Source organism: Lissotriton vulgaris, chromosome 6 (genome assembly GCF_964263255.1).
Source record: "Lissotriton vulgaris chromosome 6, aLisVul1.2, whole genome shotgun sequence".
In the NCBI taxonomy this organism is placed as follows: domain Eukaryota; kingdom Metazoa; phylum Chordata; class Amphibia; order Caudata; family Salamandridae; genus Lissotriton; species Lissotriton vulgaris.
The window spans coordinates 759,090,060-759,162,148 of NC_141694.1; positions in this window are offsets into that span (position 1 = coordinate 759,090,060).

Below are 72,089 nucleotides of genomic sequence, written 5' to 3' on the forward strand. Positions count from 1 at the left end.
CGGTCAACACTTCCTGACTTCCTGACGCAGCAAAAAAAAAAAAAAAAAGCTCACGCACAGCCGCTGGAAGACATGTATCAACATATATGAGCCTCCTCAGCCACCCTCAGAAAACATAAGGGGTCAGGATACGTCTCCCGCACCCCCTTATACCTAGTAATTTAATTGAAACGAAACACAAAATGGCGAATTCCCGTTTCGCTACCAGTTTGCGGCCCAGTTCGCGGCCCGGGAAGCGCTTCTACCGTGAAAAATATATATTTTTTTATTTTCCCCACGGGACCCTTTAATAACCCCAACATCATTCCTAGGGGGTCAAGAGAGGTATACCTTGCCCCCTTTCATTAAATTCCCCCTTAGTTTTTCACCTCTTATTCTCTCTCGATCCTACCGAGAGATAAGATGGCGGCCGCTCCGGACTGTTTAGAATGTTGACAGACACCGGAGAGCCAATCAGCTTTCTGCGCGCAAAGTTCCGTTTCGCGAAAAGTAAGCGGACCGGAGCGCAGCCCGGAGCGCTGTTACAGATATATATCTTGTTTTGAACGTTAATTTCTCAAAATCCACTGGAGCACATATATTGAGACCTAGCAAAGGCACATCGGGCTAACAGTCCCTACAATTTTGCCAAGTTTCGTGCAAATCCATTCAGCCGCTCGAGCTAAAAGTGAGGCCAAAGGCCCTATGGAAATTAACATGGGAAAAACGCGTTTTGGGACCCCCCTTTTTTCTCGGCCCCCCCTTGACGAAACCCCCCCAAATTTTCGGGGGCTGCTCAGAAACAAAATGTGCCACTTTCCTGAAAATTTCAGCCGATTCCGTCCACAAACGCCAAAGTTATTAGACATAGAATTTTCAAAAGTTCCATAGACAAATAATCCTAACTATATATACCTACTGGCGATAGCCAGTAGGTAATATATATATATATATATATATATATATATATATATATATATATATATATATATATATATATATATTACCTACTGGCCAGTAGGTAGTTATAGTTAGGTTTTTTTTCAATGTTAAATGTCAAAATTCTATTTGGAATAACTTTGGCCCCGGTTGACGAATCTGCCTGAAAATTTCCTCACAATGGCCTTGTCAAGCTCCGGTCCTTCCCTGAAAGTTTGGGGGGGATGCGTCAAGCGGGGGCCGAGATAAAAGGGGGGTCCCAAAACGCGTTTTCCCCATGTTAATTTCCATAGGGCGGTTGACCTCACTTTTAGCCCGAACGGCTGAATGGATTTACACCAAATTTGGCAAAATTGTAGGGACTGGTAGCCCGATGTGCCTTTGCTATGTCTCAAGATATGTGCTACAGTGAATTTTGAGTAATTTAGGTTCAAAAATATATATATATCTATAAGCGCGCCCCGGTACGCACTCGACTTGCGCGCAGAAAGCTGATTGGTTCTTGGGTGTCTGTAAACATTCAAAACAGTCCGGAGCGGCCGCCATCTTGTGTCTCGGTAGGATCGAGACACAAGAGGTGGCCAAAACAAAGGGGGAATTGACCATAAGGGGGCAGGGTAGACCCCCCCTGACCCCATAGGTTTGATATGGGGGCTATAAAAGGGTCCCGCTGGAAAAAAAAAAAAATTTGATTTGCGCGGGTGGAGCGCTCGGTACGCGCACCGGGGAGCGCACCGGGGAGCGCACCAAGGAAAAAAGAGAATGGCAGAGTTTCAAAATTAAAGTCATTTTATATAAATGGGGAATTGCAAACAGCTCAACTTGAGCAAAAAAATAGAAAAAAATTAAGGTTGCTTGCTGCAGTGATGGTTGTCTGCAGCTCGATTAAGTAAAGTGATGCTCTGCTCACCATAAGATATAGTTTTGTTGCAATATATGCAAACAAATTTAAATTTGGAAAACTTAGTTTGAACATTAGGGACCATCTCCCTAGCCTCTGCACCCGATGGAGTGGGTTGGTTGGAGGTGCCTGAAGTTGAAGGATGGGGAGGGTTCTTGCTCAGTTGCCTGACTTCTGCTCTTGAGTAATTGTTTGGGTGCTTCCTCTGCATGTGCCTTATCATCGTGTGGTTCCCAAACGAATATTTCCTGTTTGGGTTCCCTCTTGACAGTTCTTGGTCACAGATGAGGCAAGTCACCTTTGCTGCATTTACTTTTTTGGCACCCCTTGGCATTTTGAAAAACTCCCAAATAAAATGTTCTTTGGGTTTGTATGGGGGAGTGTCCTCAGGCAGATATTGCCTCTCCTCCTGCTCCTCTTTGTCCTCCTCTTCTTCATAACCACCAATGTGGTCTTGTGGTGGTCTTTGTGGTGGTGGTGGAGGTGGTCCAGACGCACCTGCAGCTGCTACTACTGAAGCCATTTTTCACAGTCTTCTTCACTCAAACAACAAAGTGAAAATGAGGAAAAAAGGTGGGGTCTTTCATCATTTGGAAAACAAAACTGTTGTGAACCAATCAAAAGTGTTATTTTCAGGTCACATGACCCGACGCGCTTACGCTACGCGCCCCGGGGCGCGTCGCGTAAGCGCGTCGAATGCTTCCGGGTGCGTTTACGCTGTGCGTACCACGCGGACGCGGCTACGCGATACATCACGATCATGTTTTCGTTCGCGACATTGGCGCTAACGGGACGCTTCCCGGTTCGCGCACCTGGGCGCTTCAAACGAGTACGCTCTCCGGGGCACTCTCCGGGGCGCTCACCGGGGCGCGCACCGGGAGCGCTCCAAGGCAAAATTTTTTTTTTTTTAATTAAAAAAAAATGGGAAAAATTGTAGGGACTGGTAGCCCGATGTGCCTTTGCTATACTCAAGTGGTTTTTACAAAAATTAACTTTAAAAAAAATATATATTGTGCTACATTGGGCTATATATATGTTAGAGCCCAAATGTAGCCCAAATGTAGCCCAATGTAGCCCAATGTAGCCCAATGTAGCCCAAAGATGGCCACCAGAGACAAAAAAAAACATATGTAGCCCAAATATCAGCCATATGTAGCCCAACTATAGCCCAATGATAGAATGTACCAGAGTGTTCTAAAGAACAACTAGAGCGTTAACAGTCTTACTTATAAAGTGAACCTATGAAATTCAATGAAAAAGCAATAGGTTTCACACCAGTTATAGTTAGGAATTAGCATTTAAAAAACCTATTAAATTCACTGAAAAAACCATAGGTTTCACACCAGTTATAGTTGTCAGGACTGGCCGAGCTGCGCCACCTAATTCCCTGAACTACAACTCCCAGAAATCTATGGTGGGGGCGGGGCGCCATAAAAGTAGGGCGGTATCGCATCACGTTGTTCGTGATTTTGTGTATTCTCCTGAGTGAGGGAGAGTCTGGAGAACTGTGCGTGGCAAGAGACATCGTAGGAGGAATTGGGTTTTGTTTTGCTGCAGGCGCGTGTGCGCGCAGAGACTTGAGAAGCGCTTTAAAAGTGAAGCCTCGGAGCGCGAGGTCGGCGACTTTTTGTTCCTTCTTCCCGGAGCGCGAGGTCAGCGCTTTCTGTTCCTTATTCTTCCCGGAGCGCGAGGTCAGCGCTTTCTGTTCCTTATTTTCCGGAGCGCGAGGTCAGCGCATTAGGAATATTTGACTCCTCGCTGGAGAGAGGGGAATCGGAGATTGGATGAACCCGAGTCACAGCGGCGACAGTACTGTGAGTCATTTGAAATACGCGTGAGATTTAAACGCGTTTGTTGTCTAAGCTGTGGGGTAGTCATTACAGGCGCCTGAACCTTACAGTTGCTTTGAAGGATTTTGTTGGCATTCAGAGTGAACGGAGTACGGCGGATTAAAGGGTCTGCGTACTGCCGTTACGAAGAAAGACACTAGTGCTTAATTAAGCAAGTGCCAAAGCGGAAGGTAGTGGGGGGAGAACCTACACCTTTCCGTTTTTGGAGCAGAATTTATAAAAGGAAAGCTGGGTGCGAAATAGAGAGCGGAAGACAGTAGTTGGTGCTACGTCTTACCGTGTCCTTCAGGAAGCATATGGAGAGTATTGTATATGGGTGAACAGACTTATTTGCGGAAAGAGGATTGCTGTGGAATTCACATGGGATTTTTGGGGTTCTTCACAAGATTATAATTTGAACTCACGTCCACACAAGGCAGGGTATGTCCATTACTAATAGAGAGCATTATCTGTGATTCTGGGAGAGGCGAGACAATAACAGTGTTTGTGTTCTTTAGGGACCATTGTGGTGAACATCAACATTAAGGAATACAGGGAGGAGGAGGAGCATTCTTCTTTAAGTAAAGGTGAACCTTTATGTTTGCTTAGTGAATCAAAGAGTGTAGGGGTTTAAGGTGAATCCGAATAACCTGTATGATTGTTTTCTTGTCTTCCAGCTGTCCCTTCCCTGCAGTCCCCTTCCGTCCCCTCCTTGTTTGTTTTCTGTTTTCCCTCGCCCTATCACTCGAACACGCTGTGTTGCTATTACTAGCGTGTTGGTGAGATCGGGAGGTGGAGTCATATGTGCATCAACCGGATCCGGCAGCGTGGAGTCTGACAGAATCACGAACCCACGAATTGCATTCTGCCGGGTCTGTTCGGAGTACATATGGCCACCTTGGATGATGTGTTGAGGGCCTTGGTTTTGGTTCAACAGGAACTGGCAGCGTCCAAGGCAGAGGCTGTTCTGCTTAAGGATAGGGTAGAACAATTATCCAAGAACCCTTTTTCTACAGGTCCTGCGCAGATTCAGGTGACGGTTCCCCCTCCTATCCCGTTGGCCACCCCTGAGAGGTATGGGGGGGATCCTAGTAAAACGCAGGCCTTCATGACGCAAATAATGCTCCATTTCTCTTGTAAGCCTGCCTCTTTTCCCAATAACCATTCTAGGGTAGCGTTTGCCATATCTTATTTGGTGGGTGATGCGGCCAATTGGGCAGTCCCTCTAATAAAACGAGACGATGCCATGTTGTCCAATTGGACAGCATTCAGAGAGGAATTCGAAAAAGTCTTTGACAGGAGGGCCACAAATTTCAGTGCGGATAAAGAGTTGTTGTCATTGCGGCAGGGTAGGAGTGATTTGATTACTTACCTGACTACGTTTAACCGTCTGATTGCCGAAACTGAGTGGCCAGAGGGCAAAAGAATGACCTTGTTTTATCAGGGGTTGAGGGAGGAATTGAAGGATGCTGTAGCACACATAGATCCTCAACCTACGACGTGTGTGGATATGGTGAATCTGGTCATGAGATTGGATGGTAGACTAACAGAGAGGAGTGGGGATAGAAGAAGATGGGACAGGGGTTACGCCCGTACAGTGAATTTTCCTGCGAGAGCCCTGGGTTCCGCAGAGGCAGGGGCAGAGCCTATGGAGATAGGAGCTATTCGACCCCCTCTGTCTAAAACTGAAAGAGAGAGCAGGAGGGTAAAAGGCCTTTGTATGTATTGTGGGAAGAAGGGCCACTATGTACGCGAGTGCCCCTCTAAACCCAAGACTTCGAACACTTGGAATAAAAACCAAAGGGTAGCGGTGTCCAATACGGCCAGAGAGAGTGAGGAGGGGTTGGTATCGTTGCCGACTAAAGAGGAAAACCCCGATTGGAAGCTTACATCCTTGTCTTCCTCAGGTATAGGGGAAACCGAGTCCCATCTGGTATTGGTTATGACCTTGGAGTGTGAACAGAAATCCCATCAGGTAATGGTCATGCTGGACTCAGGGGCCACTGGTAATTTTATAGACAATGGGTTGGTGGCTCGTTTGAAGATTCCTAGAATACCAAGAGGCAATCCAGAGGAGGTGTTAGCCGTAGATGGTCAGCCGATTAAATCAGGTCTGATAACGGAAAAAACGGCTGAGGTGGAATTATCTATTGAGGTGTCAGAGGGAAGGCATGTGGAAAGGGTGGAGTTGAACATAATAGAGGCTCCACAATATGAAATAATTCTAGGGATGCCGTGGTTTACATTCCATAACCCTACCATTGATTGGAAATCTCGCACGGTGCATTTTTCTTCTGGGTTTTGCAAGGAACACCTGGTACCGTATGTGTCTTCTCCTGTAGCAGTGTTGGCCTTGCAGTTTATGGTGGCTACAGCCGCTGAAAAGGAAGTGAACCTCCCGAAAAGTTATGAGGCATTCCGGGATGTATTCAGTGAAAGCAAAGCTGAGGAGTTGCCACCTCACAGACCCTATGACTGCCGGATTGATTTGATCGACGGGGCAGTGATTCCTACGTGCCGAGTATATGCCTTATCTGTTCCTGAGACAGTGCACTTAAAGGAATACATCGATCATTACGAAAGTATAGGCTTCATCAGACCATCTCGTTCCCCTGCAGCCTCTCCTCTTTTCTTTATAGCGAAGGCCAATGGTGATCTGAGGGCATGTGTGGACTACCGCGTCTTGAATAAAAACACCATTCGTAACCGTTACCCTCTCCCCCTCATCACGGTACTGATTGACCAAGTGAGGGAGGCAGTGATCTATACTCGCTTGGATTTGCGAGGAGCCTATCACTTGGTCCGGGTACGTGAGGGGGATGAGTGGAAGACGGCATTCAAGACGCGGTATGGCCTATATGAATATCTGGTCATGCCCTTTGGGCTGTGTAATGCCCCGGCGGCATTTCAATTTCTGATTAATGACGTCTTGAAGGAGTACATAGACCTATTCGTTGTAGTGTACATCGATGACATCCTGGTGTACTCTATGGATGAAGGTTGTCATGTGGAACAGGTCAGCAAGGTGTTGATGAAACTGAGGGAACATAGCCTTTTTGTTAAACTCAGTAAATGTGAGTTTGGAGTGCACAGTGTGGAGTTCCTGGGGGTGATGATCAGTCCCTCGGGGTTGCAAATGTCTGAGCGCAAGGTGGAGGCAGTGAGAGACTGGCCGGTACCGAAGAATGTGAAGGAAGTTCAGAGTTTTCTGGGCTTCGCTAACTACTACAGGCGCTTCATATTGCATTTTTCCTTGTTGGCAGTGCCCATTACAAAACTATTGAAAAAAGGGGTTCCTTTTGAGTGGACAGAAGCTGCAGGGGAGTCATTCCAAACTCTTAAGTCATCTTTCATCTCTGCCCCGGTGTTGTCACATCCCAATTTAGAACATCCATTTGTGGTTGAGGCGGATGCTTCGGACGAAGCAATCGGGGCAGTGCTATCCCAGAGGGACAGTAGTACAGGGCAATTGCACCCAGTGGCCTTCCTGTCAAAGAAATTGAGTCCGGCTGAACTCAATTACACCATAGCCGAAAAGGAATTGCTCTCCATCAAGAGAGCGTTCCAGGAATGGAGGCACTATCTATGGGGGGCCCTGCATACCATTACGGTGTATACAGACCATAAGAATCTACAGTTTATGTCCTCTGCTAGGCACCTGACAGCAAGACAGATGAGATGGACTCTCTTCTTTGCAGAGTTTAATTTTGTGGTCACGTTCCGCCCGGGGTCTGAAAATAGGAAGGCGGATGCCTTGTCTAGACAAACGATGCCAGTGGAGAGTGTGGACGAGAAACAGGCGATTATTCCATCAGGGAAGGTGCTGTGTGTGGTGAGGGTGGAAACCTTTTTGGATGAGGTGAGGAACCATCAGTATCCGGGTGGATGGGGGTCATGGGCGCATGACAGACTGGATTGTAAAATGAGAGACGGGTTACCGTTCTTTCAGGGAAAGCTGTATTTACCCACAATTCCGTTACGGAAGAAAGCTATTGGCTGGTGTCATGAAGGGGAACTGTTAGGACACCCTGGTATACGTAAAACTCTCGAAACTGTCAAAAGACACTTCTGGTGGGTAACCATGAGCAAGGATGTTACTGAATGGGTGGCCCGTTGTGATGTGTGTGCTAGAGCCAAGGGGATGACCTCCAAGAAAGCAGGGAAATTAATGCCCATGCCTACCCCCAGTCAACCATGGCAGCATATCAGCTTGGACTTTGTGTCGGGTCTTCCAAGGGATAAGGGCTTATCAGCAGTGTTGGTAGTGGTTGATAGCCTCACCAAGATGGGACACTTTATCCCTTGTAAGACCCTCCCGAATGCCAGCCAAACGGCCCAATTGCTAGCAAGCAATGTGGTCAGATTACACGGTATTCCTAGGGTGATCGTGTCCGACAGAGGACCGCAGTTTATTGCCCGTTTCTGGCGCATGTGGTGCAGTGCCCTAAACATTGAGTCCAATTTATCTACCAGTTTCCACCCACAGACTGATGGGCAGACCGAGCGTTTGAACCAGACGTTAAAGAAATACCTGAGATGCTATTCTAAGGAAGCTCATGAGTCTTGGGTGGATCTGTTATGGATGGCAGAGCTGGCCTATAACAACGCATGGCATAGCTCAACTGGAATGTCCCCTTTCAAGGCCAATTATGGTTTCGATGCTAATACTTTGCCTGTTGACATACCCTCTGATCTTAGTGACCAGCCAGCCGTGAAAGAAAGAATTCTGATGCTGAGAAGGGTCCATAAGGGGGTGCAGGTACATCTGAACAGAGCAAAGGAGGCGTACAAAAAGTGGGAAGACCGTCACCGGATTGAGAGTCGCCGGTACGTGGTGGGGGATAAGGTATGGCTGTCTACAAAGAACATCAGGTTTAAATTGCGCAGCGTGTTCCACCCGAGATATATAGGCCCATACACCATAGTAAGACAGGTGAATCCCGTGACCTATAAGTTGAAGCTACCAGGGTCAATGCGCATACACCCAGTATTCCATGTGCAATTGTTGAAACCTGCCCTTACTTCACGTAGAGTAGCCCCTCCGCCTGTAATGTGTGATGGTGGTATGGAGTATGAAGTGAGGAGTATCAGGGACGCCAAGTGGTGCAGGGGAGTACTGAAATACCTGGTGTCATGGAAGGGGTATTCGGCTGAAGATGACTCATGGGAGCGGAGTGAGGATGTGCATGCTCCTGCGGCAGTTCGTTCTTTTCACAGGAGATTTCCCAACAAGCCGGGCCCTAGAAGGCGCTAGGGAGGGGGGACATTCTGTCAGGACTGGCCGAGCTGCGCCACCTAATTCCCTGAACTACAACTCCCAGAAATCTATGGTGGGGGCGGGGCGCCATAAAAGTAGGGCGGTATCGCATCACGTTGTTCGTGATTTTGTGTATTCTCCTGAGTGAGGGAGAGTCTGGAGAACTGTGCGTGGCAAGAGACATCGTAGGAGGAATTGGGTTTTGTTTTGCTGCAGGCGCGTGTGCGCGCAGAGACTTGAGAAGCGCTTTAAAAGTGAAGCCTCGGAGCGCGAGGTCGGCGACTTTTTGTTCCTTCTTCCCGGAGCGCGAGGTCAGCGCTTTCTGTTCCTTATTTTCCGGAGCGCGAGGTCAGCGCATTAGGAATATTTGACTCCTCGCTGGAGAGAGGGGAATCGGAGATTGGATGAACCCGAGTCACAGCGGCGACAGTACTGTGAGTCATTTGAAATACGCGTGAGATTTAAACGCGTTTGTTGTCTAAGCTGTGGGGTAGTCATTACAGGCGCCTGAACCTTACAGTTGCTTTGAAGGATTTTGTTGGCATTCAGAGTGAACGGAGTACGGCGGATTAAAGGGTCTGCGTACTGCCGTTACGAAGAAAGACACTAGTGCTTAATTAAGCAAGTGCCAAAGCGGAAGGTAGTGGGGGGAGAACCTACACCTTTCCGTTTTTGGAGCAGAATTTATAAAAGGAAAGCTGGGTGCGAAATAGAGAGCGGAAGACAGTAGTTGGTGCTACGTCTTACCGTGTCCTTCAGGAAGCATATGGAGAGTATTGTATATGGGTGAACAGACTTATTTGCGGAAAGAGGATTGCTGTGGAATTCACATGGGATTTTTGGGGTTCTTCACAAGATTATAATTTGAACTCACGTCCACACAAGGCAGGGTATGTCCATTACTAATAGAGAGCATTATCTGTGATTCTGGGAGAGGCGAGACAATAACAGTGTTTGTGTTCTTTAGGGACCATTGTGGTGAACATCAACATTAAGGAATACAGGGAGGAGGAGGAGCATTCTTCTTTAAGTAAAGGTGAACCTTTATGTTTGCTTAGTGAATCAAAGAGTGTAGGGGTTTAAGGTGAATCCGAATAACCTGTATGATTGTTTTCTTGTCTTCCAGCTGTCCCTTCCCTGCAGTCCCCTTCCGTCCCCTCCTTGTTTGTTTTCTGTTTTCCCTCGCCCTATCACTCGAACACGCTGTGTTGCTATTACTAGCGTGTTGGTGAGATCGGGAGGTGGAGTCATATGTGCATCAACCGGATCCGGCAGCGTGGAGTCTGACAATAGTTACCTGTACATTTTAGTGACATAAAACCATTGAAATTCCACGTTATAGTTAGTTGGACTCACTATAACTTGCGCGCCTGCAATGCACTGCTGATGACGTCACATATTACATCACTCATGACATGGCCAGTAACATCACTCATGACATCCTTGTGACAGAGTGACAGACCTCCTTTCAGTGTAATGTAACCCTTGAAACACATATTCAAAAATAGAAACTAACATTTACAAAAAAGTGGAGATACCTATACAAGTTACAACAACCAATTTAGTAATTCCACCATTTATATACACATCCACTCATTCACCAACATTTCTATATAGTCATTCATACATACACTCACTTATGATATGTAGTGAGACACCTTTACATCCGTTAACACACCGACAGTCTTCCAAAAGTTACTCACACACATACTCACACATGCAAATAAACTATTGAACATCTATTTTTTTGCATATACAGCTAAATACACACTAGCACCTTACTTCTAAGGAAACTTACACATACTTACTCTCTTAAACAATCACTTATAGAAAAACATACTTATTTAAACAGGAACTCTTTCAATCTCTCACTCTCACATATACTCACTTATATACATCAATACTCACATATACTAGATTAAAACATATGTCGTTACTAATGAAGACACTAGTGAGACAGTCATTCACTCACTAACACACAAATATACACACTCTTCCACCCATACAGTCCTGCACATATGCTGTCTTCAAAACACATACAAACAGTGAGTCAGTCATTGATGCATCTATGTGCTAAGTAGCACCCCCACCAAACCATACAGACGCTCATACTGATACTAAAAAAAACATGTAATAACACATATACACACACATGTAGCTACTCACCAACCCATGCAGCCACTAATACACAAAGTGAAACACTGATACAAACATTTAAATATTTAAACAATACTCGCTAATATATGTATTCACTAAGATACACTTAATAAGCCAGTTAACCAATCCATTTTTTTTTTAAAACATCCATTAAGACACTTATTTAAACATTTATTCTTCCATCGACCTTTACATATACATATATAAAACATTTATTTTTCAGAAAGACACACATTCACCGGATGGTGTCATCAGTGATGTCATGAATGATGTCACTGACCATGTCATGAGTGATGTAATATGTGACGTCATCAGCAGTGCATTGCAGGCGCGCAAGTTATAGTGAGTCCAACTAACTATAACGTGGAATTTCAATGGTTTTATGTCACTAAAATTTACAGGTAACTATAACTGGTGTGAAACCTATGTTTTTTCCAGTGAATATATATATATACAACACAAGTTGCCTGTTAAAGAAGGAGCATAAGATTTGCCGATAATTTAATGAAAGAACAGCAATGTCCATTCAGTTCTGAGAGGCCTCGCTAAAATAAACAATCAGCCGACGCGTTTCGTGCGAGTTAGCACTTCTTCATGGGCTGCAATAGTCACTTTTCAACAGGAGTCATCACTTTCACCTCAGCATACTGGAGGTACCTGGTGGGCTAGTTGACCCCCAGGGACCCTCAAGATTGAAGAGGAATTAATTTCTCAACTTAAAACACACCACAGGGCACGTTTGCACAATGGTAAAGGAAGGGGGCATGGCCTGGGGTAATCTGTGTGCTTACATGCCCTGTGGAGCGTTTTAAGTTGGGGAGTTAATTCCTCTTCAATTCTGAGGTCCCCTGGGGGCCATCTAGCCCACCAGGAACCTCCAGTATGCGCCAGGGAGCTGCATTGCAGAGAGGTGTTCAGAGGCCACACCCCTTTTTACACCTCCCACCCTGTCATTGGAAATGGCAGTGTCCCGGGGTGGGCACCCTGGGACACTGCAGGAGCCGGCCCTTGGGGGTGGCGGTCCCCAGGGCCTCGACAAGGCTCCAGGAGGGGGGCCTTGCGGCTCACCTCCCACATTCTACAAAGCCCTGGGGGTGGTGGTCCCTGGGGCTGGGGGGGCTTGAGCCTCCCCACACATGGTATTTAAAAAAAAATAAATAAAGCCCCGCGGGTGGCGGTCCCCAGGGCCGTGGGAGGCTGCGATCCTCCCCGCCATTCATTTTTTAAAGCCCCGGGGGGTGGCGGTCCCTGGGGCTGGGGGGGCCTGAGAGCCCCCCAACAAATTTTAAGAAGCTCCAGGGGTGGTGGTCCCCGGCGCTGGGGGGGCCTGAGAGCCCCCCACACCAAATTTTAGGAAACCACAGGGGTGGCGGTCCCCGGAGCTGGGGGGGGCCTGAGAACCCCTCCACTAACCCTGGGCGGGCAACTTCGCTACGCCCACGAAGTGGGCGTAGTGTTGCCTACTTCGCCCTTTGCAAAGTAGGTGAAGCAGGCAACACTACGGCGAAGTTGCCCGCCACCCGCTTCCCTCCCGCCCTCCCTAAATGCTTACATCTATACTACTATTATGAAGAGAGAACTGTGTCCTTTGAGCCCGGTAAACTCGAAAAGTACACCACCAATCGCAACACCCAATACAGCGTTGGAAAGGGGAGGTCCAGTAGATGGATATAGGCTATATAAAAAATATATATATACGTTATTTAAAAAATGTACAATAAAAAAAGTAGTCCTTCAAAGTAGTGCCGGCCGTGTGCGCTAACCACATATGTGCTGACATCATCATCGGAGGACGGGAGCGCGAGGAGGAGCGGCGGACAGGACCGCGGGGAGGAGTGGCGAACAACAGAACGGGGAGGAGCGGAGAACTTAGCCACACTGTAGCGGCCTGAGGTACGTGAACCGCGGGGAGGAGCGGTGAAGGAAGGCGGACTGGAGCGGGATGACAGGTAAACTTTAGCGCTGCAGCGGGCGTGTATACTGGCTTTGTTCATTTGCAGCGTCGGATGAGTGGCCACAGTGTTAGGGAGCAGGGCGTGTGCGGATGATTGGAGGCACTGAAGGTGGCGATGAACTTGGGCTGAGGAGGTGGTTGGGGGCCTGGGTTTCGGCGACTGGGAGCAAGCCTGATTGCCCCCGAGCAACGTGGGAATGGAAGTGAGCCTGGGGTTAAGCAGAGTTAAGAATAAGTACCAGCGCCCAAAACTCTGCTTAAAAAGTACGGAACCAGTACAATTACATGTCGGCGGGTGGAATACCAGCAAGCCTGATTGCCCCCGGACAACGTCGGGGCGGGCTGCTAGTTAATATATTAAAGAATTATAAGACCACTTACCTTGTCCTGCCGCGTCCTCGGGGCTCCCGCTCGTCATTGCGCCACCGGCGCGCGCGTCTTGGATGCTAATGCGCATGCGCGGCTGCCCGCGCATGCGCATTTCTCACGAGAAATGTGCATGCGCGGGCGGCCGCGCATGCGCATTAGCATCCAAGACGCGCGCGCTGGCGGCGCAATGATGAGCGGGAGTCCCGGGGACGCTGCAGGACAAGGTAAGTGGTTTTATAATTCTTTTATATATTAATGTAAGCATTTAGAAAGGGCGGGAGGGAGGCGGGTGGCGCGTACTGGGGCTACGCGAAGTGCGTGGGTGGGCGTAGTTTTTTGCCCACTTCAAGTAGCTTCGCGAAGCCCCACTACGCCCACTACACCCAGGGTTACCCTCCACCCAATTTTAAGAAGCCCCGAGGTTGGCTGTCCCCAGGGCTGCGGGGGGCCGTGAGCCTCCCTCCTATATTATGTTAAAGCCCCAGGGTGGCGGTCCCCGGGGCAGTGTGGGGGGGATTGGGTCCCCCTTGCTTCGTTATTTTTTTTGATCAGCAGGATCCGTGCATCCTGCATGAATTTTGCTGATTTAAAAAATATATATATATATATTTTTGGCCTTGGGGGTCCTTGTGGGACCCCCTGAACAGGCCTAGGGGGTCAGAGTTTTTCTACCCTGCCCCCTTTTCGCGTTTTGTGTGTTTTTTTATAGGTTTCTTCTGCCTCGGTTCTACAGAGGCACAAGATGGCTGCCAACACTTCCTGATTTGGAGTGTTGACAGCCAATTAGAATACAGCTCGTGCACGGCAGGGTGCGCTTAGGGTGCGCAGATCCACCGCGGCCATAAATATATATGTAATTTTAATTGTCATTTTCTCAAGAACTACTGAACGGGTTTACACCATTTGAGCAAAAGGCATGAGTCTGAACTAAGGACTACCTCTTTGCCAAATTTGGTGTAATTCCGTTCAGCAGTTCGGGCTGTAGCAGCGATGAACTGTTCCTATGGAAAATTGCATCACCAATCACCTAAGACTTTCAGGATAGGAGCGGAACGGAGCTGGCCATTAGTTTTGAAAATTTGGTTAAGATTCGTCAACCGGCGCCAAAGTTATTCCAAATAGAATGTTGCGGATTTCCTATGGAAAATAGGTCCTAACTATATCTACCTACTGGCAACCGGTCTTGGTCAGGGACTTTTGCACATTTATACTAAACCGCCCACTGGGCACATCATAAAAGCTCAAAGCATAACAAAACTGCATGATGTTAATCCAAGACGAATGATGATGATGATGATAATAATAATGATAATAGTATTTGTTTTGTCCATTTAATAATGAACACCACCGTATATTTGCACAGTCCATGCTTTTAAAATAACTGGTTGTGTAAAATAAAAGTTGAGATTGACAATTTTTTGATCCATTTGAATAGATGTCCACTCAGCAAGAATATTGACTGCCAGCCTAACATTTACCTAGGTTCAGTTAATCTACTGTTTCACAAAGTTCGGGGCCTTTGTGGGACCTCGGGAGGGTGGAGAGGTCCTCACTATGGCGGTAGGAAGGATTACATCCTCCCCATGGGTAATTAGTAATAACAGTAAGGTATCCCTTCTAGAACCAGGGTGGTTCTTAACAAAAAGACGCAGTGGTAGAAGAAGGGAAAACAAGGTAGTGGAGGGGGTGTTGCCCAAAGAAGGACACCTCAAGATGTCAAACCACCCTAGCCTGAGATTACCTGCCAATTGAAGGGTAGGAAGGGAAGGAGACCATTTTCTTATCATAACCCTCTCCTACTCTAATAGTGGCATGCTTCATCATCGGGCTCACCCCAACTCCTAGAGGTAGGGTGGGCTCAACCATGTTTCAGGGGTCACTTATAAAGATATTATGTATGCTTGTCATTGGCAAGTAAGGGAGCGGAGCACACAGCAGGTCTCCCACGGGGATGGACCTTTGATGAATGTATGACTACAAGGCCCCCCCTCCAAGCCCTAGTTCGGAGCTGGCACCCTGTTGAAATTGGGGTAATTCCTCTTAGGAAACTGCAGCAAGTATTCGACTTGTTCCATTAAATTCTAAAGTGCGACACATGTAAATTGCATGTCCACTTTGCACTCACGTTTTGGAGGAAGTGACTTCTTCACATCCCACCCTAATGAAAGCCTGGGACCATAAATAGGCCAATAGCAAGGGCTGAAACATGTTGGTGTTTAGTTTAGGGTCAATGGACCATCATATCCTCCCACCCCACTATAGTCATTTTTAACTTTCCCACCCTCTCCACCAACAAAGGACACTTTAGGAGTGGGGGAGGAATTTTATCTTTAACGTTACGCCCCCGTGCATATTATCTTAATAAGTGCTCCCTGAAACATGGTTGAGCCCTCCCCGACCTCTAGGAGTTGGGGTGAGTCAGATGATGAAGCATGTTACTATTAGAGTGAATGAGGGTTATAATAAGAAGAGGGTCTCCTTCCCTTCCTACCCTTCAATTGTGGGTGATCTCAGGCTAGGGTAGTCTTCCTCTGGCAACACCCTCTCCTCTACCTTGTATTCCCTCTTTCTCCCCCTTCTTCTTTTTGATAAGAACCACCATGGCTCTAGAAGGGATACCTTACCGTTATTACTCAGTTAATCTACTCCCATTTCATTTGGATAGTGGTTTATCAAATGCATGAAAGTACATTCACAAGATATGTTTACTCACCTCTTCAGAGTATACGCCTATCTTACAACTGCAGTGGTGCAAGTACAGTAACATGTTTTTTTTTCTGTGTTTATGTTTTGGGAAAAGACAGCTTTTAGGTATTGAAGACCTAATGTGGAAAATATCAATAATTACAGGGATTTGGAGCGGCCCTATCTATGCTTACAATTGACTGGCTTTCTTGTCAGTCTTATTGCACGCTTCAGACTAATTTGCTTGCTTCTTATTCAATATTTTACCTTCTTCTTCCTGTTTGGTGCTTCCCTGGCACATAGTTTCTTCACCGTCCTTTTAATTAGATCACTTGTATTCTTTCACCGCTTAAATTATTGTAACTACTTTTTCTTTTCCCTTCAGCCCTCCATGGAGGCGCATGTGTTTTCTTGCTTTCCCACTCATGTGTTGCTTCCTCACTGAAATTCCTGCCCTTACTCCTCTCACTCCCTCCTCCCATCTTCACCTTGGCCATTGCTTACCCAGACTCTACAGGTTTTTTCTGTTTGTACAAAATTTTTACTCCCAACTAACCAGCGCCTCTCCATTGTTCCCACAACTACACCTGCCACTTCTTGGTGCTTAGTTCATCCCCCTTCCCCGCCAGCTCCACCACAAATCCCTCTTCTCCCTGTCTTGTTCTTTTTTTTAAGTGTATACATTTTTGGGCTGCTACCCTCTAAAAGATAAATTGTTTTAGTGTAGGTTGTATTTATTGCTCCAAGATGGGCACCCACCATCTTGGAACATAAAATATATATATATATGTATATATATATATATATATATTTTTTAAATGGCCTTCACGTAAGATGCATGCACTCTCAAGTGTGTTGGTGCTGGACATCCGTAGCACCAAACAGATAAAAATAGATATGCTTGAGTAATGTCATATAACACATATGCCTCTTCATGATGTTTATTTTCGTTGCTAATGCTGTTTCGCAACATTACTTTTTTTTTGCTGTTTTAGCAAACAAACACTAGCAAAGTCAAAATAACGGGTAACTATTAAAAAGCGAGACTTATTGGCTTTGCTAGTACTTGTTTTACTATGATGCCCTCTTCAAAGAATCTGTGAAACCAATGTCATTGGCAATCATTTGTTCACATTCAAAGTACACTTTACAACATTCACTACATTGACATGGGAGTTTTATAATTGAACCGTGCCTTCCATCTTTGCACTAAAACCTGTAGGCTGGATGTTCTTTATAAGAGGCTGAATGTTTCTTTTTTTTGGAGAATAAGTCAAGGAAAAGGGAGCAAATAATGTTCAACCATTGTTCACCCATTCCCTGTGTGAAATGATAGCTAATTCAAAACACTAAATTAAAATTCGCTTCACTCGACTGGTGTGGTAAATTTGATACCAGAGAGGAATTTGTAGCTCAGAATATGTCTGATAGTCCTTAGGGGCTGCACTGTTTCAGACCTGTGTTTTGGGACTGCTGTCCTGGGATGGAATCCGACAAGGATTTAGTCAATTTAGTTCTGTGTTTCACTCACACTATTAGCAGACATTCCTAACTTACAGTTTTGCATGCATGGAATTTATTTTTTCAAGGCCACCCAGCTGGACGGAAAGAGATTCGTAGTAGCAGGAAAAAGGCTTGACCAGAAAATATGCTCCATTGGGAACAAGAGCTGAAAAGATGCACGGAAAGCAGGTTTAAGGAAGCAAGGGATCATCTGAGGTGGTACTCACGACAAGTTCGGACACGCAAGTAATATTTAACTGGTATAGAGGATAGACCTGGGGATAGCAATGCTTAATTTGAGCGGCACTCGTTTTAATTGGGGCCAGAACTTATTTTTCAGCATCAGACGTTTACCGAGACAAGGGAGGGGAAACACACTTACAGGCACATGCATCAATGTTGGCTTTTGCGATTCCTTAATTGCGATTTTTAAGGAATCACAATTAAGGAATCGCAAAAGCCTATGCATGTAGAAATCGCTTAAAAAATAGCGATTTCTAAACATTCCAAGTTTGACCTAAATTAAACTTAAATTTGTCTTAAGTTTTGGCCTTATGACAAAATCCTAATTTAAGACAAAATCCTAACTTTACTACTACTAAATGCCTTCTGTGAATACCAAAAGTAGTAAATTTAGGATTTTGTCTCAGATTAATTCTGTGAATCGGCCCCCTGGAATTTATAAAATTTACTCATTGGTATAGATATAACTCCCAACAAACTTTCTTGGATTTTAAAGGCTTGGTAGGCATACAGGCTGAAATGAAACCCATTTTTGGAAAGATTTGCTGAAATAGCACGCATGAAGGATTATCCATGCTATCCCCACATCACACTTAGAATTCCGTTAGCGCTTACCAGGTTTAGCAGTTGCTGCCCCTAGTTTACTTTTTGGTACCCATAGCATTGCTCTTGCTACTCATTGTCAAATGGGTCATGATGGCAGTAGCTGGATCAAACAGCAAGCAGCACTCTAAACGCCATGGGCCTCATTTATGAAAAGTGACGCAACGCTGCGTGAAAACAGCGATGCGTCACTTTTCACTGCGCACTCCTTGCGACACCAATGATGCGTCATATTTAATGTATGACGCATCATGTCGCAAGGACTTACAGATACGTCAGTATTTCTGACGTATCTGTAAGCGCAAAAGTGATGCATTGCTGGAGTGTGTCACAAAAGTGACGCAACTCCAGCAATGCGTCCTTTCACATGGGGAAAGCCCCATGTGAAAGGGCTTGCGTCAGTCTTACGCCTGCTGTGAGGCAGGCGCAAGATTTTGACGCAACAGCATCCTAAAAGTGACACAGTGAAATCTCATAGATTTCACTGCGTCACTATTATGAGGCTTTTTGCGGGGGAACGCCCCCTCTGCATACATTATACCTGATGCAGGTATAATGTGGCGCAGGGGTATAAAAAATGACGCATCTACCTAGATGCGTCACTTTTTAAATATGGCGCAACAAGGCGCATATTTTACGCCACTGGTGCGTCACAAAAAGTGATGCACCGGCGGCGCAAAACTGACGCAAGGCCTCATAAATAAGGGCCCATATACTTAATTTTTTTAGTTTACACTCCATTCCCTCCACCTAGAAACTGGGCAGCAAATATATAGATGATGAACATCTAGGTGTGCATAAAACGGCCAGCCTAAGCCACCATTATTGTGGAGTGGTGTGGCTCACTGGTAAGAGGCGGCAGACCCGGGAGCAGAAATCAGCTGGGACCAGGGTTCAATTCCTGACGCGGCAGGGTCGTGTACTTGGGTCAGCGGACTCGATAATTCTCGTTTCAGTGCCTAATCTAATCAGGGTTCCCACTCGGCAACTCTGGGCATTAGCTTGCCTAATCTCCACATCGGTCCCACCAAAGCCGGGGATACCTGGCTCCACCTTGGGGACTACCAGCAGGGACCATCCCACAGGGAAAGCCAGGACGGGTTCCCCAGTGTTATACAGCGCCAGGGAACCTACGGGTAGCAGTGCGCTTTACAAGCTCAAACATTAATTAATAATTTTTTAATTATTTGTGAAAGGAGGGTTAAGTCACTTCAGCTACTTCTGGCATTTAAGTGAATGAACACTAATGGCAGTAAAGAACTGACTCTCAAGCAAGGAACTAACCCAGGAATGCTGTTTGAAGCAAATTGTAAAATATTAATACCTTCCTTGAAAATATTTGGCAACAGTGCATAAAGAATAACTGAAGCCAGTATATATAGGCAGCATGGTTAGTATATTTCTATAGATTCGTGTCCAAAGCAAATGGATGTTGAGTAAGACTTCTTTAGGGGAAATGCTGAGTAGTTACATGACAAAGTAATTCCAGAAAGAAGTGTAAATAATGAGACTGACATTCAGCAGGATAACAATCAAAATGTTACGGACAAACAGGAGTAATGTAGTGTTGGGGAAAAACAGTTCGTAGACAAAGTGGTATGTGCTATGTTGTGGTAGACTGGTAATGAAGCACAATAACTGGGCCATGCAAATCTAATCCCACCCTCATTTTATTTTCAGAGGTATAGTAGTGTTTAATCTGGCAAGAAATCAAATACTCCAAGACAGAAAATACCTACACTTAGTGTTACCTATGTTAAGCACTTCCTCTCCTGCTACCCTCGTCTTCTCTCCTGCATTTCCTTAAACATTGTTACAGACAATATCCTCAATCTCAACCTCCCACCCTGTGCTCACATCACCCCACAGCTCAAAGAGCTCCATTGGCTCCCTGTCCAGAAACAAGCACTCTTCAAACTCCTCACACATATCTACACAACACTGCCCTATATACATCAAACTGCGTAAATTTCAACAAACCTACCAGACACCTCTGTTCAGCCAGATTTCTACTTGCATACTCCCCTGATACGCAGAACCAGATCCGGCCGTCGTGTCTTCTCCTAGCTAACTACTAAACCCTAGAAAACCTGTCCTTGCACATCAGAGCTACAGCCTCAGTCCTTGAACTCTACATGAAAATGAAGGCCTGGCTTTTCATAAAGCCCCAGCTCTAGCTCCGATCATACTGGCCCCCACCCATGCGGTGTACCGACCAGTCCGGGCCTGTATGAAGTGGCCAGTTCCTGCTTTCAAAGATCTCTCCTAGGCCTGCCAAGTTATCTCTGCCCTTATTTCTAACGATTATGCTATCATTTGGCTGTGGGACACACAAAACACATCTGTATGCTGACAATGAGCTTTTAACGCTTATAAACCCAGTCTATTCTAAGCATGGGCGAATTTTGCGGATCTCGCGTTCGCGAATTTTGCGGATTTGCGGATTCGCAATCCGCAAAATCCGCGAATTCCCGCGAATTTGCGGATTTTTTTTTTTTTTGTGTTCGCCCGTGTTTCTGCCAGTTCGCGAGGGTTTTTACAATTTCGCAATTTGCGAACTTACCTGTCGGGTCGCAAGTTTTGCGAACTTGTTGTTTCTACGTGTCCAGCCTGTTTGGGACACTCTTCTTCATCACTGCCACTCTCTGTCACCACTGCCACTCTCTGACTACTCATGCCACCCTCTGGCCCACCCATGCCACCCTCTGTTTCATCACCACACCCTCTGGTTGTCCAGTGTACATTATTTTCGGCAAAGCAAAGCACACCTTCCCTGCCTCAAGTGACCTGAATTAATTTGGGGCTGATTAATGTGTCACAGAATATTTTTTTAGCTGGCACCTGCTTCCTTAGTGCGCCCTGATTAGTGATCTTTTGCACTTGCTAAGTGCTTTCATTGTTGCAAAATTAGTTACAACACCTGCCCTGCCCCAACTGACAATAATGAATTAGGGGCTAATTAATGTGTCACTGAAAGAATTTAAAGTTCCAGCCTGGCACCTGCTTGTCTGCTCCTTTAGCTGTAAATCAGGACCTTTGTGGCATACAGTTAAGGTCAGAGCAGGGTCACACAATAGTTGCAAGCAGGCAACCGAATTCTGGAGGGCCCCCTCAGGAAGCAATACAAAGAATCGTTACAAATCATGAGGTTGACCTTTTGCACCTGCTCATTGCTTTTGCTTTTGCTGAAATCGTTTTGCGGTTTTTTTCGCGCTATTCGCGGGGCGCGGCGTCGTGCGAAACCGACCGCGGAAGCCGCCAATTCGTGCGAATGAGCATTTTATTTTTTTGCGGCTTGTTGTTTCGCGAGTTTTTTTGCAGTATTCGCGAGCCGCTTGCAGCGCAACACGCGAATTTACCCCAAGGTCGAGTACGGGCGCGGCCATTTTGTTTGCGTGACGTATTTCCGTTTCCGCCCGCTATGTATAATCTCGCGCAGTAAGCGCATTGCGAGTAGAGGTTCGCACGAGATCGCGCGGGAAATCTAGAGGTTCGCACGAGATCGCGAGGAAAATCTCGCGCGAACTGACTTTCGCGCTCGGAAACGGGCGCCGGCCATCTTGTTTTTCATTCATTTCCTGTGTCTGGGCATGGTGTTTAATCCTCTTGATATCTTTCCCATCCTTTGCTTGTTTTCAGTTTTTTTTTTACGATTTTGCTTCTTATCTATCCCTCTCTTTTCCTAGCTGTATATTTTTGTCTTTTCTGCTATTTTTCTTTACTTTTAAACTACTTTTGTAAACTCTTTTCTTTTCTTCTTCCCTATCCTATTCTTTCTTAATTTTCTACTTCTTCCTACCTTACCTGCCCAGACCATGGTCAAGCCAGGCGCCGTGAAGCTGCCCAGGCACTTGAGGGCCGCAGCGGCGGCGGGGAGTAGTGCTGGACCCAGTGGCAGGACAGCAGGCGTGAGATCGAGGGGGGAGCAGGTGACGCGCCGGGAGATATTCAGCCCGGAGGAAGTGGGCGCGCTGGTCTACTTCGTCCAGCGCCGCCTGCCCAGGACCATCGCGGGAGGCGGCAGGATCGCGGCCGGCGGCTATAACATGCGGGAGCGCCGGAAGCGGTGGGAGAAGGTGTGCTGGGCCATATCCCACCTCTACGGGGTCCAGCGCACCTACAGCCAGGTCACCCATCGCTGGACGGACCTCCTGGACCGCGAGCGCGACCTGCTGGACCAGCTCGGCTTGGAGATCCCCGGCCTTGGTGAGTAGTAGTAGCCATTGGCATTTAATCACTCACTACTATGATGTTTTCTCCTGCTCTGTGTTGTTGTATTGCAAATATTTGTTTTTTACATGGAGCAAGCCAATAATGCCGCTGATGACGATTACATTGTAGTTAAATTATATTTCAAAATCTTCTGTGCATTTCAGGTGCACTGCTCTCCTTCTCAGTGGGGTTGCTACTATGCTTATTTGTTTTCTATTTCGTGGTCTCATTGGCCTGAGTAACTATTATGTATGAGTGTACTTAACAGAACTGCGTAATGCTAGACACTAGGGGGCAGATTACATTTACAAGCCCCTTGCGCCACGTTTACGTTGCCTTGCGTGACGCAACAGCGGCGTAAACGTGCCGCATCCCTGCAAGTCATTTACAGCATGACGCATCTAGGGAGATGCGTCACGTTATAAAGCCATGGGCCTGCACCACAATGGGTGCGTTCCTAGTACGCAGGGTGGGCGGTCCAGCGGCTGTGCGCCTCGCAAAATTGCCTGCGTGAAATCTACAAGATTTAACGCAGGCACTTCTGCGACGCTGCTACGTCAATTCAATTCCTTATGTCTGCTCGAAGCAGGCGAAAGGACTGACACAGCATGTAAAGTATTGGGTGGCCCTGAGCATTACTGGAGTTGCATTGCGTTGGCGACGTGACTCCAGCGATGCGCCGCTCTTACGTGACGAGATGCGTCACGCAAGTGCCTACCCTTGCGCCAGGGCGCGCCGCATTGTAAATGAGGCACATCTGCCGTGTCGCAAGGGTAGTTTTGCGTGACGCATTTGATCTGGCGCATCTCTGGAGATGCGCCAGAACGCGTAAGTAAGTATGCCCCTAAGGGGCAGAATTGCAATTACCGTCGCATCCCTGCAAAGTAGCAGGGATGCGCCATTAATTGTGCGGCCCGCTACCACCACCAAACATGGTGCGCCGTATTTGCAATGCGGCGCCCCATGGGCCCAAAACGTCACCGAAGCTTTACTGCTGGAGTTGCGTCGCAACGATGGCGCAGCTCCATCAATGCTCTGGGGTACCCTATCTCCCCAATGCTGGGTCAAGCCGTACGTCTGCTTCAAGCAGGTGCAGGGTTTGTGTGACGCATCATTGTCCTAAAGGTGACTGATTGATATTTTGTAGATTTCCCTCAGCCACTATTAGGATGTGTTCCAGCGCAGGAATGCCCTCCCTTGCGCCGGAACGCCCCCTGATGGCGCAGGGCTTTATAACGGGATGCATCTCCCAAATGCGTCACGTTGTTATAATATTATACGCCGCACCATGGCGCCCTTTTTTGTTTAGCTGCTGCGTCACAAAAGTCACGCAAGAACGGCGCAAAAGAGCCGCAAGGGCTTAAATCTGCCCCTTCCTTTGTAACCCTGACAATAAGAAAAATAGTGGCGGTGGATTGATAGTTTGACTATTTAAATGACTGGTAATGTAGCAGGCAACTGTTAGTGTTGTCACTGATCTGACTGAAATCACAATGGAGTTTGTCTGTCACTTTGCGTCTTGCCTGCGGACTGCTGCCTGCCAGTCCTAGGTGAACGTTTCAGTACTTTGTTTAGTGAGTTACGTGACTTTCGAAGTCACAGGTCCGCATATAAATGAAAAGTAACCATAATCAATATAATTTCGCAGAAATATTTTGTTATTGTTCTTTTGAAATGTTTGATTTGGTTGACATTGACAAGCAACAATCATCCATGTTTTCTGTTCTTTCTTTCATGTTGTACGTCAGCTCCCCCCAGGGGCGAGAGGAGGACACAGGAGCAGCAGGCGGCGGATGCTGTTCATCAACAGGGCCAGGATCGGGCAGGCGAGGGCTCCTCTGCTGGCCCCAGTAAGTTTTCATTTTAGACTAGTACCTATTTTTCCTAGCGTTCCTCATTTGACTTTTTTCAAAATTGTCTTTGCTCTTCTTGTAGACTGTATCTAAATTCTTATCCTGCCTCTACTATGACTCCCTGTGGTATTACTAGATTATTCTTATTAGTCTGTCTGTGTAGCTAACTAAGATTGCACGGTTGGCGAAACTCCCATGATTCTAGTCAGCAATAGCTCTATCAACTTAGTGCAGTCCTCTGGGATTGTCCATAATGTCTTTTGAAGTGTTCTATCTGGACTCATGCTTGCAAAAATTGCAAAACCTTTCGCTCAGTCACTCTAGTCTGGACCAAAAAACACAGATTGTATTTAAGTTTAAAAGCTTTATTAAAAGTAAACACATTTATTAAAATGAAGTCATAATAAAACTAAACGTTTAACTGATAATGGAAAAGTGGTTAGTGCTGACGATTAATTGAAGACATTTCTTGTGGTCGAGCCGAGCTCTCACCTGGTTTCAACTTGATCTTGTTGTTAGAAGTCCATCTTCTGTCTGTGTGGAGAAAAATGGTGCGTGTTAAAAAAACAGCCTTCATCAGTTGTGCCAAAAAGTGCAGCAAGACAACCTTCCCTGGAAAAAGGGACATTTTTTTTTAACTTTAACGACAGTCACAAATTACATTGTTTTCACATGTCTTCATTCCTAGACCAAATACTAGTGACTGCTTTATTCTAACATTCTTAAATGTACTTTGTAGGTGGAACATCTGGTGGCGGGGCCAGTGTGGAGGTGGTGGTGCTCGACACCGAGGCGGAGGGCGAATCGGGCGATGCTTCAGGGGAGGAGGCGGCGGCGGCAGCTGTGAGAGTTGAGACGGTGGTGGTGGCGGCCAGAGGTAAGCTCTTATATATTCCTTACTTATTGAGATTGAAGACTAGCTGGGAAGGCAAGAATATGAGATGCATGGCTGGGTGAATGATGAAGCAATGATGGGTGGAAGGACAACAGCCTGGGTGGGTGACACAGAAACTGTATGTGTCCATATACCTGGATCATGCTACTATCTGACTCTTAGATAGCATATGTGTATCTAGAGCAGGGGTACTCCTAGTACGGCCCGCGGGCCGGTGGTGGCCCGGCAAGCCTTCGTTGGCGGTGCGCTGACCTTGCAGACAATCACTGCTCCCCCGGCCCCCACAGAGCAGAGGCTTTTTTGTATTTCACCTGTTAGCGCCCCTGCATCTCCACTCTGACAATCACTGCTCCCCCGGCCCCCACAGAGCAGAGTGGAGATGCAAGGCCACAAAGAGGTGAAATAGAACTAAGCCTCTGCTCTGTGGGGCCGGGCAAGCAGTGATTGTCAGGGTGGAGAAGCAGGGGCGCTAAAACAAACAAAGCCTCAATAATATGTTAATGGTCTTTTAAAGACCTGTTAAGTACTTTGGTGTTGTTGTCTGTGTGTGCGCGTTGAGGAAGCGGTCTCAACCCGGGCTGAAGGCTGACACAGATAGACACACACACACAGTGACATGACAGAGGGGGAGGGAGAGGGAGGGCAGGAGGGAGAGAGAGATGGAGAGGGAGGGCAGGAGGGAGAGCAGGAGGGAGAGAGATGTATGTAAATGCTGGGTCTGGTGGCTCAGTGGATGAGGGCATCTGCTGCAGGGACCTGTGTGCAACCTCATGGTCACAAGTTATCGTTTTGCTTTAGCCCCGCCCCCTCTGACTCCGCCCCCACCAGTGCGGCCCTCGGCCCCAAACTACACTGTAAATGTAGCCCCTGAGAGAAAGTTTGTGAGTACCCATGATCTAGAGAGAGTAGACGGTCAGTGGATGAACTAAGTGTAACTTTGAAGAGCATGTAACACTAACACTGCACCCGCACGTCCGTTCCAGTGTAGGAAAGGCAAGGAAAAGAACTTTTAATTTTGTCCAAATACTACCATAAATAGTAGCAGTAGTTTGTATTGCAAGCACTGCATAGATCCGGTTATTATGGTGGCCACTCCCTACCTCTCTTAATAAGTTTAGTAGTACTCAGTCATTCATGTGTGGATGTATCACTGCCTGTCACTCAATAAAAAGCAAAGCACCTAAAGTCATCCCATATATAAGCAAAAACATCCCATGTGAAGTGATAGATAATCAGATTATTTATCTTCTTCAATTTTCCATTTCTAGTACTCATTTCCACTGTAGGGTGAAAGTTAAATTAATTAAGCAGTAGCCCTTGAGTTGTAACAGAGTATTCTCAGTGCCACCCGTAATAGAAAAGTAAGAGATTCACCACCTGCATGTACTGGACGGGTACAGTAACGCAACGGCAACGCAAGTCTAGGTCACTCCTCATGGCGTGCGTCTCTTTTTCTCGGGTGCAAGTTTACCGCGCTGGCATTATGCCGGCTTGCAGAAAATAACGTACCAATTTTCCAAAACAAGAGACAAGAAGAAGAATAAGACTGGTGTACTTTCATAGTCGACTCCAATGGAAGTCCACAGTGCTCATAGAATTTGTTCCTTAAACTCCCACTAATGTTAGAGCAAGGATGAAGAAGTGTGAGGTTAGATAGATACTGGCCTCAATAGTTATGTAATGCGCTTGCAAGTTGCTAGTTGTACTGCAGCACACATTTCTGCTGAATGATTGAGTTAATCTTAAAGAGCATTGGTTACAGACTATGTCTTTCTTTCTTCATATAGGTTCTCCTTCCAAACGAACAAGGAGGAAGGAGCTGGCTAGAGCGGCCCGGCAACGGAGAATCGAGGCCACTGTTGCGGAATATCGGCGGCTGGTGGCCCTGGAGGACGTGGAAAGTGTGCGGTCGACAACAACGACAACGTCGTCCTCCGTGGCCTCACCGGCTGCCACCGTGACCCAGCACAGTGGTCCACCGAGACTGAGCCGGGCTGCCAAAGGCAAACGCCACCGCCGAGCAGCAAGGCCAACAGCTGCTTCTCACAGGCCTTGCACCTGCAAGGCAGTGAAGGCACGCCTGCGCCGCACCACCCTGATGGTGTCCCGCCTTCAGCAGGAGCTCGCCTTGCTCCGCGAGGAGCATGATGCCCTGGCCCAAAAAGTGAACAGCATCCACCCATAGTGTCCCTTGCCCCTTTTTTAGAGACTTTTGGGGGGTGGGAATTGGGAGTTGGGTTTTTGGGGACTTTTGAAGGACAATCGTTGGGGTTAGGGAGGGTCTTGCGGGAGATTATTTTGTTAGGGATATAAATATACTTTTTCAAACTTTATCTGAGCATACCTGTTTTTTACTGCTTGCCTGGTGGGTGGGGGTTTAACGTTGACTGTTTTCCTGAAAGTTTAGTTCCATTTTCTTCCTTTAAGTGTAAATGCCCAAATGTTTTCAACACTAAGTGCCTCTCACAGACTAAGTGAAGTGAATCCAAGAGTCCTAGGACTTTAGTAGTACTACCTTCAGGCTCTCGTCTCTCGTACTAATACTCCATTATACCCCCAAACCACCAAACGCTTATCTTACCTGTAATTTGTGTTTGAAAGTAGGGCTAGGCCCAGGGCTGGCTCCACGGGAAACACCGAATAACGTTGGCAATCTTGGTCGGATAAAATTTCCTCATAGCGGTGGTAGTAGTGGTGTGACACAGTGGCAGTTGCATGCCTATGAAAAAAAAGAAAATGAAATCTGGTTTGTCCTCCTGAGCAATTCAACGGTACAACTGAGAATATAGCAGGTGACAGAAGTACAGTAGAGCAGTGCCACATTGTAGCCTAACAAATGGTAAAGTATAACTACTAATTCGGTTGAAGTTCTTTCACATTAGCAATGGTTCTTTGTCAAGCAGAGTAAGAATATATCATCGACAACTGTGGAAAGAAAGAATGCGACAGTACAGGGCCTGTGTGGAATTATTGATAACTATATTCAACATAAGGTCTCTGTAGCCAGATACCCGAGAGCCTTGCTGGTCACTATAAATCCATTCACAACAACACTCAATGGGGTTGGTCTGGAAGGTGTCACGTTTACTCCCCGTGATCCAGTCGATGCAAATATGGTTCCACCTCCAAATGTCACCAACACCCAGAAGTGTAAACACAGGGTGTTCGAGGCATTAGGCGAGGGAGAAAAATAACAAACTAAAATAAAAAATGTGGGATGGGTAAAGGTAGGGTCAGCAGGGAAAGGATACCTGTAAGAGAAGACAAGACAGGCATCAGTGAAGTGATGTCCTAACATACAAGGGTACTCTCATATAGTCTCACTAAATAGTCTGCAAGTCTCCCGCCTACTCATGGGAAATGTAGTTTCATAGTACGGTAGGCGCTTAGGGGCTGCGTAACCTGACAGAAGGTATAGTAGATAGAAAAGGAGAAATTGCTTTTTTTCTAGGTGTCCCCTCACTCACCAGGGTTGCCCCTTGGTGACATGCTTCATCATTGGGGCCATCCCAGTCCTCTACGGCCTGGGGCGTGCTGCGACTTGCGAATTACGTAGGAGCACTTACAAATGACTATGTGTGGTGCAGATAGTGGAGTGGACTAAGTGATGTGTTAAGGGATCAATGTAGAAGCCGAGAGAGAGCAAAGAAATGCAGTCACAGTCAGAGAAAAAGGCAAGGGATACTGTATCTATGTGGTTGTAGTGGTCCTGTTGGAAGTGGTAAGTAAGTTGCCCGCAGAAAAAAAATCCTCCTATTAGCGGCACTCCTCCATTGCAGCCGACGCTTCGTCCACCGATGTTGGTCACCAGAAGACACCCTGTCCACTGCCTGCCTGATGCTGAATTGTGGCTCGCTACTGTGAAGCCTGACTCCATCCTTTTTTCCCCATTGCAGAGACTGAAACCCGGCCTGTAATTATTCAACGAAAAACAGGAAGTGATATAATATTACAACACCACTGATAAATAAATATAAGGTATGTAGGCTGTGGAGTGCAAAAAGTCACAATTTGTTTTTCCTAGTAGACAGACAGTACAATGTTTTTGAAAGTGCGTACTCTGAGTCACCTTTTGAAGGATAAGTAAGTATGGGCAAATTAATGTAGCGGATCTTGCCCCTCAAGCTAGGTGTACTGTAAACTGTGTTTTAGAACAAAAATAGATCTTCCTAGCAGTGCTCCCACCCAAAAAACGAGGCCTAGCAGAAAACTGGAGACAAAACTTACTTTGAAAGTAAAAGTAGGCCGAAGTACCCTAATTACCCATTACCCCCCGTGGATTGTATTCAAACCACTTGCAAGCAACCAAGCAAAAGTAGCCATAGCCAGCATCGCTCCAAGACTCGAAATCCCCCCCACTCAAACACATGCAATAGAAATACTGCTAACCCTAACGAACCCTAAGTTAAGAATAGTGGCAAAGGCTTTCTTTAACTATGCCAAATCCCCCCTTTCCCACCATGGATTTTCTTCAAATGACTTGCAACCAAAATTACACATTCTCACGAGTGCTCTAAGACCCCAGAACTCAGTTTGAAAAATCTAGAACACCCCGATACACATGCAATCCTGCTGCTAGGGCTAACCCTAACGAACCCTAAGTTACAAAAAGTGCCAAAACTAAAGGCTTTTCCGCGCGGATTTTGTCCCAACCACTTCTACCCGGTATTAGACCTTCCCAGGAATGCCCCAAGACCCGGCAACCCACCCGCCAAGAAGCATAACACCCCCAAACAGGCCAAAAGCAAAATCTCATACTTGCAATATTTCTGGGCCTTCGGTCCAAACGCGCTGCGTAGCTAGGCCATAAGTCGGGGTTGGCACGACGGATTTCCTGAAAAGCAAATGCAATCAAGATTAGAGTGTCCCAGCAGTGCTCCCAGACCACGAAACTCACCCGCAAACACCAGGAAGCCCCCCTAAGAGCACCTCAAAGGCAAGCAAGTCATCAAAAACACAAAAAAAATTCCGCCTGGGATTTGGTCCAAAACACTTTTATCCGGTATTAGAGCTTCCCAGCAATGGCCCCAGAGCCGTCAACCCAGGAGAAAACGAGTAGAAGACCCCCAAACAGCCAAAGAGCAAAAGTACAAAAATGGGGACTTAGTCACTTTTTCACAAATTTCCCAAATCACTCCGCGCGCGCTCTGCAGCTAGGCCCTAAGTCCCCTCAGCCACCATGGATTTGCTTCAAACCTCTTGCAAAGTAAAGTATATATAGCCAGCAGTGCTCCCACACCACGAAACTCACCCGCAAACACCAGGAAGCCCCCCAAACAGGCCCCCGAAAACGCTACATAGAGCAAAATGTCAGAAATAGCCCCAAAAAAAATCGGCCTGGATTTTGTCCCAACCACTTCTACCCGGTATTAGACCTTCCCAGGAATGCCCCAAGACCCGGCAACCCACCCGCCAAGAAGCATAACACCCCCAAACAGGCCAAAAGCAAAATCTCATACTTGCAATATTTCTGGGCCTTCGGTCCAAACGCGCTGCGTAGCTAGGCCATAAGTCGGGGTTGGCACGACGGATTTCCTGAAAAGCAAATGCAATCAAGATTAGAGTGTCCCAGCAGTGCTCCCAGACCACGAAACTCACCCGCAAACACCAGCAAGCCCCCCAAACAGGCCCCCGAAAACGCTACATAGAGCAAAATGTCTGAAATAGCCCAAAAAAAAATCGGCCTGGATTTTGTCCCAACCACTTCTACCCGGTATTAGACCTTCCCAGGAATGCCCCAAGACCCGGCAACCCACCCGCCAAGAAGCATAACACCCCCAAACAGGCCAAAAGCAAAATCTCATACTTGCAATATTTCTGGGCCTTCGGTCCAAACGCGCTGCGTAGCTAGGCCATAAGTCGGGGTTGGCACGACGGATTTCCTGAAAAGCAAATGCAATCAAGATTAGAGTGTCCCAGCAGTGCTCCCAGACCACGAAACTCACCCGCAAACACCAGGAAGCCCCCCAAACAGGCCCCCGAAAACGCTACATAGAGCAAAATGTCTGAAATAGCCCAAAAAAAATCGGCCTGGATTTTGTCCCAACCACTTCTACCCGGTATTAGACCTTCCCAGGAATGCCCCAAGACCCGGCAACCCACCCGCCAAGAAGCATAACACCCCCAAACAGGCCAAAAGCAAAATCTCATACTTGCAATATTTCTGGGCCTTCGGTCCAAACGCGCTGCGTAGCTAGGCCATAAGTCGGGGTTGGCACGACGGATTTCCTGAAAAGCAAATGCAATCAAGATTAGAGTGTCCCAGCAATGCTCTCAGACCATGAAACTCACCCACAAACAGACGGAACCCCCCCTAAGAGCACCTCAAAGGCAAGCAAGTCATCAAAAACACAAAAAAATTTCCGCCTCGGATTTGGCACAAACCACTTTTAGTGCTTCCCAGCAATGGCCCCAGACCCGTCAACTCACCTGCAAAGAGGTAGAACAACACCCCCACAAGTGCTGAGTCTTTCTTCATTGGGCGTAAACCAGCCCTCTGCTTTGATGGAAATAGGAGTCTGGAGGAGGAGGATAGAGGAGCATGTTCTTCTGAACTTGTGAACCTGAGGAATGCAGACTGCGGCACCTTCAAATAAATTAGCAAACAAGTGAAGACAGTTCTGCTGATGGGCTTGTCTTTGTGATAATCTGATTAAAGTTTGAATTATATTAACTGTGCACAACAAAGAAAGACAGACACACAGGAATAAAAGTGAATAAGGATGAAAAAGAAAGTTATTGATTCGTTGTCTCATTTTCAGGGCTCGAAGTCGGAATCACGGTCCAGGAATAAGAATAAGGCTTCGTCATCATACTCTGCGAATTCAGCCCGGGTGAGGTCAGTGCCACCTGACAGAGTAGAAATTCCCTCATCTATGGTGCTGGCCACCTCCTCTTCATCCGGCACGCTCTCTCGTACTCTTATATCTGGTGGTATGAGGTGCTGATTCATCTTGATCATTGTTAACCTCTCCACATTTTTGGGCGAGAGGCGGCTCCGTTTGGGAGTTACAATCCCACCAGCCGCACTGAAAACCCGTTCAGAAGACACACTTGCGAGTGGGCAAGACAAGTAGTTTAAAGCCAGGTTGGTGAGCTGTGGCCACAATTCTTTTTTCCCATGCCAATACGCCAATGGGTCAGAATTAACATAGACCTCTGTGGAGTCATTCAGATAGTCCTTCACCATCGACTCAAGGTCCTCCTCCAAGGTTCCTCCACTTTGCGTAGCTCTTGCTGTGCCTCTGGCCTTTTGAGAACCAAACCCACGCAGAGCTAGCCAATCCTCTTCAGCCTCCAATGTTTCTGCTGTCTTTCGTGCAGATGATGCGGTTGCCGGTGTCTTTAACGGCTGAGAGGTCACTTGTGCCACAGCCACAGGTGCAGAAGTGGATTGTTTTGACTGGGGATGGCCTGCTGATGTACTGCCATTTCCTTCAATTTCCAGCCGTTCTGTTTCAAACTTCTTGGCTGACAAGGCTAGCCAACGTTTGTACTTTGTAACATCTTCATCAGCAAAAGCAAAGAATGCTCTGCCTGCCAGCGCCTTTTTGTAGCGTGGATCCAGAATAGTAGCACAAATGTAATGCTGTTCTGAGTGGATCTTTTGAAGACGTTCATCACCTTGTAGGAGCTCTAATAATTGCTCAGCCAGAAGCAAAGAAGAGCCTTTCTTTTTGTCATCTTTTCGAAACACAGAACACACCTCCTTCAGTTGGTCCTCCAGCATGTACAACAATGGGATAGCTTTTCCCAAATTAGAGTCCTCCTTGCTGACTGCACGCGTGAAGACCTCAAAAGGACGAAGCATGCGTGTTAGGCTTTCAACTATGTTCCATTGCGGCCCACCCATCCTCAGCTCCTCTATACCCTCTTTCAAGAAATATTGATCGAGTTGCGTATACTGCTCATACAGACGCTCAAGCATGTAGAAGGTTGAGTTCCAACGTGTTACCACCTCCTGGATGAGTGCTTTCACTGGCATTTGACATTGATATAGCATGCTCCTCAGCTGCTTGCGGGCCTTAAAAGAATGCCTGAAATGCTTGCAAATTTTTCGGCAGTTCTCCAATACACTGTACGCTGCACTGAGTTTATTACCCAAGAATTTTTGGACAACCAGGTTTATACAGTGCGCCAAACACGGCACTCTGAAATAGTAACCGTCCCTCATGGCCTTAACTATATTGGAGCCATTGTCCGTGGAAACATAACCAACCTTGCGTTTTAGTGGGGACAGACAGTTAAGGACCTTTGTGTTAAAGACATCCAAAATGTTTTCTGCTGTGTGACGTTTCTCCAAACCAAACATGGCTAGTGTTGCATGTTTCCGAGCACCTTTAAAAACAATGTTAGTGTCAACACCTGAGTTTAGCTTTGCTTTAGCCCCTGAAAAAGAGACCCAGTGTGCAGTGATGCACATGTAATCAGCGCCTGCGCCACTGGTCCACATGTCTGTTGTCAGATGTATAGTGTGAACAGCACTCTTCTGCAAAGCTGCCCCAATCGCCTTCAGAACATCTTCATGTAGTGCTGGAACCGCAACTCGGGCAAAATAGAACCGGCTAGGAACCTTCCATTTAGGGCAGAGCACTGCCACTAATTCTAGAAAACCAACCCCTTCGACAAAAGAAAAAGGGAGAAGGTCCAGAGCTAGCATTTTAGCCAGCTTAGTGTTATACAGACGGGTCATTGGGTGGTTGCGTTCATATTGCGCTTCTGTAAACAACATCTTTTTAATGTTGCCCTGGACCAATGATTTACGGGATGATGATCTCTTCGACCCAGTTATGCTCGCTGATGAACTTTTCCGCATTGATGTCTCACTCTCTCCCACACTCTTAGTGTGGCTCCCATGGGGTGTGCTGCTGACATGGGAACTGGGTGTAAGTGAAGTGTTTGGATCGTCTTCTTCTACCTCCTCGTCATCAGCAGATGACAAATCAACGTTTTCATTACGTGCAATTCCGGCTTTCTTGACCGCCTCTAGGTGCGGAAACCATTCGACAGGGTGCCTTCTCTCAAGATGACCTCTCTGGCCTCCGGTACCATAGTTAGAACCAAGCTTACCACGACTATATCGAAGCTTACAAAGGCTACAAATGGCTACGTTTTCCTTTTTTGGGCAAACACTAAAGAAGTCCCAAACTGGAGACTTGAAATGTCTTCGGGGGCCGCCGCCGGAGGAGGCGTCGATACTGGTGGTGGTGGTCCTGCTGCTAATGACAGATGAAGTGGAGGATGTGGATTGCCGAACTTCAGTACGTTTTGCACTTTCACCACCACGAATTGAGGTCGAGGACGAGGTGGGTACCTTCTTGCGAGGAAGAAATATGGAAGCGGTAGGTTTTGGTGTACTACTTAACTCCAAATCTAATGATTCCATTTCCATTGCCTCCTCGCCGACATCATCATCACGCTCAGCAGCTTCTCGGGATAGGGTCAAAATGTCTCTTTGCTGCATGCCCGGTGGGGCTGCAGTGACCTTTGTGATGACTGCCTCGTCGTCATCGTGAGAGGCTTCATCACCAGCAGTATCTGTCACTTCTTGTTGAGCCTCATCACACTCCATAGGTTTGAGTTTTTGGACGACCTCCCTTTTACGCTTAGGTACCGGTGGCAGATCATGGTGTGCCTCTGCCTCACTGTCAGACCGCAGTTGTCGTGGTTCCCAAGACAGATCACTTGCACCAGAACGAGGTGGGCTTGAAGAAGATGTAGACACCCCCCTTGATCTTTTCCTTGCTAGGGATGTGGAAGACAATGAATGATCATCAGGAGGAGTGGCTTCCAATGATACCTCAGCTTCATTGTCGATTTCCAAATGTGCCCCTACTTCGGGAGGAACAACTATTGTGGGCACTTGTGAACGTCCATGCACCTTTGCTTGCGCATCTCCTTTTGCTGCCTCTCCTTCCACATGTACTTGGGCGTGTACTTGCACATGGTGTTGTTGTTGCGGCTGTGGTTGTTCAACACTTGTCAGATGAGTTACAACAACCTGTGTTGATTCAGGGACATTGCTGCTACTTTCTTGCGATGAGCCAACATCACTGGTCGATGGTGATTGGAGAAGTACACTGACTGCCTCTGAAGCACTCAAGGGCTTTGACTTAAGTTGGCGTGGTGGTGGAGGCACTGAACCCAATGGAGCAGGGGTGCTGCTCTCAGGTTGGTCCCCAGCAGATCCTGCTGCTGCAGGCGTACTTTTTCTTTTGCTCCCAAAAAAAGTGGCGGGTGACACACCAGCCTCCTTGGTAACTTGCTTCTTCTGCTCCTTACTAGCAACTTTCTTGCTAGAGGAGCTACGGAGAACTTTCTTTGGGGCCATCTTCTTCAGAGCAGGTCAGACAGCAGGCCGCAGTTGCACGAATTGTAGAGTTGTCTGAGGCCAGACGTGACGTCGCGTGACGTTATGCTGCACACACACACCGCTGCAGGACTTCTTCCTGGCACTGGTGGTTCTCTTGAGTCTTGTGCACCTAAAAAAAATGGAAGACAGAGGAACATCAGTTCAGTTATAGAGCACAAAAAAATCGAAAAACACTGCAAAATCAGCACAATCCCAATCCATCCATGCCCTCCATAATGTTTAAATTCAAGACAACCCACAGAAAGACTAGGCCCATGCAAGACTCACTACCCCTGGGCATAAATAAAGGTTGAAAAGTAGGCAAAATGGTTGGAGGCCTAACAACAAAGCCTGCATTCAAAATGGCCACTTGCCTGCCAAGCACATGGCCAGTGCCTGTAGCTGCACTCAAAATGGCCACCAGCCACATGGCATGTCCCTCCCCATGAACACCCCCAAAAATCGAAAAACACTGCAAAATCAGCACAATCCTATTCCATCCATGGCCTCCATGATGTTTAAATTCAAGACAGCCCACAGAAAGACTAGGCCCATGCTAGACTCAAATACCCCTGGTGAAAAGGCCCCAACAACAGGTCAAAAATCGAAAAACACAAAATTGTACAAAAAAAAAAAATCGAAAAACACAGAAAAATCAGCACAATCCCAATTCATCTATGGCCTCCATGATGTTTAAATTCAAGACAACCCACAGAAATACTAGGCCCATGCAAGACTCACTACCCCTGGCATAAATAAAGGTTGAAAAGTAGGCAAAATGGTTGGAGGCCTAACAACAAAGCCTGCATTCAAAATGGCCACTTGCCTGCCAGCACATGGCCAGTGCCTGTAGCTGCACTCAAAATGGCCACCAGCCACATGGCATGTCCCTCCCCATGAACACCCCCAAAAATCGAAAAACACTGCAAAATCAGCACAATCCCATTCCATCCATGATGTTTAAATTCAAGACAGCCCACAGAAAGACTAGGCCCCATGCACCACTCACTACCCCTGGTCAAGGCCCCAACAACAGGTCAAAAATCAAAAAACACAAAATTTTACACAAAAAAAAATCGAAAAACACAGAAAAATCAGCACAATCCCAATTCATCTATGGCCTCCATGATGTTTAAATTCAAGACAACCCACAGAAATACTAGGCCCATGCAAGACTCACTACCCCTGGCATAAATAAAGGTTGAAAAGTAGGCAAAATGGTTGGAGGCCTAACAACAAAGCCTGCATTCAAAATGGCCACTTGCCTGCCAGCACATGGCCAGTGCCTGTAGCTGCACTCAAAATGGCCACCAGCCACATGGCATGTCCCTCCCCATGAACACCCCCAAAAATCGAAAAACACTGCAAAATCAGCACAATCCCATTCCATCCATGATGTTTAAATTCAAGACAGCCCACAGAAAGACTAGGCCCCATGCACCACTCACTACCCCTGGTCAAGGCCCCAACAACAGGTCAAAAATCGAAAAACACAAAATTGTACAAAAAAAAAAAATCGAAAAACACAGAAAAATCAGCACAATCCCAATTCATCTATGGCCTCCATGATGTTTAAATTCAAGACAACCCACAGAAATACTAGGCCCATGCAAGACTCACTACCCCTGGCATAAATAAAGGTTGAAAAGTAGGCAAAATGGTTGGAGGCCTAACAACAAAGCCTGCATTCAAAATGGCCACTTGCCTGCCAGCACATGGCCAGTGCCTGTAGCTGCACTCAAAATGGCCACCAGCCACATGGCATGTCCCTCCCCATGAACACCCCCAAAAATCGAAAAACACTGCAAAATCAGCACAATCCCATTCCATCCATGATGTTTAAATTCAAGACAGCCCACAGAAAGACTAGGCCCCATGCACCACTCACTACCCCTGGTCAAGGCCCCAACAACAGGTCAAAAATCGAAAAACACAAAATTTTACAAAAAAAAAAATCGAAAAACACAGAAAAATCAGCACAATCCCAATTCATCTATGGCCTCCATGATGTTTAAATTCAAGACAACCCACAGAAATACTAGGCCCATGCAAGACTCACTACCCCTGGCATAAATAAAGGTTGAAAAGTAGGCAAAATGGTTGGAGGCCTAACAACAAAGCCTGCATTCAAAATGGCCACTTGCCTGCCAGCACATGGCCAGTGCCTGTAGCTGCACTCAAAATGGCCACCAGCCACATGGCATGTCCCTCCCCATGAACACCCCCAAAAATCGAAAAACACTGCAAAATCAGCACAATCCCATTCCATCCATGATGTTTAAATTCAAGACAGCCCACAGAAAGACTAGGCCCCATGCACCACTCACTACCCCTGGTCAAGGCCCCAACAACAGGTCAAAAATCGAAAAACACAAAATTGTACAAAAAAAAAAAATCGAAAAACACAGAAAAATCAGCACAATCCCAATTCATCTATGGCCTCCATGATGTTTAAATTCAAGACAACCCACAGAAATACTAGGCCCATGCAAGACTCACTACCCCTGGCATAAATAAAGGTTGAAAAGTAGGCAAAATGGTTGGAGGCCTAACAACAAAGCCTGCATTCAAAATGGCCACTTGCCTGCCAGCACATGGCAAGTGCCTGTAGCTGCACTCAAAATGGCCACCAGCCACATGGCATGTCCCTCCCCATGAACACCCCCAAAAATCGAAAAACACTGCAAAATCAGCACAATCCCATTCCATCCATGATGTTTAAATTCAAGACAGCCCACAGAAAGACTAGGCCCCATGCACCACTCACTACCCCTGGTCAAGGCCCCAACAACAGGTCAAAAATCGAAAAACACAAAATTTTACAAAAAAAAAAAATCGAAAAACACAGAAAAATCAGCACAATCCCAATTCATCTATGGCCTCCATGATGTTTAAATTCAAGACAACCCACAGAAATACTAGGCCCATGCAAGACTCACTACCCCTGGCATAAATAAAGGTTGAAAAGTAGGCAAAATGGTTGGAGGCCTAACAACAAAGCCTGCATTCAAAATGGCCACTTGCCTGCCAGCACATGGCCAGTGCCTGTAGCTGCACTCAAAATGGCCACCAGCCACATGGCATGTCCCTCCCCATGAACACCCCCAAAAATCGAAAAACACTGCAAAATCTGCACAATCCCATTCCATCCATGATGTTTAAATTCAAGACAGCCCACAGAAAGACTAGGCCCCATGCACCACTCACTACCCCTGGTCAAGGCCCCAACAACAGGTCAAAAATCGAAAAACACAAAATTTTACAAAAAAAAAAAATCGAAAAACACAGAAAAATCAGCACAATCCCAATTCATCTATGGCCTCCATGATGTTTAAATTCAAGACAACCCACAGAAAGAATCAGTCCACCCACCACTGAGTACCCCTGGGAAAAGGCCCCAAAACAGCAAAAAAATCGAAAATCCCAAAATTTTAGTTGCAGCAACTGTAATGCCCCAAACAAACTTACTTGTAAAATTTCTAATCCAACAGTGATCCAAAGAAAGTCAAAAAGGCCTCAAATCCAAAGATCCAGCAGCATCCACAAAAGGTAATCCTTCCAGGTCCACATCCGAATGAAAAGTGACCAGGAGATGGACAAAGCACTGGGAGGAGCCTGCTGAACAGGAACAGGAAGTTGAAGACTATGGGGCACTTCCTTCCTCCCACCCCCCTGCCCCCCTCCCCAAAATGGACTCCTCGCTAAAAAAGTGCAGGCAAATGTCAAACTAAGGAGTTATTCACATAAAAATCATCATTTCTAGAAGGTTTATGCTGCTTGCTGGTGGATTTCTTGTGCAGAATTGCAAATTTATATTTTCGCGCGCCGCATCTCAAATCTCGCAATTTGCGAAGTACCGCGAGACGTGATCTCGCCGTACTCGCGTTGACAAACTCTCGCTGGCAAGCCGCGATGACGTAATCGCGCTCGCCAATTCCCGCGGGATCACACAGCAAGATCCAAAATGGCGCAGCACTCGCAAACTATCGAAAAAAACAACTCGGCAAACGATGATAAACGCCGCGCGCCGCAAAAATTGTATCACCAACGCCGCGCGCCGCCAAAAAAATCCGCTGCGTGCGAATTTGCGGATTTTGCGGGAAATCCGCAAATCTCGCGGATTGCGGATTTCCCGAAAATCCGCAAAATCCGCGAGCGGAACGGATTTTCCGCCCACGCTTAGTCTATTCTCCCCCCTTAATAGTGCTAAATGAGTTTGAAGAAGGGTTTGAATTCTAGATCATCATCAAAAGATTTTATTGCTCCAGAGTCAAACATTAGAGACTATACAGTCATATTTCTCGCTGTTATGGGCAGAGAAATCCAATGACTATCTGGGGTAAAAATCTTCCAATCATTGTAAGATGTGGATCGGCCGAACTACTTAAAATTGCTGCAATCAATGCAAACCAAACTCCGCAAGTGGCAAAGTGGAAAATGATCATGGGTGGACTACATAGCCCAAGTCAAAATAACGGCCCTACATCCGTTTTTATATCTGTCCCAATCTCTTCTCCTAAGACCATCAAGCAGGATACTGAGGGATCTCCAAGGTACTATAAATGCCTTTATCTGATGGGGTAAAATGTCAGTTTACTTAAGCGTACAATGTATGGCCGACCAGCACAGGGTGACCCGGGAGTTCCCCATATTTCTAATTACTACTACGCCTCCTACACTGTGGAATCGGGGAGAGTAGCCCTTGAAAAGGCAGGGTGCTTTAAGGTACAAATGATAGACAGGGATCATATATTCCTCCTGACTTCTCAATCCTATTATAGGGAACCCAAATTTACTCCGGGCATGGACTGCACGCAATTTGCTGAATTTCAAAAAGCTGACTGTAAGCAATTGAGGGATCTGTATGACCTCCAAGGAACTAAAATGTTTAAACAACTCAAACAAGATTCCTCCCCGAAACCGAGAGCATGAGGTACTTTCAAGTAAGACACTGGGAGACTCACAAAAGGATGAAACCAGGAACATCCTGTCCTTTGACTGTCTTGGAGAAATGGATCCTCCTCAAACTGGAGGATAGGCTGTAAATTTCAATATCTATAAAGCTATTCATTTGGAACTCTCTCAGACCCACTTGGCTGGTCAACTCTGATGGGAGGTCAAGGTGGAGAGATCACTGACAAACACAGAACGATCTGAGAAACTGGTGAGACCGAAGTTAAGTGTGGCTAGTTCCTTTATGATGAAGACTCTTATGAAAATCATGCATTACTGATACTATTTGCCTCGGCTGGAAAAACTGTGGTAATGGAGGGACACTGTTGCACCTGCTCTGGCATTCAATCAATATAAGAGGCCCCCTGAGAGAACTGATAAGGGACAGGCACGCAGGGGTGAAGCTGAAACTAGGAAAAACCGAAAAAAAGCTGTCCCCGCTCTAATTTATCCGGGCTCCAAGAGAGTCCGGGATTCAATAAGATGCACAGACGAGTTCACTGACGCCAGAAACCAAAACAACTTTTTAGAAAAATATAAACATATTTTTATTCATTCTTTTTTTTAACAAATATACATCGGATACATTATCACAAAGGATTTTAATATAGTACTCCACAGCATGATAAAAATCGAGAATCAAACATACATCACCCACACCCACTCATCTCTATTATCACACTTCAACACAGTCAAACTCAACTAACATACCACAACTTCAACAAACACATATGCCAATACATTCTTCAGTTTTTCCGACACTCAACAATCTTTCGGACTCGGATGTAGCACCAATCGACTGTCCAGAAGACTCTTCCACAATTGGAATAGGAGATCAGATGGTATCTAAGACTGGAAAGGAAACCAAATGCGAACGCGCGTTTCGGTGTAATGCCAGATATTAAAAGGCTACACCTTCATCAGGGCAACCGGAGGGGAGGGTAAAACAACAGGAGTACACAGCGCACATCATACAGTACACAGGCAGCAGACTGCAAGCCTAATTTCAAAGGGTAGAAGGTTCTAGATTTCTCTCTCCTTGTCCCCGGGACCGTTAGGAACAGCGGCTCAGTGATTGTTAATCTTCCAATGACTCAAAGATGATAAAAAAGTTTGACCGGCCCATTAGAAGGCAGATACAGAATTGCAGTATTGGACCAACAAAGGGGTCTCCTCGGTATGTAGAAACACAAGATATGTGTTTATATTTTTGATGGACACCTGTGAGAGATCGGCAAACAGATAGAAAATCAAATAACAGCGATGTCTGGCAGAGGGGATCTCAAAACTTACTCCCAAGCTTAGGGCTGCTGCACGCACGACCAAATTCACCAGATGGAATAGGTGGATTAATATAACTGGGGGATTCTCGTCTCCGCGTCTCTCACAGGTTAGTCTCCCCCGATCGCCGTGGTGCAGCGTCCTTGCATATCAAGCTGCATCAGTTCACTTCTGGCTCTGGCATTGCCCCAAACTTCAGGAATATTGGGAGGGGGTCCTAAACGAGATCAAACATAAGTTTGAGATCTAAATGCTGAAGTTCCCAGCGTATGTCATTCTGGGGGCAAAAGATTGTCTCTTGTACACATTGAAATCACACAGAGGATGCCAAATTATAATATTGCTAGGTGCAGCCAAACAGTCTATGTTGAACGGCTATACCGGATGTGGAACATGTTGAGGATGGAAAAGATCACTCTTGGTTTAATGGGCAGAGGTTCTAGTTTTGACTCCCTTTCGAAGGTTTGTCTTTCCACGGTATCTACAAAATTAACTGCTCTAAATACTTACAGATTTTGATCGTCCCATTATCACACAACAACCCTAACAATAATGAGTTCAATATAATCCAAATGTAGAGCAAATAGGCATCTACGAGGAGAATGTTCAGAAACTGTGGGCTCCTCACGACTGGTGGGGCCTTCCGGGGCATGAGACTTGGGGGTGCTGCAGATGGATTTTTTAGTACAGTTTAGTACTGTGTTGTTTTCCTTCATATAAATGCACAAAAACCTGGGTGTCTGATAAGAAACAAATGTGTTTCAGGAACCTTACACTGTATTGAGTCTACAAGATGTATAACTAGGTAACGGAATGGACTTTAAATAAAGTTTGACAATCCAACGCATGTAACCACCAGCAAAAGTAGGTGAGATCCAAGATCCAGAGATGGATTGCCATCAAAATCTTGTTGGTGATTTGATTTTTCTCATCTGGCCATTCACAGGGCTGGGCTGGTGTGTCTCCAGATCAGCGAGACTACTCCCAGGACCGCCTGGTAGGACTGGGGTCGAGCCCACAATCGCTTAATGGACCATGCGTGGGATCACCAAATGGAACAAAGAGCAGTGCAAAGAGTGAAGGTGTAAGAGAAGGTGAAGTTAAAAAGGAATAGAAGACTCGCAGTAAGGAAACTTTAATGGCTGTGAGTTTCTTTCTATTTAAAAACCAGAACAGCGCAAAACCGCTGTGTAAACAAATGACTGCTTAGGGGCCAACATGTTTCTGCCATACAGGGGAAATACTCCCTTGGCTTTCATCAGGGCCTCTGTTCTTGTGGACTTTTACTACTGCTAGTGCAATTCACACTTATAAAGAAAAAGAAAAAGAAATAACAGTGACAACTTTAAAGGATATATTTTCTTATTCCTCCTTGTCAGCTGGTGTATGAATCACCTACAAAAGTGCAAGATGGTATAAGTGCATCGGATTTAAAACAATATAATACAGTTTGAAAAAGGAGCTTGATAGTTCCTTACTCACCCATCTTGACAGGGGAAATCACCTCACCTCACCTGGACCAAAGTCAGAGTAAGGGAGGCCACGCTCAGGGACAAGAAAAGGAAGTCCAAATCAAGATCCAGCTAAAAGCCAGGCTTAATTACTTGTTTGGAATCCCTATCATTATCTTTTCCTAAGCTAAATATTCTGACAGCCAGTTGTTAGCTAAGCTCACCCACAGGTACTTCAACTTTCTAAGCTCGGTAATAGGTTATCTGTAGTGATGTAAAATATGGGCTCTCAAATTAACACAACCCCATTGTCAAAAGTTACACTCACCTCTCTGTCGTTGCCCAGAGCAAAGTCTGAGGTTCGGGGAGGCAACGAGTCGGAGGGGTGAGGCTACCCTTGTAGGTACGTCTTACTTGGTGTGCACCTATCACCTTGCGCTGTCTTAACACGCCTCTGTTCAAAATAATCGCTAGCAGCTCCCCAAAACTTATCCGTTTCGTGATCACTTATTGGTAAACACTCACGTTGTTGAAAACCGCTTTGATGATCTCTCGCGGCCAAATTCGGAAGTTTGTTGTGGTTTACGCGGCGTATCCAAAAACCGAGACGCGTATTATCGCGAGATTTGGACTGAACTACCAAAGAAGGAGCTTGTAGTTCAAGTCAATGGCGCGCGCGACCATTGGACATAGGACTCCGAAATAATGGGAGTTGTAGTCCAAGGTGGAGTCCGCGCGAGACCCAGAGATTCATTGTTTAATTATTTTTAACATTGATCGATCGAAGATAACATGCCCTGAAATATAAGGATTAGTAGAGCCAAAAGTGCAAAGTTAGATACATGGTTGTAACTATTGATTGATGATATATTCCAATATATGATTTAGCAAAGGTATACTGGAAGGACAGAACACAAGCAAAGTATCCGGATAAAAAAGTCCAGTACCAGACTATGTGAATAACAGTGGAAATATGAATACTAAACCTATACTAAGATATGTTATGATATGTTATGATTTCAGTAACAAACAGAAATCAGAGATTGTTGTGGTGTCAATTGAAAGGGAAAAGGATCGCACCTCACGGGGTAATATAAATCCTGAGCACAGTGAGGTGAGAGCTCCCCTTGAAAATGCTCTGAAAAATCTGTACAGAAGGAAAAGATTGTTATTTATCTGCACTAAGCATGGGCGGAAAATCCGTTCCGCTCGCGGATTTTGCGGATTTTCGATAAATTCGCAATCCGCGAACGCTCGCGAATTTACCGAAAATCTGCAAATTCGCACGCAGCGGATTTTTTTTTCTTGGTGATACTATTTTGCGGCGTGCGGTGTAAGTTCGCAATTGCGAACATGTAGGTGCGGCGGGCAGCAACAATCTTGCACTCGCAAAATTACAAAATTTGCAATTCTGCACAAGAAATCCACTAGCAAGCAGCATAGACCTTCTGAAAATGATGATTTGTATCAGAATAACTCCTCAGGTTGACATTTGCCTGCCCTTTTTTGGTTTTGAGGCCTTTTGACTTTCTTTGGATCACTTTTGGATTAGAAATAAACTTTCACAAGTAAGTTTGTTGGCATTACATTTGCTGTTCTGCAGAAAAACGAGTTTTGCTAAACTGAAAGCACTCAGCAGCAAGTGCAAAAGTTCAAATTCATCATTAGTAACCATTCCCTGTAGTGCTTCCTGACTGGGGCCCCTCCAGAGTTCAGTTGCTAGTTGCAACAATTGTATGACCCTGCTCTGACCCTCACAGCCGGATCATAGAATAGCTACAAGTAGGCCACAAAGGTCCTGGAAAAAAAAATTGCACTGCAACAGAAAGCAAATGACAGATAAGGAAGCAGGTGCAGACTGGAATTTTAAAACAGTGACACATTAATAAATCAACCCCAAATTAATTCATGTCAGTTGAAGCAGGGCAGGTGGGCTTGCTTTTTCCCCTCATAATCTACAGTGATGATGGCATTGATGTCCCAGAGAGTGGCATGGGTGAAACAGAGGGTGGCAGTGGTGAAACAGAGGGTGCTGAGAACCTGTGATGATGAACCAGACGTAGACACAACATAATCGCGACCGTTGAGAGCCGACATGTAAGTTCGCAAATTCGCGAACGCCAGATTCGCAAAATTCGCCCATGCTTAATCTGCACTTATATAGATCAAGGTATCTCATTCATGGAACAAAGGTGGTCTGATGTTGTATTCATACGCCCATAGATGTGACTGAACATGTACTGCTGTAAGAGCGACAACAATGATGTACTGTCTTAAATCATAATGTAGTCCACGGAATTTCATCATTCAAACCCCTGGAGTCTGTGAATAATCAAAATATCCATTTTTGTTCTTTTATGAACAAGTATCTGGCTGTGTCTCCAATGTGTGACGGTATAAATGGCTTCTCCAGGACTGTCCAGGAGAAGTCAGTTTCATTGTGGTTTAGCTCTATCCAATGTTTAGTCAATCTGGAAATGCTCTTTTTGCAACGAAAAGCACTTTTGTGCTCCAACATTCTCGTCCGTACCTTCCTCGTGGTCATACCCACATTTAGTTCTTGACAGGGGCATGTGAGTAAGTAGATTAGATGGGAACTATTACAATTTGTAAAGTTTTTGAGAATCCAAGGACGATCTGTACCTATCTCAATTTGGGTGACTTTCAGAGTTTGGGGGCACACTGAGCAGTTCCCAGAGGGATGGTGTCCTGTAACTGCTGCAGTATTCCAAAGTTTGCCTACTGTTCTTCCAGGAGGATCTCTGGGACTGGTATGTATCAGCCGGTCCCTCAGGTTGGTAGACCTTTTGAAGGCAAATAGAGGAAATTCTATTTTCTCATTGCCAAAATTGAGGATTTTCCAATTGTTTCTCACAATGCGTTGGAATTGGTTTGACTTGGTATTGTAAGTCGTCACTAGAGTTAAACGGTCCAGAGGTGGTTTCTCGACAGGGACCTCTAACAGTGCATCACGATGATTATTGGCCACTCTTTTCCATGAGTGTGTGATCAGTTTTTTTGGGTAATGTCGCGCTTGGAGTTGTCTTGACAGGCCTTCAGCATGCTTTTGAAAAGTGGTGGATGTTGAACAATTCCGCAGAACTCGTAGAAATTGCCCATAGGGCAAATTATCCCTAAGGGATTTAGGATGTTGGCTCTCGTATAGGAGCAGCGAGTTTCTGGCTAAGGGCTTCTTATAAAGTTCAGTTTCAAGACCGGTGGATGTCACAAAGATCGACAGATCAAGGAAGGAAATCCTTTCTTTGCTTTGCTCCAATGTGAATCTCAGAAAACGATTTTGAGTGTTCAGCCACTGGTGGAATGATATGATGGACTGGTCTTCCCCTCGCCAAATGACGAGTATGTCATCTATATATCGTTTCCACCAATGGATGTGTGGCCTGAAGGGATTATTTATCCGGATACTTTGCTTGTGATCTGTCCTTCCAGTATACCTTTGCAAAATCATATATTGGAATATATCATCAATCAATAGTTAAAACCATGTATCTAACTTTGCACTTTTGGCTCTACTAATCCTTATATTTCGGGGCATGTTATCTTCGATCGATCAATGTTAAAAATAATTAAACAATGAATCTCTGGGTCTCGCGCGGACTCTACCTTGGACTACAACTCCCATTATTTTGGAGTCCTATGTCCTATGGTCGCGCGCGCCATTGACTTGAACTACAATCTCCTTCTTTGGTAGTTCAGTCCAAATCTCACAATAATACGCGTCTCAGTTTTTGGATACGCGCGTAAATCACAAAAAACTTCCGAATTTGGCCGCGAGAGATCATCAAAGCGGTTTTCAACAACGTGAGTGTTTACCAATAAGTGATCACGAAACGGATAAGTTTTGGCGCGCTGCTAGCGATTACTTTGAACAGGGGCGTGTTCAGACAGTGCGAGGTGATAGGTGCACACCAAGTAAGATGTACCTACAAGGGTAGCCTCACCCCTCCTACTTGTTGCCTCCCCCAACCTCAGACTTTGCTCGGGGCAACGACGGAGAGGTGAGTGTAACTTTTGACAATGGGGTTGTGTTAATTTGAGAGCCCATATTTTTACATCACTACAGATAACCTATTACCGAGCTTAGGAAGTTGAAGTACCTGTGGGTGAGCTTAGCCAACAACTGGCTGTCAGAATATTTAGCTTAGGATAAGATAATGAAAGGGATTCCAAACAAGTAATTAAGCCCAAGCTTTTAGCTGGATCTTGATTTGGACTTCCTTTTCTTGTCCCTAGAGCGTGGCCTCCCTTACTCTGAGTTTGGTCCAGGTGAGGTGAGGTAATTTCCCCAGTCAAGATGGGTGAGTAAGGAACTATCATGCTCCTTTTTTAAACTGTATTATATTGTTTTATATCCGATGCACTTATACCATCTTGCACTTTTGTAGGTGATTCATACACCGGCTGACAAGGAGGAATAAGAAAATATATCCTTTAAAGTTGTCACTGTTATTTCTTTTTCTTTTTCTTTTTCTTTATAAGTGTGAATTGCACTAGCAGTAGCAAAAGTCCATAAGAACAGAGGCCCTGATGAAAGCCAAGGGAGTATTTCCCCTGTATGGCAGAAACATGTTAGCCCCTAAGCAGTCATTTGTTTACACTGCGGTTTTGCGCTGTTCTGGTTTTTAAATAGAAAGAAACTCACAGCCATTAAAGTTTCCTTACTGCGAGTTTTCTATTCCTTTTTAACTTCACCTTCTCTTACACCTTCACTCTTTGCACTGCTCTTTGTTCCATTTGGTGATCCCACGCATGGTCAAACAAGCGATTGTGGGCTCGACCCCAGTCCTACCAGGCGGTCCTTGGAGTAGTCTCGCTGATCTGGAGACACACCAGCCCAGCCCTGTGGATGACCAGATGAGAAAAATCAGATCACCAACAAGATTTTGATGGAAATCCATCTCTGAATCTTGGATCTCACCTACTTTTGCTGGTGGTTACATGCGTTGGATTGTCAAACTTTATTTAAAGTCCATCCCGTTACCTAGTTATACATCTTGTAGACTCAATACCGTGTATGGTTCCTGAAACACATTTGTTTCTTATCAGACACCCAGATTTTTGTGTATTTATATATTGTACATTAAGGGATAATAACCTGGGTAGGTCTATAAACTTCCCTTAGACCCTCCAACCCCCGTTTATGTTTTCTCATTGTTTTCCTTCATACCACCTTTTTAGACCTGGATACTGTGATGTAGGACTTGGCCCTTTTAAGCTAAAGTCCCTAAACATTTTACTTTCCCCCTAGAACCTTTTCTAACATAGTGTTGCCAACTTAGATGCTTTGGACACTTTGCCACTGCTAAACAGTGTCAAAGTGTAAGTGTTCCCTGTATAAAATAATGGTAATTGGTTATCCATGATTGGTGTGTTTGTGTTACTCAGTAAAGTCCCTAGTAAAGTGCACTATGTGTGCCTGGGCTGGTAATGCAACTTTTACTAGTGGGCCTGCAGTACTATTTGTGCCACCCACACAAGTAGCTTTAAAAAGGGAACTCAGGCCTGCCATTGCAGGGCCTGCATGAAGTTTGTTAAACTGCCATGTTATTCTGTCAAGTGTACTCGCTTGCCAGACCTTACCCTTCCCTTTTCTATGCACATCAGACATCCCTATGGTAGGTCCAGGGTACCCCCTGGGCAGGGTGCCATGCCTGTGAAAGGAAGGACCTGTACTAAGGTGTGTGCCATGTCCTGACAGTGAAATAATCTCCATTTTCGTTTTTCACAGTTGAAAGGCTATCTTGCCCATAGGATAGAATGGGAAGGCTGTGTAATATGTTTTCCAACCTATCTTCCCAAAGGCTTAGGATGGAAAGGTGAAGTTTAGTATGCCTGAACTTACAATGTAATAACACATCTTTTTATGGAGGTGGTTTTTGCTTTGTGTGTTCAGAAGTCACCCTTTTAGAAGTGGCTGAGTTTTTGTTCTATAACATTTCTGTGTGTCTCTGCCTGGCTGTGGATTGACTGTCTGGATTTCAAAGCAATAGGATCTGGGGAATGTCTTGACCCAGGGGGGGAGGTAAGACAGCAACAGGCTGACCTGCATCCGGAGTGTAGGGGGAGGAGAAGCCCCTATAGGTGAAGAGGCCTGAGCTACTGCTATAAACCAATTGGCTCATGTCCTGCTGAGCGATTGAGAATCCAGACAGGCAGGGAGGCACCCAGAACTGGTTTGAACAGGGGTCAGTGCCGCTGAAGCATAAAGACTTCAAAGCCACTGAGGGGTATAACTATTAGGGCTGGGCGTAGTTCGCGAAGTAGCGCTAGGCATAGCTACGCGAAGTGCACTTCGCACTACGTGAGGTATGCCTAGCAATACGCGAACTGAATAGTACCCTGTTCGCACTGTGCAAGATGCTGTTTTCAATGATTGTACAGTGCGGACAATCATCCAGCACTGTGCAATCATTGAAAACGGCATCTTGCACAGTGCGAGCTGTAGTTTTCTGCCGCTCAAGTAGATTTTTACTCGAGCGGCAGCTTTCTCAAAGCGGACTGGTAGATTCTCATTGCGAGCGGTCGCGAGCATACGCGACCACTCGCAATGAGAAACCTGACCTCCCCGCGTTGAGAATTTTGCTGAGAGATTCATTTTCCACGCTCGCGATCGGCAACTTGATGTTGCTGATCGCGATCGAGGAAACAGTCACGCCAGGATGTCATTTTACTTGCTCGCGGTCGTCAACTTGACGTTGAGGATTGTGAGCAAGCAAAAAATGACCGCTGCACTACGCTACGCTACGCGTGTTTGCACTGTGCTACGTGCAGTTCGCCGAATGCGAAATAGCGCAAACTTTGTAAACTATGCAAGCGTAGCGTAGTGCTTTGCCCAGGGTTAGTAACTATGCGAGCGGAAGCTGCTGAACTTTGGAGAATGGCTTGATCAAGTGTGAACAAGACTGGAGCTACTTCGTGGTCAAGAGGACCTTTGCCAAGGAAGAAACAACTGAAGAGACTGAAGGAGAGAACTAACCTGTGCTGTGTGTTCTGGGGCTGGCCTGCAGTTTGCTGTTTTTACCAAGGAAAGGTGAAATGGACTTTGCTGTGTGCTGTGTCCCCCTGCTTGAAGGACTTTGCTGTGTGCTGTGTCCTAAAGTAACGTATCCCCAAGGGCCTGAAGTGAGCTGGCTCCCTGTTTGGAAACACAGGAACATAAAAGTTTCCAGGAGAGTCTCAGCGGCGGTGTGGGAGCGTGCCTGTTGCAGTCTGAGACCCTCGTAAGAACTGCCCTGTGATCGTGGGCGCCTAGTGTCCAAGTGAGTCTCAGTGACGCTGTTTGCGTGTGCTTTGTGCAGCCTGAGACCTGTAGGAGGATTGGCCTGTGATCTGGGGCACCTAGAATCCAAGCAAGGATAAGCGACGCTGTGTGCGTGTGCTTTGTGCAGCCTGAACCCTGTTGTGAGGATTGTCCAGTGATCCTGAGTGGTCCGGAATCCAAGCGAGTCTCATCAACGCCGTGAGCGTGTGTGTTGTGCACCGTGAGACCTTCGTGAGGACTTGCCTTGTAATCGTGTGCACCGGAATCTAAGTGAGTCTCATCGACGCTGTGAGCACTGGGATACTTTTGTGAGGATTTGCTGTGTTATCGTGTGCACCGGAGTAAAGTGAGTCTCAGTGACGCTGTGCTTGTGATCTTCATGCAGCCTGAGAGCTATGTGTGGAGTGCCTAGTGATCCTGCACTCGGAGTGAAGGATGACTCAGCGACGCTGTGTGCATGTGCTTTGTGGCAGCCTGAGATCTTCGTAAGTGAAGCCTCCTGGACTGGCAGTCCTGGAGGAGCTGAGTTGCCGGCCGAGCCGCCATTGCCATTTCACAAAGCTGCATTGGAGGCCCAGCCACTGGACGAGGAGAGGAGAGGCAGTACAGGGGATATATGACGGTACAACGCGTACCGTTACCACGCGTACCGTTACCACGCTACTTTTACCACGCAAGTCGTTACAACGACTTGCGTGGAGGGGCGCTGGATAGTAAATTATTTAATTTACTATTCCAACTCCAGTCCCCGTGGACTCTAGGGAAAGGAGTTGGATAGTAAATTAAATAATTTACTATCCTGGAGCGCCCCCCAGCGCATTTCGTTGTAACGACCTGCGTGGTAAAAGTAGCGTGCTAACGGTACCGCGCTGTAAAAAATGCGTGGTAACCGTTGCACACCCAGTACAGGGGTTGGAGTGTGAAGCTGCACTTTGGGATTACATTGTACTGTGTTGGGTCAACTGTGAGAGGCTGACTGAAGGTCAGAAAAGGAGGCAGAGAGACCACCTAAGGCCTGGTAAACGGAGTATCTGACTGACGTATTACACGTTGCATCACTTCTGTATAACAAACTACTTGATTGTCGTATGACACATTGCCTTGTTCCTGCATAACGAACTACCTGATTAGCGTATTGCGCATTGCATAATTTCTGCATACCGACATATCTGGTGGTTGTATTACGCATTTCATTGTATTACCTTGCAAAGTGCCTGATTATTGAGTTACGCATTGCATTCTTTTCATTACACTGTCTGATTGCTATGTTGCACATTACAGTATTTTTACATTGCAAAGGTACCTGATTCTAGCGTTCCGAACTGAATGACATGATATTAGAAGTACAGGAGAATGTTTAGAAGTGCTCATTGACATCACCAGAACTTAAAAGGACTAGCTGGCTTAACAACCGGCGAGGAGAAATATTACACAACCTCATATGTTGGTTTTGTAATGTGTGGTCTTATCGTATATCTTTTTACATAAAGTTTAGACTTGTTTTATAAAACTCGTGTGGAGTCTATTTGAGGTGTCATCATTGGATTATTGTGAGCGTGGTTGCAGATACTTTACACATGTGCCTTGAAGATAAGGCTGGCAGTCATGCCGAGCTACCGAGGGGGTGAGCGGGCTATCTAAGAGGGTGACCTTCCTTTCCCTGACGTGGAAACTCGGGTCCCTACTTGGCCTAAGGTACCTTCCTCAGCCAACCAGGGATCCCAGGTCTAACATGAGATTCATTTTTCTTTATAATTTTCAGGGAAAATGCTTGCAGTTGTCCCTGCCAGCCTTGTAATGTAGGCAGGTGGTTTTGTATTAAAACGGATAAAGAAAGTTAATATAAAAAAAATGTGGCTTAACCTGCATATTTTGGTGCTTTCCCGACCAAATCTCCATTTTACGCCACGTACATTTTAATAAGTTTCCCTGCTGAAATTTAGCTATGGAAAATTGTGAGATTTTGGTGCTTACCACAAAACCTGTAAATCTGATGATTCATAATAGGAGTTACATCAGACTAAACTGGAACAATTACAATTAGGGGCTTAATCACTGAAAGTCACTTATTGCAAAGTTTTACATCAGATTTAAGGGTACAGTGGTGTATACTGCAACATTTAATGAATGTGTATTGTAAAGATTTTGAAGTACATCAATGAAGGTGCATTTGAATAAAAAACCAGAGACCCCTTATCTAAATCTAAACAGCCATCGTACCTTCTAAATACATGACATAACTATTTTTGGGAACAGTTAAAATACTTGAAAAGGGCTTTGATTTTCAAAAGCAAGGTAACCAATTCCCTTTAATACATTTTTAGACGTACTTTTTTATGTTGTATTCAGCCTTAATATTTTCTTGAAACCTTTATTTTCATTTGACTAATTACATAATTTGTACTCTGCCCAAACGTAGGATTTAAAATATAACTGGCTGGGGCTGACTTTGCTAATAAGAGTTTATTTCTTCCCAAAACAACCTTTTTAGCAACATTATGATAATGACAGACTGGGGAAAAACATAATGTTCAGAAATACACCTTTAGTTTGCATGCAGATTGTTGGTGCCAGTCCATAGCTCACTGTGCTTTATTTGGAATGTAATTTATAATCTGAAAGTAATAAAAACATTTCTGTGACATAAGCAGTAGCCAACTGAGGTAGCTATATACTATATAATGCTGTGATCTTCATGGTACACATGCTTTGCAGCAGGCATATTAATCCTCTGCGCTACTTTATGATGAGCAAAAACTGCCACTAGACAAAACTCCATCTCTCTCCATCAGGTGCATTAAACTCACCATCATCTTGACATTTTTTTTGTTGCCTGAAAATTGCTGGACATACAAGGAACTTTGCAGCAGGTGCTTTTAAACCCATAATATATTTGAAAAGAGCACCACTCTCCCTGAGAACTGTGCCCGGACAGTGGCACCTGTAACACCGCCCTAAAACCAGCCCTGGTCTCCCGCAGGAATGCTTGAACGAATACAGACTTTGCTGGTGCGGCGCTGGGTCAGGTCTGCCGCTGCACCGCCAAAGTCGTGGTCAGACCGCCCGCCAGATTATGAGTGTAAGTCGGGTCTGGTGGGCTTTTATGCACCGCAACAGGATCAGCCAAACAGTTCTTGAAAGGCATGGACTAAAAAGTCTATGGCGTGCAGGAACTGGTGTGCTTTCACACAGGGGGACACATGTTGTGCCCCGCTGTGTGCATTTACATGTGGTGGAGGCACAAGGGGCTCTGCAAGGGCTCCTTTGTTTCCTTTCCTCCACAGTGCTCATGGAGTAAGGACCTCCGTGACACCGCCAGTGGAGAGGAAACTCGTAATTTGCTTGGCGGGACCAAGGTAGTCCTGCCAAGCATATTATGGCCTCCTGAGCGCTACAACACCACCAGGGAACAGCAGTTCCTTGATAGCGGGGCTGTGGCAGTCCGATGGCCCAAATTATAATGGTTGGTTGGAAGACCACCGCCCCCCCATGAGTCTAGTGATCTGTGGACCGCCAGATTAGTAATGCAGCCTGCGTGAAGAACATGCAAAGTGCGCATGGCTGTTTGGTCGGCCCAAGAGTCATGTACACTTAGAGTGGGCAAACCACTCCTCCCCTGTCGTGCTCTGAGAGCGGAGCAGCCCCACCTGCCCCGGCCGCAAAGCAGCAGGAACAAATAAAATGATAATAACACTGAGTTATTATCATTTTATTTTTCCTTTAGTTACACTGCTTAAAAGCTGTGGGGCAACACTCCTCCACCTTACTGGAGAAGCCACCACTACGTAGATCTCTGCAGTCCCTTACATGCAGGGGTATCAACACCATTCACTGAGATCTCTGTTCAGTCCGGCGCCTTCCTATATATGGAAGCAACCTTTCTGAGTTTGAATTGTTATCTGGGGCTGTATTACGCATAGTCATTGTTTGCGCCGGGTGCATCGTTTAAAAGGTGTACCCGGTACAAACAATGACAATGCACCCTATTAGGATGTATGCTCTGCCCACAGGGCAGCCGCGAACTCGCTCTGCCCTGAGGATAGCACTTTTATGTGAAAACATGGAGCGTCTGCTGGCAGCCGCTCCATGTTTTCACAGTGCAGACGGCAACCCTCCTGCACTTTTGAAGGGGATTTAGAGATCCCCTTGCAGGCGCGTGCAGCCAGGGACTGCACCCGCCTGCACGGGGATGTCTGGAGGGTCCATAGGACCCCCTTTCTCGCCTTCAGAGGGCTGCTCTCTGGGGACGCACTCACATTGCACCACCACCTAGAAGGTGGTGCAATGTGAGTGCGCCCCCCTAAGAGCTTCTTTGCCTCTGCGCCCACGTCTGTAATATGGCTTGGACGCAGAGGCAAAGGAATTCCCTCATTTGCATAGGGCACGCCGCTATGCAAATGAGGGAACACCCTCTGAAGGTACCGCTGGCGCTGTAAGTGCAGCAGTGCTATCGGTATTACTGAAGAGGATGAACAAGCATCTGCGCCCCCTTTTGTAATACTAAAGTGCCCCGGGGGCACGCAAAGATGGCACAAACGCCCGTTGCACCCCCACAGCACTTATTGTAATACTGCCGCAGGTATCCAGAAACATAATTTTGCAGGGGCCTGGTAATTCTGTAAGAAACAGCTTTATGGTCTCATTCAATTGCAGAACTAACCCTCCTGCTGTAAAGATAGGTCTACATTTACTAGCATTTAAATGTTTTTACATCCAAGACTCATTAATAATTTTCACACTATATCAGGAATAGACATCCTCTCCCATTGCAAGTATTTCTATTACCCTGGGCCAAGTTACATCCTACTAACTCGGCAATGACAATAGATTGAACATGTAATAAGTACCTCCAGGAACAATCTAGCCCCCGAAGTGAGTAACTCCCTACGCTACGCAATTGTTTAGTAATTTGTGTGAAACTGGCCCTCACTGGCAACCCATGCCTCAAATTGAAATCAAAAGTTTAACAACTCTTCATAAGTCCATTTCTATCGCTACTAGTGACATTTTTCTAAAGTTCCTTCAAAACTCAAAACATGGGTCTCCTCTGGTTTAACTCATTAACAGACCTTTGTAAACAAAGTGGCATGCAAACGCTTTGAATTATATGGATCAGACTCATTAACCGCGAATATGAGGCTTATTTTAAGCTGTAGCACTATTAAGCAGCCTCGGCTGGCATTAAAACTGCAATCTCTTCATTCCTGCCTCGCATGTTATCCAGCAGCTCTATGTGAAGACTGTTGAGAGAGATTAAGGACCCTCCTAATGTGGTGATGTGACTCTCTGTTTTTCACTCAGCTGTCCGATTTAACAGCCCGGAGTCTAGAGTTACAAAACCGTTTCTAACTTTGTGCCTGTCCCAAGGCACCAGGGCCGAGGCACATGATTTATAATTTATGGGGACACCGAGTTGTCACTTTGACGGCAGGTGTTGAGAAAGTGGCGAGCAGCCTGGGCAAAGAAAAAGACTCTGACCTCATGAGGAAATACTCCAAAATGGCGGCTCACGTGGTCACAGAACAGCATTGACATAAGCGGACCTTTAAAAATAAAGGCATAGGTCACCATGGAGCATTACTAAATGGAAAATTGAGCTGCCTCACAAGAGCATGCTGGGAAAACATTGCATATTGCCCGAGCTTACTCTGGTCGTTATTGTCTATTGCCGCACTGCTGCTGCACGCTAAGATGCAGCAGACTAACAGCCAGATTCATCAAAGTAAATTCAGCTCGCAAAGGGCCAGATTCTGAGAATCTGGCCCTTTGCGAGCGCTATTTTTGCATTTGGGATTCATCATCCCAAATGCAAAAATCGCAATTCTAGAAATCGCTAAATTGCGATTAATTGCATTTAAGGAATCTCAATTTGAGATTCCTTAAATGCAATTCATGAACCATTTAAAAATTGCGAATTCGCAATCTGAGGCCGCTATTTACCGCAAAGTCTAACTACGTGGTAAATAGCGAAAACTTAGAAAAATTCACTTTTGGACATGTGTGTGTGCACACGTGTACATTGCCATTTCAGGGGTGCTACAGGGTGTCCTTTGGACACCCTGGCACCCTTGAAATTGCTTCCTTATTTGCGATTCTCTAATTGCTAATCGCAAATAAGGAATGACTCCCCATTCATTCCGATGGGCTTTTAGGCCCATAGGAATGAATGGGAAGGCCATTCCTTATTTGCGATTCGCAATTAGCGAATCGCAAATAAGGAAGCTGTAGAAATCGCATAAAATATTGCGATTTCTACATGCATCCCGTTTTGCGAGTCTTTAATAGCGATTCCTTAAAATTCGCTATTAAGGACTCGCAAAACGTTACTTTGATGAATCTAGGGGTAAGTTTCTAAAAAGGACGCATTTTGCCAGTGATTCAGAAGCAAAGAAGGATGCAAGCGAAACATAAACTTAATTAAATTGTATATTTTTATTTTATTTTCTCTTTCCTTGCGGTGTCATTCAAGGACTGTGTTCCTATGCAAAGAAAAAAAAACAGCAGTAATTCATAGCTTATTATATTTGCACAGTTACAGATAGCATTTCGAAAAAAAATCTGTTTAAGTTACCATCCTCGATTTTAGTTAGAGGCCATGGGCCAGATGCATCAAGCATCCATTTTGCGATTCCTTATTAGCGAAAAATAAGGAATCGCTAATAAGGAATAGCAAAATGGAATGCATCAACCAATCACTATAAAAATAGCGATTCCTTAGAATTCCTTAATTGCGACTCGCAAATTGCGAGTCGCAATTAATGAATACCTCCCCATTAATTCCTATGGGCCTAGAGGCCCAAAGGAATGAATGGGAAGACAATCTCAATTTGCGAATCGCAATTAGCGATTCGCAAATTGAGATTGCGGGTTCAAGGGTGCAGGGGTGTCCAAAGGACACCCTGTTACACCCCTGAATGTGATCTGTGCACATATGTTGCGCACACACATGCCCTTAGGGCATGTGTGTGCGCAACATGAAACTTTGAAAAATGCACAAAAGTGCATTTTTCAAAGTTTTTGCAAATTACCATGAAGTTCAACTTCATGGTAATTTGCTACTCCTATTAGCGAATTCGCTATTTTTGATACTTTCATGCATTGGATTTAAGGAATCTCAATTTGATATTCCTTAAATGCAAACAATCGCAATTTAGCGAATTCTCTATTTGCGATTTTTGCATTTGGGATGATGCATCCCAAATGCAAAAATTGCACTCGCAAAGGGCCAGATTCTGAGAATCTGGCCCTTTTGCGAGCGCATTTCGCTTGATGCATCTGGCCCCATGTTCTTAATTTGGCAAATGATAGAAATTGGGGGAAATTAAAGTGTTTTACCTTTTCACGAGACTTGATTGGGAAGAAAAAAAGCAACTGAACAATCTGCTGCACCTGAACATCACACGCCAGTGATTTGGTCCCACAGACGATGGAACGACGACAAATGCACAGGCTCTGGCAACAGGATGCTGCCACTGGACACATAAGCTGGTACTCTGTTCCAGCTTGAGGGAGAGCTTACTGAGATTTAATAGATACATGTGTGTTCTTCTATGGTATTTACAGAACATAGTGCTGAATATTGCTCATTTCCTCTTAGCTGGAGCAAGCCTGGGGAGCATGCAGCAGCTATGCCAGCATCCGCTGCTTGAGTTGACCGGCTTTGCCTGCTACCAGGATACATAAGCTATTCCATGGAGTACAGAGACAGAGACAGTGACTAGAAGCCCTCTTCTTCCTCACCAGCGACCAGAAGTGGGCTGTCCCAAGAAACCCTTGTTACATGCAAATGATCTATGTAGCAATTCTGACTGATAATGAAACTCTTTCCTTGCAAAGCTTTAATTATTAATGATTCTGCAGAGTTTGACTCTGTGTGCAGAGGTTCAGCACCCAGTTGGACTTCTTACATGCTGGATTGAGAAAGTGTCTGAGTGCTTTAAGTTTGTGCGCGTTTTGTTTTGTGCGCTCACACACTGTGCCCCTTCATCATTGAGAGCAGACCTCTAAGTTTACAGTCGCCAACATTTTTCTGGGATCCATAGGTCACAATATGTGCATATTCATAGGAGCTAGCTACCTTTAATTCTTAACCTGGTGATAAGTTCAACTTGTTAGCCTCTTTCTCCAACACTGAGCACTTCCTTTGACTTTGCAGACTTATTTGATCATTGTTTCATAATTTACCATAATATTTCTTTGTTTCAGCAAGCAAACAATTGGTGTTCTCCAGCATCACAACTGTGTCTGGCATGGGCTAGCACACCTAATGTAAAGAATCCAGGTTTGGTTGGAACTTAGCAATCCTCTATAATAGTCCAGTACTCTTAATCAAGTAGTGATCGTGAAGAGCATATATTTGTGAAAAGTATGTGAATTATCTAGCTGATTCTCAGAATAACGGCAAGTGTAGATGATCCCAGAAGTCCACCCATGAGCCTCCCATGCATTCACAATGGACTACAAGGGGAAACCATGAACTTCTTCAGGGATGGGGAGGTGTACATCAGTCTCCATCACCACTCTCCCAGGGCTGTCACAAGTGGCAAAGGGTGTGGGGCCTGAGGCTTTCTGCCTCGGCCCCACATCTTCTAAGGTCCTGCTCTCCTTCAGCAACATCTTGTTATTGATTATAATTGCTTGTCTTCATTAATAGTGAGGCAGCTTATGTGGCCAGATCACTACATGGATCTAGCCACAATGTTTAGCTTTTCTGGCCTTACATTGTTTAATACTACGAAACATGTGGACATGGCTCCATGTAAAAATGAAAAACACCCATTTAGCCCCAATAAGAATTCTCTGCCCCCCCCCCCATGGAAATGGGTTGTGCATGCCCTAAGAGGAGACAACCTTTGTATTACGCATATTTCTAATGCTTGAGTATCCTGGGAAAATCTTCCTGACATGTTTCATAAAGTTGGGGCGAATCCTAGGAGCTCCCAAAGAAGAGTGATGTGCACCAGGCACTCATTTGGAATCTATCAACTCTCAGTTCACATAGCATGAATTTATATATATTATCATGCTTACATCCATCACCACCATTAAAGGCACTGCTGCCTCATAAATTATAGAATTAAACATATATGGTGACCCAGTATACCAAAGAGGGTGTCCGGGTGTGTCATCAATGTAAAATAGTGTTCCCTCTGGATTCATTTAGACAAACTACAGAAAAAAATAAAATTCTACCTTCAGGGAGAACCATGAAATCAAAATTGAGCCCAGAATAATAAAAAAATGGGGGAGGGGGAACGATCAAAAGGACTAGGAAGTGTATACGCACTTCTTAAAGTACAGCTAGTATATCACAGTAAAGTGGCAAAGTGAGTCGAGTAGAGCTAGGCTGGTATAAAAGAAGTGGAAAATATGTTGCGGGACTAAAGGCCAGAATATGTAGCACTGGAAGCAAAATACTGGTTGCAGTTTTTGAGACCAGTGTGTTATTTTGTGAACCAACTTATGCACCAATAGGTCGGTTTGCAAAAGGCTGATTCCAGGTGGATCGCAATTCAACCTATCTTGTAAATATTAATGAGATGGTCACACTTTGTGACCCACTAGGAATCACAGTCATCAAAGGGATGATGATCTGCTTTTGTACCACTTTTGGCCGACATAAGTGTGGCAGGGTATGCTCAGACTTGAGTCCCTTGCTCACTTTGCCACTGGATTCAAGCAAGCCGGGCTGAAGACGGCTGGAATGCCAGAAACCGGTCCTCGGAAGCTTGCTTCCAGTCCAGGGAAGACATGGCTTGGTAGTTCGGGCTGGACTGTTCCCATGAGGCACAGGGTCAGGCTGATTTGCATATAGCCATGTCTGAACTGGGGTGGCAGAGTGGGCTTAAGAACGGTGATGGATTAAACCCAGATCTTTTGACTGGGTGTGAGTGTTCGATTTATTCAGATGCTCTGTCCATCACCACCCCCTTTTGTACCACTTTTGGCCGCCATAAGTGTGGCAGGGTATGCTCAGACGTGAGTCCCTTGCTCACTTTGCCACTGGATTCAAGCAAGCCGGGCTTAAGACGGCTGGAATGACAGAAACCGGTCCTCGGAAGCTTGTTTCCGGTCCAGGGAAGACATGGCTTGGTAGTTCGGGCTGGACTGTTCCCATGAGGCACAGGGTCAGGCTGATTTGCATATAGCCATGTCTGAACTGGGGTAGCAGAGTGGGCTAAAGAACGGTGATGGATTAAACCCAGATCTTTTGACTGGGTGTGAGTGTTTGATTTATTCAGATGCTCTGTCCATCACCACCCCCTTTTGTACCACTTTTGGCAGCCATAAGTGTGGCAGGGTATGCTCAGACGTGAGTCCCTTGCTCACTTTGCCACTGGATTCAAGCAAGCCGGGCTGAAGACGGCTGGAATGCCAGAAACCGGTCCTCGGAAGCTTGCTTCCAGTCCAGGGAAGACATGGCTTGGTAGTTCGGGCTGGACTGTTCCCATGAGGCACAGGGTCAGGCTGATTTGCATATAGCCATGTCTGAACTGGGGTGGCAGAGTGGGCTTAAGAACGGTGATGGATTAAACCCAGATCTTTTGACTGGGTGTGAGTGTTCGATTTATTCAGATGCTCTGTCCATCACCACCCCCTTTTGTACCACTTTTGGCCGCCATAAGTGTGGCAGGGTATGCTCAGACGTGAGTCCCTTGCTCACTTTGCCACTGGATTCAAGCAAGCCGGGCTTAAGACGGCTGGAATGACAGAAACCGGTCCTCGGAAGCTTGTTTCCGGTCCAGGGAAGACATGGCTTGGTAGTTCGGGCTGGACTGTTCCCATGAGGCACAGGGTCAGGCTGATTTGCATATAGCCATGTCTGAACTGGGGTAGCAGAGTGGGCTAAAGAACGGTGATGGATTAAACCCAGATCTTTTGACTGGGTGTGAGTGTTTGATTTATTCAGATGCTCTTTCCATCACCACCCCCTTTTGTACCACTTTTGGCAGCCATAAGTGTGGCAGGGTATGCTCAGACGTGAGTCCCTTGCTCACTTTGCCACTGGATTCAAGCAAGCCGGGCTGAAGACGGCTGGAATGCCAGAAACCGGTCCTCGGAAGCTTGTTTCCGGTCCAGGGAAGACATGGCTTGGCAGTTCTGGCTGGACTGTTCCCATGAGGCACAGGGTCAGGCTGATTTGCATATAGCCATGTCTGAACTGGGGTGGCTGAGTGGGCTAAAGAACGGTGATGGAATAAACCCATATCTTATGACTGGGTGTGAGTGTTTGATTTATTCAGATGCTCCGTCCATCACCACCCCCTTTTGTACCACTTTTGGCCGCCATAAGTGTGGCAGGGTATGCTCAGACGTGAGTCCCTTGCTCACTTTGCCACTGGATTCAAGCAAGCCGGGCTGAAGACGGCTGGAATGCCAGAAACCGGTCCTCGGAAGCTTGTTTCCGGTCCAGGGAAGACATGGCTTGGCAGTTCGGGCTGGACTGTTCCCATGAGGCACAGGGTCAGGCTGATTTGCATATAGCCATGTCTGAACTGGGGAGGCAGAGTGGGCTAAAGAACGGTGATGGATTAAACCCAGATCTTTTGACTGGGTGTGAGTGTTTGATTTATTCATATGGTCTGTCCATCACCACCCCCTTTTGTACCACAATCTGCTAAAGGCAGCAGATCACCAGGTCTGTGATTGTTTTTAAATAAAGCAATGTTTTTTAATGCAGCCCGTTGTGCTTAAAGAAAAATGGGATGCTTTAACAAAAACATTTTTAAAAAATAGGAAGTTTTTAAGAGTAGGCAGTGGTCCACTGGACCTCTGCTTTCTCTTTCACAAACGGAAAGGGGTGCCTTAGGCGAGGGGTTGCCTACCCAAGGCGTTTGTTGCAGGGCCTGGCCTCAGGCCAGATTGTGCACACAATCCCACATCGCACATGTTCAGGGTTGGTATAGTACAGAATGGAAATAATCCACTACTTTACGTTAAACTAAATTCTAGAAATAGACTGGAAAATCTAAAGGTTAAAGTGATGTTATAGTTAGGTATTTTAATACTATCTTAGTTTAGTAAAGTAATGTTACAGTTAGGTGAAAATTTTACCTACGACATATCATTTGAAACAAAACAAAAACACTGAAATTCACCAGGTATAGTTAACTGAAGTAACTAAAACTTGCACCATGAAGTAACTAGAACACATGCCCTCACCATGCACTGCTTATATCTCATATACTACCTCTCTCATCACATGTTCAGTGACAGCATCAATAACATCACTGATGACATCTGAAATTACATGATTTATAACAACACTGCATGATGGAGGGGGCACAAGTTATAGTTATAGTTGATGTCTTCAATTATGTAATGTGAGATTTCCTCAGTGATGTCTTCAATGATGTCATTGAACATGTCTTGAGTGATGCAACCTGTGAAGTCATAAGCAGTGCATGGTGTGGGCACAAGTTATTGTCTGTTCAGTAAACTATAACTGCCGTCTAGTTATAACCCATTTTCAAGCAGTGGGTAAGGGTACCAGAGCCCAGATGGAGAGGCACGGTGAGGTGGGATTTACCCCTGACCTGTGTTCAGCCTCTGGGTACAGACCCAGGGCTGAGTGGCCAGTCTTCAGGTACCACCCCCAGAATCTTGGGAAGGAAAGTAAAGGAAGGGTACCTAACACTGGAAGAGAGGCCAACCCAATGTCCCCTCTTGGAGGTTACACGTGGCAGTTGGTGGGTTTTGGCTCTTGACACTGGCATATGTCAGTGGGCTCTGTTGGTTGCTGTCCTTATGAGCAGAATTTTCCTTTGGTTGGGGACAGAAGACTGATCTGAAGGGTGGAATGGGGCACATCCCTTTGTTGGCCATGGTGCTACTGTCTGCCTTCTGGGATGCATCTGTGTTAGAAATTTGGTTTCTAGTGGGCAGAGGTATGAACCCTGTCCAAGAATAAACCACCATCCTAGTCAGGGTAAGTCAGATACACACCCTAAATTAACCTGTGCTCATCCTCTGGTAGGTTGGCACATATGTAGCCACAGAGCAGTCAGGCAATGTGTAAAGTATTTGTGCAACATTTAATACAGCAAAAAAGTGAAACTACCACACAAAGATACCACACCTAGTTAGAAGAATAGATCTTAATTTAATTAACAAAATAAGACCAAAATTACAAAAATCCAATTAGTAGAACCAGAGTTATGAATTCTTCACAAATATCTGTAAATGTAGTGCTTGAAAGCATAAGGCAACAACCAGGACTAACTGTTTGCTCTTGACCAGGTCAAATCAAAAATTTCAGGCCGACAGCAATGGAGCTTGGGTCAGATAAAGGAACTAACCTTGTCCCTCTGAAAGAGTACCTTATTGCACCGTCAGCAGGGCCGATGCGTGGAGCAGAGGAGGCAAATGGTTTTCATCGATACCTTTGGGTGTAGGCAATGGGCTGGTTCCCAGCTGCCCAAATCAAGATGCGTTGTTGTGGTCTCCTTCATCTGTAGGTGATGCGTCACCGTCGAGCCATATAGCCGGCATTGCGATGCCTTCATCCTCTGCGGTAACTGCGATTCTTCAGCAAAGAGGGTTTTAACCAACGCAACGACAGCAATGCATGGATTTTGGTTGATACAGCACTTTAAGCCCACTTCCAAGGGCTCAGGACTGGTTTGGTACCACTTGGGAGGGCAAGACTCATAGTTGGCAGAGTCAAGGTGTTGTAGCAGGGTTGTTAGAAGTCAGAAGAACTGTGTTAAATCCATTGTTCTTTAGCTCACCATGCCACCCCAGTTTAGACCCAGCCAAATGCATATCAGTCTTGACCCTGCTCCCATGAGGGGTATGCCCAGAAGGGGGTCGTTGGCTCACTGTTCCACTGGATTCAAACCAGCTTGGCTGATGAGAGGTGATGCATCGAAACTAGTCCCAGTATGCTTGTTTCTGGCCCAGGGAGGACCTGGCTTGGCAGTTCGGTCTGGACTATTACCATGAGCTGAGCTACTGCCTGGACATGCAGCTTGACCTTCCCAGTCTTTCTGGCCTCTTCTGGAGTGAGTTCCTGACCCCCAAGAAGTGCACCTCAAGTCCTGGACCCTTGATGTGGCCTCAGTTGAGTTCCTCACCAAAGAAAAGGAGAAATCCTGAAGTTCTGGGCACTTAGCAAATGCAAACGGGCCATTCACACCAGGCTATGGGCGCTTGTGTTGCCTGCCAAGCGAAATTCTGGCAAACCTAACTCAGCAACCCTCAACGATGCCTGGCAGCACAAGATCTGCACTCTGTGCTACATCAACAACTCACTATGAATGCCAGTGCAAAGCTCCAGCAATGACCTTCCACGATGGGCAACAACATTTTCGCTCTACATCGATGACCTTGCTCTCCCTCCTCCTCACATCCTCTTCCACTGTGAAGTGAAATATTTGGACTGGACTTTGAAGATAACTCTTCTAGCAGGACTAATCTGGTCCCTGTATTCAGGCTATGCACCATCACGACTGACCAGATCTTGTGACTTATACCCAATCTTGCATGAGCGGATAACCTTTAGTGGCACTTTGCGCTTTTAGGTGATTTCCTTACCTGTAGCCTTTAAAACTGAAAATCCCCACATCTACTGATGGATTTTTGTTGTTTTGGTGCCAAATAATGTATTAAATATTACTCTATTGCTCTACTTTGGTGTGGGATTTTACTTGTGTAGTGTTTTCACTTTATTACTGTTTGAAGAGCTGCATACATGTTTTTCATATTGCCTCTTAAGTAGGCCTGACTGCTTTGTGCAAAGTTACCAGAGGTTTGAGGACAAGTTAATTAGGGATTTGCTTGTGTCTCACCATGACTTAGATTGTGGTTGCTGCTTCAGTATGGTTTCTGCTCCTCAATGAGTGATCCAATTTCCAGCAGTCATTATAATATTCAGTGAATATATGTGCATAGTAAAGTATGAACATATTCTGCTGATTTAAATTGTCACTTCAAGAAGGAGGACCATTTGCTCAGTAGAAACCTAATGAATGAGATGCAAGTGTTACAACTTATATATACTAAAGAGTAGGTACCCCCTAAAAATTGGGAGAAAGGGGAAAAACAAAAAACTGAAAAAATTGCTCCAAGAGCACTCCCACTCAACCTATTTTGCTTTGATTCTGGCTAGAAAAGCTCCTTGGGCAGTCCCTTTGCTTAAATCAACACATCAAATACAGCACTGCTTTATACATTTGGCTATTGTTATTTATTTATAAAATTAGTTTGTTTCCATTTTTTTCAGAGAATAAAAGATAATTTTCAAAATACACATACAGATCTTTTTTGTTTTTTATACAAGGAAAGAAGGACGCTTTTCTAATTAACCCTAATTCGATAATTCGAAATGTAATACATGGTAAAACCTATTTATATGAAAAAAAACTATACTATGGTCAGCCTCACACCACAACTAACTCACAAAACATCACAGCCTAACTTAGCACACTCACGCATTCATACTTCACACACATATTTCACCCAGTTTGAAAGGCATACACTGTTGAACACATGGAAAGGACATTTCATTTAGTGTCCATGGTTGCTTTGCCTCCTGGGGGTCCAATAGGTCAGGTCGACGTACGTTTCGGTGGGTAAACTTTATTTTCAGCCACCTTCTTCAGGACCTTGTATTGTAGGGAAAATTTATACTGAAGAATAGAAGGGGTATCATTAATAAATAATCTGTTTTCACAGTCTCTAACATAATATGATTATAGAGAGGCCTGGTTTAAAGACGCCCTAAAACTTTACAATCGCATTACCAGGCTCAGTCCACTAGGTAGACCAGGAGTAACACGGACGATTGTAGCCGGCTACACACCTCATCCTGTCATCGAAGTCATGTCAAATGATGAATTACTCACTCAACTCAAAGGGTTTATCAAAATGTACAGACAATTAGTCCAATATGTAAACTTTCACAGTTCAACCACCATTAACCATTACAAATCAAACCTCTCACCAGGGCAACCTAAAAAATACTCCACAGACTTTAGACACAGTCATGGGTAAAATGCCCGCAAAACGTGAACAAATTCCGTTCTGGATAGCACAAAAAATTACTCAAATCGAAGCAGTATTTCCTAATACTAGCCCTTATGAGAAACATAGAATCCTAACAATCTGTCTACCAATGAGGATCACACCACATCTGGAAGACTGCCCCACTTGGGGCACAGTCTTTGCTGCCATCTATACTAAAACACATGGTGTTCCGTCTATTGCGGTAATACCTGATGTCCTGAAACCAATTCAAAACGAATACTGGGCAGAGCCTGCTTTAAATTTAGGTATGAAATTACTGAAAAACTTCAACCAGGTCTCAACAATAATATTATCTAGTATTAAAGGGGAGGCAGCATCAGTGGCGATCCGCCAACGCTTAAGGGAATTTGATGTAACAGATCATCTACACAAACTACCCAGAATAATTGAAAAATCCTATGAAGAATTAGGCAGAGACAGTTTGGGGGGGAAACCAGTTAAACCACAACTGTGTGGAGTACCTGAAAAGGACTCTATTAAACAGAATCCTACATCTTCTAAAAAGAAGTGGGAAAATAACAAACAAAATTCAAAAGAGAAACATTCTCAATCCTGAGGTAGGTCTCCTCAAAAGGAGCCCTCTGAAATGAGGTATAACCTCAGGAGTAGGGATGATTTGAAAAAACCCGACGCTCCTCTCATACCTTTCAGATATCCTAACAGACATCCAAAAGAAAAGGACGGTCAGATCAAAGAGAAGAGCGCTTTAAGTCCAAAGATGATCAACACGTTCAGAAAAACAAACCAAAACCTCAATTTTCCAAGAAGAAGATAGCAGGTCTGAAGATCATACATGCCGAGAATTCTGAGAACACAACTCAAGAACGGAGAATGGGTGCAGACAATGCTGGACAGTGCAGGAGAAGTAACAATAGCACACCAGAACCTGAAGGAACTTCTAGAGACAGTGGACTTGAATGAGTACATACACGTAGAAACTGTTGACACCAGGGTTAGTTCTCCACAAAAGTTATATGAAATAACACTCTGAATGGAGGGGGACATGCCAAGAAAAGTGAAAGCACTCTTCTGGGAGTGACTTTCAAAGGGTTATGATATACTTCTAGCAGAACAGGACTGGCCACCAGAATTTGTCAGGGAGTGCCCACATGTCGAAGACATCATTATGCCAGCCTTCTCCAACCATGTTCCAGTACATTTAAAATATACTTATGCAGGGAAATGGACACTTGGCCAAGCCCCAGCATTATGCAAAAACCAAGTTGGATGGGATGAGGACTCACCTCAACACAAGATCCCGTTAAAAAATCAACCAACTGCACAAAGGCAGTATCCAATTAAGCAAGAGGATAAAAAACAGGTCAGGCAGATCTTAGATCAACTTGAATACCAAGGGGTGATTGAAACATGCACCTACACAATGAACAATTCTTTGTTTCCTGTTTCCAAACCAGACAGCACATATCGTTTAGTTTTGGATTACAGACACCTGAACGCTTATTCAAAGATATTTGCAGTGCAAAATGCACATAGTATAGCATTAATTAATAACATTGTGCACAAAAAATATAAAACCACATTAGACATTTCTAACGGTTTCTTTTGTCAAAACATAGTACCTGAAAGCAGGTACTTAACAGCTTTCTCAGTAATGGGAACTGAACGTCACTTCCCTCGACTCCCACAAGGGTTCAAGAACAGCCCGGGATTATTCTCAGCAAGAGTAACAGAGTTACTACAAATTTATGATGAAGAGGTATTGTCATATGTCGATGTTATCTATCTGACAGACGATGACCTGGATAGGCGTGGTGCCGTGGCCAGAGTGACTGACTCCGGAATCTGGGGATTACGGTTCGATCCCCGGGGCCGGCGGTAGATTAGCCCAGCACCATGTGACTCTGGGCAATAGCTTGCTTAATTTTCCTGACGGCCCCCAGCGCCTAGAGACCCTAACGGGTTATCGTTTGCGCTTTACAAATGTGGATTATTATTATATAGGCGCCTGAATACGGAGAATACCATTACACTGGGCTTCCCCTACAAATTCAATTTCAAGAAATTAAGAATTGTCCACCTCAATGTCTTTTTTCTAGGATATGAACTTTCAAGTGAAGGTAAAAGCCTGGCAGCTAACTTTTTAGAAAAGTGTGCGCTGCTCCAACCTACAAAAACGCTAAAAAACATAGTCGATTCTAGGTTTCCTGAAATTTGGAAGAACTTACATTCTAAATTACGCAGAAAGTGTTAAACCTCTCTCCGAATTAATCAAACCTGATTTCCAAATCAAAAATTGGACACAGGAACACACAGATATCCTGCGTTCACTTCAAGCTGACATGCTAGCAACAAATCACTTACAAACACGCGCAAACGTGCACAATTTTGTTATCCGAATCATTCAAGGGTCAATGCGGATTCACTTACTTAACTTTTAATGAAGGTGAAAAAGTGCCAATTGCATACAAATCACATTTGTATACACAAGAAAATGCAATTTACATAAACAGAAAACGTTCTGACAGCAGTTCAAACCGCTGTAGCAAAAGAAAGAGCTCTAGCTCAGGGGAAACGCATAATTGTTGTTACTCCAGAACCAGCCATAGAGGCAGTTACAAACACTTTATATCCAAGATGGATACAATGGGTTAATTCTTTTGCTGCGACAGATGTTGAATATGATCCTTATTTAAAAACACAAGCATTCCTGCAATACGAACACAAGTATCGTCTGCCTATTAAGATTCTCCCTCATGACCAGTACTAATTTATAATTTATACTGACAGATCTGCATAACCCGCTACGGTGAGTAAACAAGCCTATAGTGCAGCATGCGCTATCGTTAAAGGTCATATGCATGATTGCAAATTCCGACCGATGGTCACAAAAACACAATCTCTAGGAGATTGTGAACTACAAGCATTCAAATTGGCACTTGAAATACAGATCGCAAATTCCCCACACTCATAGTGTGCGATTCTTTACTGTGTTCAATCATACAATGAATATTCACAGAATAGGCTTCAAAATTGTTTCAAAGATGCAAAAGGTGGCACAATCAAGCATAAAACGCTTTAGGTACAAGTAGTTCCGTTGCGAAATGGACTACAAAACACTCATGTGATACACACGCTGAGTCATCAACGTGATGGCGTTCACTTTGCAGAGAATTCATTGGCTGATGACGCCACGAAGGGGGCTGTGCAAACGGCTTCCGTAGCTGTGATCACTCGTTCAAAAACGAGAATAGACTGTGAGATATTATTGGCTGTCAATGCTTCAAGCAAAGGCAGCGGTGCACCATTACCTAAGAAGTTTTCACTCAAATACTCCTATATAATTGATGCGAACAACGTTTCGTTTGCTCGAATCCCCGGAGCGGGGGATAGGGTAATTCCAAACATGGAACGTAGATTAGGACTAATCCTAGCAGAACATGAAGGGATAGCATCTGCCCATGCAGGTGTTTCCACCACAGTATCTTTATTAAAACAGAGATATTGGTGGCCTGGCATTAGGAAACCGACCAAAAACTATTTTTTGGAATGTGAAATATGCCAACAGATGAAAGTCTCTACAGTGAAATGTCCTGCGCAGATGCCCCTGTTAATTTCAGATAAACCATTAGCGTGTGTTTACCTGGACCACTGCGGTCCCTCACAAAGACATAGTAAATATAAATATATCATGATCACAGCGGATTTGAGTTCAAAGTTCTTATGGATGTGGCCTCAGCGCTAGCTGTTATAAAAGATTTGTGAGTCTTTATCGGCACATACGCAATTGGCACACTACACTTTATGTACTAATTGGTTACTCCATGATTGGGTTATTTGATTAATCTGTCAGCCCCTAGAACAGTGCACCATGGATTTGTAAATCAAATGATGCTGATGGGCTTGCAGCACTGGTTGTGCCACCCACAAAAGCAGCTTGTAAAATGTGTCTCAGGCCTGCCATTGCAAGGCCTCTGTGCAGTCTAGCACTGACATGTCGACTTGGCCAAGTGCACCCACTTGCCAGTCCCTAAACCTTCCCTTTGCTTCATATTAGACATCCCTATGGTAGGCACAATGGCAGGGTGTATTGTAAGTATGCTCTGATGTGTGTAGCATGTTCTAATAGTGAATTACAGCCATTTTCGTTTTTCACTATTGAAGGCTACCTGTTCTCATAGGCCAGAATGGGCAGTTGGAATATTACGTTCTTATAATCCTAACTGACTCAGGGAACATGGTAGAAATTCAAATTTAGTATGCCTGAACTGAGAATAATAAAAGGCATCTTTCAGTAAAGTTGGTTTCAATATCCTGTGTTTGAAAATACCACTTTTACAAAGTAGGTATCTTCCTGCCTAACTATCCAGGCCTGCCTCTGCTGGGTTGTGTATTCCTGGTCTGGGTTTGTGAGTGACAGGGCTGGGGGATTCCAGGAGACCGGCTGGGGCAGCCTAGTGGTAAATAGAGAGATCTGCATCTAGATGGGTGGAAAGAGTTGCACCTGGGACCTGAATGAGGCTGGGCCTTTCCTCTACAATGCTGGCTCCACCCCCTGTGGCTTGTCCGATCTCTCTGTCCGGCACTGTGCAAGGAGATGAGGAATCATGTCCACAGAGTGCTCCAGAGCTGTATCTTCCCTCCCATGTGCTGGCTCCACCTCCTGTGGGGCGGCTGATGTCTCTGCCCTGCACAATGATAGGAAGAAGAGAGGCATGTAAACAAAGTGCTCAGGAACTGGTTTGGACTAGGCAGAGGCCTCTCTGCCTTCAGAGAACAAAGGAACGTTTCTGCCAAGGAGAAGAACTAAGGAGGCTCCAGGAGTTTGGACTGCCCCTCTGCAAGTGTGCTGTTTGCTGGCTTGGCCTGCAGTGGTTGCTTCATTGCCAAGGGAAAGGAGAAGGAACTTTTTAAGGACTTTCATCATCTGCAGAATATTCTCCAAGGGCTTTTGGAATGTGCTTGCCTCTGCTAAAGTTTCTGGGACAAAAGACTTCACCTCCAGCTTCGCCTGTGAATTTCCTTGCTGGGAATTCTATCTACAGACATTTGCGTGTTGCTGGGAGCTGGAAGCGCGACGCATCGAGAAGAAGCGTGTCGCCGCCGCAGCTGAAATCGTCGCATCGCTGGAGAAGCAAGCCTTCGCCGCATCTCCCTGGAAGCGTGTGTTCATCAAAGCTGCCTGCTGTCGCATCACCGGAGAAGCGTGACGTCATCGAAAGAGTCGCCATCGCATTGCCCGAGAAGAGTGTCGCAGGGTCTGTCGCAGGTCCAAAGTACAGAGTCATCTCAAGGCTGCCAGGCCGACATCGCATCGTCATCGAATCACCTCGGCAAGGGCGCCATCTTCTTGCATCGCAACCGGATCATCGCATCGCATCAAGGCGCCATCTTGCGCACCACAACAG